General features: G+C 45.3%; 1 protein-coding gene across 1 annotated transcript; it reads left to right on the forward strand.

Annotated features, from left to right (window-relative positions):
- The first annotated feature begins 2,531 nt into the window (after positions 1-2,531).
- On the forward strand, positions 2,532-24,528 carry LOC145353519 (NXPE family member 3-like). Its single transcript, XM_080204327.1, has 5 exons — positions 2,532-2,654; positions 3,962-4,740; positions 13,532-13,605; positions 16,792-17,001; positions 23,975-24,528. The coding sequence occupies exons 1-5, from the start codon at positions 2,532-2,534 to the stop codon at positions 24,526-24,528; spliced, it is 1,740 nt and encodes a 579-aa protein (XP_080060453.1).
- The last annotated feature ends 47,561 nt before the right edge of the window (positions 24,529-72,089 follow it).

A 72,089-nucleotide genomic window follows, 5' to 3' on the forward strand; every position in this document is an offset into this window, starting at 1 on the left:
GAGAATACCATCCACCAGGTACACGGTAAATACTCTTGCAACTCGGCCAACGTTGTCTACCTGATAGGCTGCAGGAAAGGATGTCTGGAAGCATGGTACATTGGGGAGACCATGCAGATGCTATGACAACAGATGAATAAACATCGCTCGACAATCACCAGGCAAGACTGTTCCCTTCCTGTTGGTGAACACTTCAGTGGTCACGGGCATTCGGTCTCTAACCTTCAGGTAAGCATTCTCCAAGGCGGCCTTCATGACACGCGACAGCACAGAGTTGCTGAGCAGAGACTATAGCCAAGTTCCGCATACACGAGACGGTCTCAACAGGGATTTTGGGTTCATATCGCACTATCTGTAACCCCCGTGACTTGCCTGGGTTTGCAAAACCTCACTTACTGTACTGTCTGGAGACAATACACATCTCTTTAACCTATGCATAATGCTCTTTCCATTCACATTGTCGGCATCTTTAAGACTTGAATAGCAGGTTAGTTGTAAAGACTCGCATTCTAATCAGTAATCTGTAAACTGTGTGTGCTGTTATATGCTCTGTCTGAGGCCAGAACTCTCCATTCACCTGACTAAGAGGCAAACCCCGAAAGCTTGTGAGTTTACTATCAAATAAATTGATTGGACTTTAACCTGATGTTGTGAGACTTCTTACTGTGTTTACCCCAGTCCAACACCGGCACATCCACATCATGTCTCCAGACTGCCAGTGAGAGTCCCAGCATGGCCAGCAATGTCTCCCACATGCCCCGACACTCATGGCCATCGAACGCTGTGCTTCCTGGATGTTGGAATCACACTCGCCTGTAGAATCTCCAAGATGGCCTGGACCCTGTCACCCATGAGGACAGATCCCTGAGCTGTATCGGTACCACCTTCTGCAACAGCATTCTACTGGATTCCCTAAACAGCCTTCCAGTGGCAGCATGGCTGCTGACAGACCTTCCACAACTCCTCGGGTTTGCTGATGCATCTCCATCAGCCTTGGGATGAACGAACCCCAAGGCCCCTCATCTGGCTTGGGGACAGCTCAATCCTCACCTCAGGAGGACCTCTGTGCGCCTGAGCCCTTTGATGTGCCCACCTCCTGCTCCATCAAGTAACTGGCCAAATGAACTCCCCGTTAGGTGGGATTGCTGCCTCTGTTAGATGTTGTAGCAGTCATTATTCCTTCCAGCTACTTTGCTAAGATCAGGGTGTTAGCTGTAAGTTGATCAGTTGCCTCTGAGCCACAGGGTTCCAATTCTAGCTTTGTTAACCTGTGACATTGCACCTTATCCAGTTTAGTGGGAATTCCAGCCTACCCTGGATAAGACAGTGACTGGCGAACTGCAGTATAGCTGGGAGTCTGATTAAGGCAGTAATGGCTTGTCCAATTAGGGAGCCCTGCATGTATATATAGCTGGGTTGTCAGGGTTACTGGCACTCTGGGTTTATAATCTGTACAAGGAAGTACCTGCCTGATTGTAGCTGACTTTGTAAATAAATCTAAATTTGGAGAAGGAACACTGAAGGCCTTGGAGGAGTTATCTCAGTCTGGAGGGAGAGATGGAAAAAATAAAATTCTCCTCATCGCCAGTGTAATGATTCAGCCAAATGCCAATTCCCCATCAGCAAACACCCTGATTTGTGCACCAAAGTGAAAGGCCGTGCCTGCAGTTAGACAGTCCATACATCAGGACCTACAGCACCAGCTGACTGCTTCTCATTGGGTGAGCCTTGGCTCAGTCAATAAAGAAGCTCAGCCTCCACAAAGCCACTGGGGGGATCCACCAATGATCCCCCGTGGCCACCATGGCCATCATAACCCAAGCGCCATCAGGATACATTGCTATTCCTTTCTCAGAAAGCATTCTTTCTGGTTTTTTTCACAGCTTGGTATGGCTCCTGCTCTGCCCAATCCCACACACAAACCAGCCTCCCATCCATTGACTCTGTCTACACTTCCCGCTGCCTCGGCAAAGCAGCCAGCATAATTAAGGACCCCACATACCTCGGACATTCTCTCTTCCACCTTCTTCTGTCGGGAAGTCTGAGGTCACGTGCCAACCGACTCAAGAACAGCTTCTTCCCTGTTGCCATCAGACATTTGAATAGACCTACCTTGCGTCAAGTTGATCTTTCTCTACACCCTAGCTATGACTGTAACACTACATTCTGTGCTGTCTCATTTTCTTCTCTATGAATGGTATGCTCTGTCTGTATAATGTGCAAGAAACAATACTTTTCACTGTATGCTAATACATATGATAATAAATCAAATCAAATCAAAATTATATCTCATTTACTTACCTAGCACCTTGGTTGTAATTCCTCCCAGAATTGCTAGCAGCAAATATGGTGCTGCAAGACTGATTGTTAAATTTGTCTCCGTACAAACAAAACGGAAAACCGTATGTGAACTACGGTGATGCAAATGTTTTCAGATTTCTTCTGGTAATTCTCTTTGTTTTGTCATTATATTTAAGGAACAGGGGTTGATCAGACAGATTGCTAACACTGGTGAGTTGTGAGCACCAAGTATGAATCAACAAACAAGAAAAGATTCACCCCATTCCTGGTCTGCAGTCCGGATTCTTTTCAGTGTGTTGTTAGTGACGGCTTTGCTGCTGATGATGCTGACTCTGAAACTTCCTCGCATAAAGGTGTGTAGAATGATAAAAGATTATTCACAATAAACTGTGATTTTAAACTGTTTGAAACTCGACATTAAATGTTGACAACCTACGCAACTAAAGATTACTTCAAATGAGTTAATGTGTCTGTCGCTGAAATGCCAATGCCCAGCAAAGTGAGGGCAATCAGAGCTGGAGGCACTGACTGATTATTGGGTATTTTCCTTCCTAAACCCACACATTTGCTGAGGCTGATTGTTCCATTCTTAATGCTGTCCAGTTGAGATCAGTGAACTCTTGCACCAACCACAGATTCAACATGGAGTGTTCCTGCTCTGCAGAATTTAGGAACATTGGGAAAGAAATACTGTGTTAGCTTCAATTCCTCAGAAATGTGGAAATGTGAAGCCTCAAGCTGCTGACCCATCACTGATCTAATCCCAAATCAAGAGGACAGGTTAAATTGTTTCAGTGGTTTCAGGGACGCAGAACGTAGATAGACAAGAGAAGTTGGGATTATTTTCCTTAATGTAACTTGGTGCTTTGCAGTGCCTCTGTGAAAAACGCTGGGAAGTTCTACCACAATAAAGATTCCACATAAATGCAAACTATTGTTTAGAAGATGTCTGATTATGAGGGAGCACAAGTGAAAAATTCACAATAGTCAGAAGGTGTCTCTGTAAATAAAAGCTGGTAAGTGCACAAAGATGAGACTCCAGTTCTATCCTTCACCAGCTTTCTATATGAACCTAATATGGTGGCCAATTGTCATAGGAGAACCAGGGAACGAGATGGTGAAATGTGGTAGATGTGGTCAGGAATCCTGCGCACTACAGCCAAGAGGAAACCTTAGCTGATGAGTTTTTGAATGGCTTGAGCTTTTTGTCTCTGACTTCAACGGCTTTTACTCCATCCTTATTGCTGGTTTTCTGGTTCCAAATTCCCCATTGTCCTTCATCCCTCCATCACTTTAACTAGGCCTGTTCCCCAAGGAGCACACACCCAATGATTCGAGAAAATCACAATTTCAGCTTGTTCCTATTGGACTGCTTTAGTCTCCTTCGTTCTTGGCTCAATCTTTTTTCCCCTTTTGCAGCCGGCACTCACTGAAAAACCTGTGATTTTCGCTGATTTCTTTTTATCACTTGGCAGTTTCATGTTTCTGATTTCAATCTTCTCCTTCTCACCCTGGGCATCAACTGTGTCTGCACTGTAGTATATTTCTCCTTTGTAAATCACCACTTCCTTTCCGGCTGGAGATGAGTGTGTTTTGGAAAACGAATATGAAATTAAACTACATTATTTTGTAAAGTTGCTCCTTTCCACAGTACATAAAGGGATTTACCTCAGGAACGAAGGCAAATTGGAAGAGGTACCCACCTCCAAAACATTATTCCATGAAAGTACAACCACAGCAGCATAAAACATCTTTTTGGACAGACAGACTGTTGCAATGTGGCTACCAGAATCACAGCTTCACCCCCGAAGAAAGGTCAGAGGGCACATTCCTAATGAAAATGATCCAATGGCCAAGTCCACCTGACCCTGCTGTGACCTTTCTGAAAAGCAGCAACCCAGCACGTGCTCGTTTTGCAATTTTAAATTCTACAAAGACTTTCTACGTTGGAGATCAGCTACAAGTGATGCTGCAAATGAATGATTTTGAAGGGCGCCCAAAGAAATATGGGGGTGACTATCTCCAAGGCCGGATCCACAGCCCAGATTTAAAAGCTGGTTCAGCTGGAACAGTTATAGATAATCAAAATGGAATTTACTATATAAACTTTCATTTATCTTGGCCAGGGAAAGTGGAAGTGTCCATTTCCCTGGTTCATCCCAGTGAAGGAATCCAAGCACTTGAAAGACTACGCAAGGAACGGCCAGATAGAGTGTATTTTAAAAGTACCTTTAAATCAGGAGCTACCACCGAGACCACTGTGTGTAATTACTGTTTGCCTCAAACTAAACCACTGTGTAACTTTACTGATCCTGGAGCCGGGGAGCCCTGGTTCTGTTACAAACCAAAGCGGCTTCCCTGCTCTGCTCAAGTTAACCATGCAATGGGAGGTTACGAACAAAAACTCTTAACGACAGAAGAGAAACGTTTTTTCCAAAGGTACGTGACTTCACATTCTCCTTTCCTTTCCTCACATCCCTGAGACGAGGGTAGTTTCACCAATCTCATGCGTGTGAATGATAATTTGTCAGGGTGTTATGTCCTTATCTCCAATTCAAACTCATTTCGATAGTAGCTCATTGCTGTGAGTGTGGCATGGATGGATGCACTTCATTGAATTAAACCTGTTATTGATGGTCTTACTCCCACACTGGACACAACACTGCCTTCCTCCCACACCTTGTCCTGATAGGAAATGTCACCAAACTTCGTATCGTTCACAATATTTTGCAACATTGCATCCAAAATTACTCCTCATTGTGCAGACATAATTTCAGATGTGAGGTATACAGCTTAAGCAAAATGTAGTGTCATGGTACACAGTACAGACTTTGCAATGTAACCACAGGCCCTATTTTACCATTTTGATTCTAATTGCTGGGCAGACTTGAAACTGGGAGTAAGAACATAAGAAATAGGAGCAGGAGTAGGCCATCTGGCCCTTCGAGCCTGCCCCGCCATTCAATAAGATCATGGCTGATCTGTCGTGGCTCAGTTCCACATTCCCGCCCTCTCCCCATAACCCTTAATCCCCTCGCTTATCAAAAAACCCATCAACCCGCGTCTTAAAAATATTTAGCGAGGTAGCCTCCACCACTTCAACGGGCAGAGAATTCCAGAGATTCACCACCCTTTGAGTGAAGAAGTTCCTCCTCAACTCCGTTCTAAACCGCCCCACCTTTATCTTGAGGCTGTATCCCCTAGTCCTACTATCCTTTCTGAGCGGGAAGAGTCTCTCCACCTCTATCCTATCCATCCCATTCATCATCTTATACGTCTCAATGAGATCTCCCCTCATTCTTCTAAACTCTAACGAGTACAAGCCTAGTTTATTCAGCCTCTCCTCATAGCTCAACCCCCTCAACTCCGGTATCAGCCTAGTAAACCTCCTCTGCACTCCCTCCAAGGCCAAAATATCCTTGCGTAAGTACGGCGCCCAAAACTGCACACAGTACTCCAGCTGCGGCCTCACCAATGCCCTATACAGCTGCAGCAAGACCTCCCTACTTTTATATTCAATCCCCCTCGCTATGAAGGCCAGCATCCCATTCGCCTTCCTGATCACCTGCTGCACCTGCAAGCCGGGTTTTTGCGACTCATGCACAAGGACCCCGAGGTCCCTCTGCACCGTCGCCTGCTGCAGTTTTTCACCACGTAAGTGATAATCCTTCCTACCATTATTCCTACCAAAGTGGACCACCTCGCACTTGCCAACATTAAATTCCATTTGCCATTTCCTGGCCCATTCGCCCAGCCTATCTAGATCCTTCTGTAGACTCTCCACACCCTCCGCACAATTTGCCGTTCCTCCAATCTTGGTGTCATCAGCAAATTTCGACACCATACACTCGGTTCCCTCCTCCAGATCATCTATATAAATGGTAAATTGCTGAGGCCCCAGCACCGACCCCTGAGGCACTCCACTAGTCACCATCCGCCAATCCGAATAGCACCCATTGACCCCTACTCTCTGCCTCCTATTTGACAACCAATCCTCTATCCACGCTAACACCCTACCCCCAACTCCATGTCCCCTGATGTTCTGTAATAACCTCTTGTGAGGTACCTTGTCGAACGCCTTCTGAAAATCCAGGAAGACCACATCCACCGGCTCTCCTCTATCCACCGCCCTAGGCACATCCTCATAGAACTCGAGTAAATTTGTCAGACACGACTTCCCTTTAACGAAACCGTGCTGCGTCTGCTCTATCAAGCAATTCCTCTCAAGATGCCTCGCTATTTCCTCCTTGATGACGGATTCTAACATTTTACCTACAACAGACGTTAAACTAACCGGCCTATAATTCCCTGCCTTTTGCCTGGCAGCCTTCTTAAACAACGGCGTAACATTAGCCACTTTCCAATCTTCCGGCACTTCCCCAGAATCCAGCGACGTCTGGAAAATAACCATCAAGGCATCCACTATCACCTCCGCCATTTCTTTCAGAACCCTCGGATGCATTCCATCCGGTCCTGGCGACTTGTCCACAATCAGTCCCTCCAGTCTGTCGAGCACCTCCTCTCTAGTAACAGTAATGTCATTAAGACCCTCCAGTCCTACCACCTTTCCATCTCTAACACCCGGCAAATTATTCACGTCCTCCTCCGTGAAGACAGAAACAAAAAAGTTATTCAGGACCTCAGCCATTTCCCCATCCCCTACCACTAAGTCCCCCCTTCTCATCCTCTAAGGGACCAACGTTCACCCTAGCCAGCCTCTTCCTTTTTATATATTTATAAAAACTCTTGCTATCCTTTTTTATATTAAGCGCAAGCCCAGCTTCATAGTTTCTCCTACCCTTCTTTATCATCTTCTTTGTCAATCTTTGTTGACATTTAAACCTCTCCCAATCTTCTTCTCGCCCACTACTCTTAGCTACTCTAAACGCCGCCGCTTTTAATTTAACACTTTCCTTCACCTCCTTCGTTATCCACGGCTTATTACCTCTCCTCCTACTGTCCTTTTTAACCATCGGAATAAATTTCTGCTGAGCACCAAGAAAGATCTCCTTAAAGATCCTCCACTGCTCCTCAGCAGACCTACCTTCCAACGCGCTCCCCCAGTCCACATTCGCCCATTCTTCTCTCATCCTACCGTACTCCCCTCTGTTCAAACAAAGGACGCGTGTCCAGGAACCCACTTTCTCCTCCTCCATCTGCACCAGAAACTCCACCATTCAATGATCGCTCTCCCCAAGAGGATCCTTCACCACAAGGTCCCTAATTCTACCCGCCTCATTACATAACACCAGATCCAAGATAGCTCGCTCCCTCGTCGGCTCCAACACACACTGTTCGAGGAAACTATCCCGGCAGCATTCCAAGAACTCCTCCTCGAGCCCACCGTGTCCAACATGGGTCGACCAATCTATATGTAGATTGAAATCCCCCATAACTACGGCTGTCCCATTTCTGCACGTCGCGTTAACAGCCCGCCCCATCTCCAGATCATTATTCGGGGGCCTATAGACGACACCCACCAGCGTCTTCCTCCCTTTGCTGTTCCTAATCTCTACCCACAACAATTCCGCTTTCTGCTCCTTGGCTCCAATATCATCCCTTGCTACCACCCTGATGCTATCCTTAATCAGCAGAGCTACACCCCCCCCCTTTTCCCTCCTGCCTATCCTTCCTAAACACTTGATAGCCCTGTACATTCAGCTCCCAGTCCCTGTCACCTTGCAGCCACATCTCTGTAATGGCCACCAGATCATATCCATTTGTGCTGATCTGCGCCACCAACTCATCCACTTTATTCCGAATGCTTCGTGCATTCAGATAAAGTGCCTTCATCCCAGCCTTCACCTGGACCCTATTTGCCGTAACGCCACCAACCATACTCACGCCCCCTACTCCCTTTATTATTGGGACATCCTCGGCCTCTTCCCTTACCTGTACCCTATCCTTAACTTTAGACCTCGTAACGTCACCTACCCTCACACCCTTCCCCCCCTAATTAGTTTAAAGCCCTGTCTACAGTCCTCTTTACTCTATTCGCCAGCACTCTGGTCCCAGCACGATTCAGGTCAATCCCATCCCGCCTGAACAGGTCCCACCTACCCCAATACTGATGCCAATGCCCCATAAATTCAAACCCATTCCTCCCACACCAATCCCTGAGCCACCCATTCACTTCCTTAATCCTATCTACCCTACGCCCGTCTGCACTCGGTTCAGGCAGTAGCCCAGAGATAACTACCTTGTCGGTTCTACTCTTTAATTCCATTCCCAGCTTTTCATACTCCCTCCCCAGATCCTCAGTTCACATTTTGCCTACGTCGCCGGCACCCACATGTACCACAACAACCGGATTCTCACCCTCCCACTCCAGGTTCCTCTGTAGCCCAGATGTGACATCCCGGACCCGAGCACCAGGCAGACAACACACCCTTCTGTGCACTTTGTCATTGTGACAAAGGACAGTGTCAATACCCTTCAGCCCACTATCCCCAATCACTACTACGTTCCTTTTCCCCTTCTCTTTGCCTATGGCCTGCTGCATCACTGTACCGTGTGCAGTTTGCTCACCAACCTCACCTCCCTCGTCCTCGTCCAGCCTGGAAGCAAGCACCTCAAACCTGTTATGCAGATTGAGAGGCTGAGGCCTCCTCTCCCCACCCTCCTTCCTCCTCTCAGCAGCCCCCTCTTGTTCCTGACCCTTAGAGTTAGCCAGTCTAGGGGGGGTGGATGTCACTTGCTCCCCATTGACAATGGCACCCTCTCTCCCCCTGATGAGCCTCAGCGTCCGTAGCTCAGAGGCCAGCTCATCTACCTTGAGCTGGAGCTCCTCCAGCAACCTGCAGAGTGGCAGCGGAACCCCCTTCCCCCTCACTGATCACAGGCAGAGTAGCAGCGCACACCCCCTTCCCCCTCACTGATCTCAGACAGAGTGGCAGCGGACCCCCCCTTCCCCCTCACTGATCTCAGGCAGATTGGCAGCGGACCCCCCCCTTCCCCCTCACTGATCACAGGCAGAGTGGCAGCGGACCCCCCCCTTCCCCCTCACTGATCACAGGCAGAGTGGCAGCGGAACCCCCTTCCCCCTCACTGATCACAGGCAGATTGGCAGCGGACCCCCCCCTTCCCCCTCACTGATCACAGGCAGATTGGCAGCGGACCCCCCCTACCCCTTCATTGATCTCAGGCAGAGTGGCAGCAGATATCCCCTTCCCTTCCCACCGATCTCAGGCAGAGTACCATCAGATGCTGGGCACTTATCTCCTCACTAACTGGAGCACCCAAATTGGGCTTTTGTGGAGCATATATGTTTTGCACCAACTCTGGGTGATTGAACACAGTGGTAATAGGGGAAGTGTTGGTAAAGTTGGGCGTGCAGCCCATTAAGTCAATTTAAATGCCTGCAAATGCATTTAAATGGCTGTCACATCCGTTTCAAGTACAGTCCCGATGGCGGCCATTTTCGGCCCTTGGTAAAGGGGGAACCAGTGCAGAGGCGGACGTGGATCGCGATACTCACCTCATGCCCAATTTTAACAAGTTTTCACGCCTGATGGTAAAATTGGGCCTCATATCTTTTCTAAAAAGCATCCCTTAAAAGTATCTTACTTTAAAATATATCAATCCATTCATATTCATCAAGATCACCCCTAACATGACCTTTACTCTAAAGAGTTTTAGGCAAGCGGGTTTGTTAATTCTATCAAGCACCCAGCTCACATTGCCCAGTTGTCTAGGTAAATGTCCCCTTTATATGAGTTTGTATATTCAAAATCTCACAAACACCTTAACAGCCATCTATAGAAAGAAACAGAGTTAACAGCCGGAACTTTCCAGACATTTACGCTGACGAGATTTTCCAGTTCCTCTGATGGCACACCAACACTGCCGGTCTCACGGCAGCGAGGGGTACATTCAATGGGAAATCCCGTTGACAATGGCGAGACAAGAAGAACCCATTGCTGGACAATGCAGGGTGGGGGGGGTGGCGGGGAGTTCTCCTCCTCCTGCTAACGTGCAACTCATGGCTGTTGTGCGTTAAATCTGTCCGAGGTTTCGACTCTAAATGATCCTTCTACAGAACTAAAGAGAAGTAGAAATGTAAAGAATTATATAGTGGGAAAAGGGGTGGAGCAGAGTAGGAGATCCAGGAGAGGTCAGGACAAAGGAGATATTAACAAAGTTGTCATGGATGTAAGACAAAGGGATGTGTCAATGGTGTCGTTAAGGGATGAAGAGTGCTCATAACAGCAAAAGGTAAAATAGCAGCATCTGTTAATGGGAGCGACTGAACAGTTGGCCATGTGGGGGATTGCACGATGGTGTTGCATCTACATGTTATCGAATCATAGAACCCTACAATGCAGAAAGAGGCCCTTCGGCCCATCGAGTCTGTACCGAACACAATCTCACCCAGGCCCTACCTCCGATATCCCTACATATTATACCCACTAATCCCTCTAACCTACACATCCCTGGACACTAAGGACACATGTTACTTCTTAAAAATCTGTATTGCGTTGTCCAAATCGAGACCCTGGTCTAGAATTACCTGGTCTAGAAAAACTTCACAATTCAACTCTGATGAAAGGTCATCCAGACTCCAAATGTTGCCTCTATTCTCTCCCCATAGATGCTGTGTAAGAAGTCTCACAACACCAGGTTAAAGTTCAACAGATTTATTTGTTAGCACGAGCTTTCTGAGCGCCGCCCCTTCATCAGGTGAGTGGAATTCCAGAAGCTTGTGCTACCAAATAAACCTCTTGGACTTTAACCTAGTGTTGTGAGACTTCTTACTGTGCCTACCCCAATCCAATGCTGGCATCTCCACATCATGCCCATGGATGCTGTCAGACCTGCTGAGACTTTCCAGCTTTTTCTGTTTTTGTTTCAGATTCCTGTATCCACAGTATTTTGCTTTTATCGTTATTCATTTGGTCTGGCTGATCTTGTCCACTCACCTGATGAAGGAACAGCGCTCCGAAAGCTAGTGCCGTTTACTACCAAATAAACCTGTTGGACTTTAACCTGGTGTTGTGAGACTTCTTACTGTGATCTTGTCACAAACAGCATTGCTGACTGCTGGCAAGCTGTCTAATAGCCGATCGCTGTAAATTGGAATCCAAGGAGGAGTTCTTGGTCAGAGCAATTCTTACCCTCTGCATTCAATGACTTCCTTTACTTTCTTCAAAGTCAGACATTAAATTGTCATCAGCATTTCCACTTTTCAGTTCAGTCCTTGGAATGCTCTGTTCAGGTTTGACCCCCTGATCTCCATTCCCTTCCCTGCCTGTATCTCCTAAATGTCCAAATCTGTGAAGAAAGTCTCCACCAGCCCAACATCTGAATTGTGGTGCAGAATAATTGAATTCACCTCATCCTGTTTAAATTCAGGGCCACTTCTATCTTTCAGTGTGTTTTCATGGTTTAATCCTTCAGTGTTCTTTTCTCAAGGATGCCACTTTCACACTGCCACATTCTGTACAAGCATTTCATTTCTCTGCTGTACAATTATCTTCAGCTGCTTTAATAACTTCCATAAAATTATATCAATGCTCAACTGAAAGAGCATGATACTTTTATTTGACTCATTGGATACATCTTCAGGCGAAACAATAACTACTGCAGTGAGGTTAAAACAATTCATGAATTGTTTTAAAACACTCATTTTTTTTGACTTACTTTGGTTTCAAAACCTCAACAGGATTTGCTTAAATTACGGAAACAGTAATAACTTATCTGACCTCTCCATCATGGGATTTCCCCCTCCTCATTGATACCCAGTCACATGGGATTCTTCCCAATGCTCACACCCTCCCCTTCCCCACAAACCCACAGGCAAAACTCTAAGTCCCTCCACCTGACTTGTCCAAACCAACCCATGCAACCTCTGACCTAATTTGTAACACCCCCAGCTTGACCCCCGCTTCCTGTACCGATACCCGCTGACCTGAACATCCCGACACAGCCTGACCGCCCATTTGACCTTCCCCAAAACCCTACCCGACCCGACCTAACACAGTCCCTCCCGAGCCATCTCGCCCTCCCTCGCCTGACCCGCTTCCCTCTTGATCCAAATTCACTTCCTGACGCAATGTGACCCATCCTGCTGAACCGTCCTGGCTCTCCCAACCCAATCTAACTCAACCCAATCCAACCCAACCCAACCCAATCCAAGCCAACCCAACCCCAGCTACTGATCCAACCACCAGCAACCCCGCCCCCCCCACCCGACTCAGTTGTTGGGGTTCTCAGTATGTTGGCAGTGTCCCATGCCGGACCCTGTCTAGGAATTTCAAATAGCCACGCTGAAATTAGAAGTAGTTTTATTTGATATAACTTGTTCAGAGTAAATATTAGCGTAACACCAGCAGGACCATCCAACTTTAACAATTTACATTGCTTTGTTGGTTGGTTCCCCAGTGCAGCGCAGTTGTGCAGGAGAAGTTTGTGCATCTTGAAAAATGCTGCGTAAACCCTTATCTGGAATTCCTTAAGGGATTTCCCCAGGACACATTTGGGGTTCCCCCCCAAATCCAAAATACAATTGAGTATTTGAGTACAATTTGAGCATCAAAATCCAATGGGGAGCCTGGAAATGATGGGCCAATGTTTAGTCATTACTACTTTCAGTCTGCTTGTTACAGTAAGGTTTAAAATCTTGCCAGGCCACCCTTTCAACTATTAACTGGAAGTTTTCATTTCTTGTTTAAAAAGCTTCCAAACTCCATGGGATCACAACAAAATTTCAGACTTGAATCAGGCAAGTGCTTCCCATCCAAGAGAATTGCAGAATGAAATAGACAAAGGATTGTATATCGGGGAAAGTGCATCACTTCATCTTTTGTTCATCAGGCTGAGGGAGTTAAAATTCTCCTTTGGTGGAGAAAGAAGCCCTGAATATAAATCAAAAGAGAAAATGTTGGAAAATCTCAGCAGGTCTGGCAGCACCTGTAAGGAGAGCGTCCACACAACCCTTTGTCAAAGCCAATTTGATTAAGCCCTGATTATAAATTGGCTCAATGGGACTTGCTGTTCACAGACATAGCCAATCAATGCTTTGCCTGAGACCAACCCAAAGAGGCTGTTGCTCACCGGCTGGGAGTTTAATCACAAAGGACACAACCCTGGATATGTGATGGCTAAAGGCCGCGGGAGGGCTGATTCACTGACTGTGCCCCTGTATTCCTAATTTATTTTGCTATATGATAATTTCACTTCTTACAATTCATGGATACAAATTGTTTAACCAACAATAATAATCTATTTTCAGTGAGGTCAATATCAAGAAGCCTATATTACCCAATGGTGCCAGTTATGTAATTGTAAAGCCTTCACCTCAAACAGGTAAGAGAAATGGAAATTAAGATAATGACTAGCACAATAGAGGTTTAGCGTGTTAGAGGCCAAATAAAAAGAACGTTGGCCTCTAACACGCTAAACCTCTATTGTGCTAATCATAATAGCACAATAGACTATGTTAATAGACTTTAATATACTATAGATAGTATATAAAAGATATACTATCTATATCCTTAGATAATATATCTTTATATACTATCCAGATACTATATTAAACTCTAAAGCTGGAACTTGCTATAAAAGGGGAAGTTTTTAGCAGCAACAGAACAATGAACAATTTGTTCTCATTGGCGCAGCAGCAACATGTTGGCATCTTTCAAATCATACAGCAGGAGGGTAGGCCTGTTTAGATTTCCATTGAATCACAGTTACCAGTCTCGTGGAGGGCAACCATGTTAACGCAGTCACCCAGATCCTTTGTATCTTCTGCAACTGACTGTTGGGAAGAAGATAATGGTAATCCTTAATGTTCTTTTGAGAAGAAAATCCTCTGTCTTTACCTGGCCAGGCCTACATGTGACTCCAGACAGCAATGTGGTTGTCTCTCAATTATCCTGTGAAATGTCCTAGCAAGCCACTTAGTTGTTTCAAGCTGATATGAAGTCCAAACAAAGGAACAGAACCAGATGGACCTCCCAGCATCGACCTGGGCACCATAAACAACAATGGCACACACACAGCCCTTTTGACTGTGCTAAGTCCACTTTACTAACATCCGGGAGCTTACACCTAAATTCGGAGAATTTTTCTGTGACCATACTGTGCCATTAAACAATGTATTTTAATCATGTTTCTCTGTAGTTTGTTATAGCAGTCTGTAGGAGTTTGTCAGCACTGTATTGTCAGTAGCCAATATCCTTTATGGTTACTGAAGCAGTGTAATTGACATCATGGTGGTTTTAATCTGAACTAATGCATCTTCTGTTCTTTACGTGTTCCCAGTGGATGGCAGACTAGGTCTTGATTTGGGATAATTGCTAGGATTATTGATATGAATGGGGACAGCTATTTTTCAGACACCATTCCAATTTTAGTCTTTTTTTTTGAGAAGTTGATTGAAGCTGAGAGAGGCAGCAGTGCTTTTTCCCCCTCTCTGAAGCTGGAGATCCTGTTGTCTTGGTGGCTGTTTTTGGAAGCTGCCAGAGTCTGGATTTACCTCTCTGAGAGTTTGCTGTTTGGAGGACATATCATTGCCTCAAAACTGCTGTCAGGTTCACTATCCATCGTTGTTACCAAACTATAAAACCAGCATCCCATGAGCATACTTGTTTATCCTGAGTCTGAAGAAGGGTGTATACTTGCTTTACATAAGAACAATAGAGAAAATTAGCTGTTAAGAATTATGTTGTGTCATTTAAACTGTATCATTAGTAAAATTCCTGCTTTTTCCTTATTATACTCTGTTTTTAAATAAATTTTGGATGATAAAAGCTTCCTTGTAGGTCATTTGAGTCATGCCTGGAGTGAAACATCTTACACTCATCAATGCCAACACTCAATGTGAAACTGATGGTCTTTCTAACTTCACAAAATACCTAGGAGTTTCTGGGCTGGGTCTTAACAACTGGGGGCTCTCTGTGGGATTAAGATCTGTATTCCTTGTTTTGTTTGGGATTTTTGGAGTCAAAGACAGTGGGGGAAATCGTACCAAAAGGATTCTAAGTGCTGAATGAGTGTGAACGTGGGAGAGAATGGCATCCATTTTTTCAGAGAGAGAAAAGGTCACATTTTATCACGGTTAGAGAAACAAATTAGGCAAAGTGTGATTCACACCAGTTGGGGAAATGGACAGAAGCTGGCTGCTGATTGCCAGGGGACGCTTTTGCACATGTGCCATGATCTTCCGCTGCACAATGTAAAAATGGGAGCATTGGCATTCCCCCACTCTCCTGGACATCTCCACCTGCACCCACCCCAATGGTGCCCCGATCACAGCCCACCCTGATTGTGGCCACCACCACCCCCAATCGCTGCCCCTGTTTGCAACCCTTCCCAGCTAATCGCCAACCCCAATTTTTCCTCCTTCCCCATATTGCTTCCCCACTACATGGCCTCTGCTTGAGTCTCTCAGCCCACAGTGCACTGGGAGAATCGCTCCCCCCCCCCCCACCGCCCCCCCATGCCTGCCTCCCCCCGAGATGTCCCAAAGCAATTTACAACCAGTGAACTGCTTTTACAATGTGGCCACTTTTGTCAGGAAGAGTGCAGTTGATTTGTACATGGCAATAACCCACTAACAACAATGCAGAAATGACAACATAATCACTTTTCTGATTTTGGGTGAGGGACATTGGAGAGAACCCCTTTCCAACATTTTCAGATAATGGGATATTTTATACTGTCTGCAAGTAAAGATTGGACATTGGTTAAATGTCCATGTAAAAGATAGTACCTCCAACAGTGCAGCATTCCCTCTATGACGCACTGTAGTGTCAGTCTAACTTCTGTGCTTAAATCTTCAGGGATCTGTATACATCTTGTGTCATTCTTTTTTTAATCAGTTCCTTTCAAAGCTCAGGAGGCCAGCTTTTCTCACTTTTCAAGTTAGAGTCTTTTAAAAAGTTTATTTATTCGTGTCACAAGTAGGTTTACATTAACATTGCAATGAAGTTACTGTGAAAGCCCCCTAGTCGCCACACTTCAGTGCCTGTTCGGGTACGCTGAGGGGGAATTTAGCATGGCCAAGGCATCAAACCAGCACATCTTTTGGACAGTGGGAGGAAACCGAAGGACCCGGAGGAATCCCCCACAGACCCGGGGAGAATGTGCAGACTCCACACAGACAGTGATCCAAGCCAGAAATCGAACCCAGGTCCCTGGCGCTGTAAGGCGGCTGTGCTAATCACTGTGCTACCATGCCTCCCATCATTGAATGCTCCTCTCTTACCAGCTCTCTTACTAGCTCCTTCGGTGCACCATTGTCAGGACTTAATAATTTCTCTTATGCTTTGGTGACCAGACCTCACTGCAGAAACGACAGAATATTTCTCGCAATACTGTCATGTAACTATTTCCCTCTTACGTTTCAGTCTGTCTTTGGTAACTATCGAAGGCCTATTGGAATTTTCCGGAAATTGTGATTGACCAATTGGGAAAAACCTTGGCTGACAGATATTTCAGACAGACGGGCATGGTTTTTGTTTATTTAAATGCTTTTCTCTGTATTTCCAGGTCCCAGCCTCGGAAAATGTGTCCCCGGGAAGCCTCTGCTTTCACCATCTGGATTTTATTACCAGGACCAATGGGTATCAACGAGCTGTAACATTCAGAGCTTCAACACACCTGCAAATATAACAAACTGTCTCCGTGGGAAAAAAGTTCATATATTTGGAGATTCCACTATACGCCAATGGTTTGAATATTTGACAGCCTTTGTACCAGGTTATGTTTAGCTTTTTCTAATATGTTTTTTGATATAATCTTCCTTATGAATTACTTTTGCGCTGATCCAGTTTTGTGTAGTGCCCAGGAAAATTACTCTTCCCTGAATGTGAATACAGAGGTAAGTGCTGGGAATGTGCTGGGAAAATTCCGCAGGGGAAATGTTTTACTGGAGGCAGCTAAAGGCCATTTTCACCCATTCTTGACATTCATGCCTTTGGATCCAAGGTTATTCCCAGTAAAAACTCCACATCAACTTTATTTTCATGGCAAACAAGCAAAAGATGATAACTACTGAAGTAAAATTAGGCAGATTACAGCTCGGCAATGGGGAGACTGGACTCCTTTGCTGTGAGTGTTGCAGCATTCCATTGTAGATCCAGAAACGTTGCAGCAAACTCAACTGGTGCACTGGACCACAGCTCCTGTACGGAAAAAAGTCAATGGAATTGCTGAAGAGAGGGAATCATGTTGCAATCCCAGGAAGAAGGCTGCAATTTGGGTTTTCCAGATAAGCCCCAGTTACTTTACTAGGTTAACTTTGGGGATTCTGTAATTACTTTAATGAAACACATGATGTTAGGAATATAAGCTCCATGATTGAGGTCATAATTTTCTGTCCAAGCCTCAACTGTACATAAGAATAGGATGTCAAGTCTCCTGCCACTCTGGATTCTGATGGTGTGCTAGAAGCACGCTAGGAGTAGAATAAAGTTTGTAATAAAGGGAACCTCATGAAGGGACAGCAGCTTCTGAGGAGTTATTGAGGTTTGCTTAGGGGGTTATCGATTTTCAGGACTCATGCCTCTGTTTGGGGAAACTGGACTCTTTTGACCTTGTACAAGGACACCCAGATACCCCTGCACCAATGCATTTTGAAGTTTCTATCCATTTAGAAAAGATGTGTTTTTTTTCTCTGACCAAAATAATGAATAACCTCTCACTCATCCACATTAGACTCTGTCTGTTAAATTTTAGCCCACTCATCTAAGCTATCCCTATCCATTTGCAAATTATTTACTTCCTCATTGTGACTTACTTTCCCACCTACTTCTGTGCCATCTGCAAATATGGTTATAATACATTCTCTCCCTGCATCCAGGCCTCTAATATGGGTGGTAAATAGTTGGGGGTCTGAGGACATAATCATGTGGTACATCTAGTTACAGCTTGCCAACCTGAAAAATACCCATTTATCCCAACCCTCTGCTTTCAGTTGGTTAGCCAATCCTCTGTCCAACCGAATGTATTACCCTCAACCCTAAGGGATCTTACCTTGTGCATTAACATTATGTGTGGCACCGCATCAAGTATCTTCTTGAAGTCCATATACATGACACATACAGGATCCTGATTATCCAGTTTGCTTGTCACATCTTCAAAGATCTCTAGCATATTAGTCAAACACAAGTTTTCCTTTCATATAAGCAAGCTGAATCTGATGGATTGTATTTTGACTTTCAAAATATCCTGTTACTATTTCTTTAATAATGGATTGCAACAATTTCCCAATGACAGGCATTTCAATGCCTGACAGCATTTCATAGAACATAGAACATTACAGCACAGTACCGGCCTTTCGGCCCTCGATGTTGCGCCGACCAGTGGAACCAATCTAATGACTCTCTAACCTAAACTATTCCAATGTTATCCATATGCCTATCCACTGACCATTTGAACGCCCTTAAAGTTGGTGAGTTCACAACTGCTGCAGGCAGGGCATTCCATGCCCTTACTACCCTCTGAGTGAAGAACCTACCTCTGACATCCATCCTATACTTATCACCCCTAAAATTAATTAAAAGGCAGAAATTACTTTCTGCCTTTTTCACTTTTTGAACAGAAGTGTTACATTTGCCATTTTCAAATCTACTGGAACATTTCCAAAATCTGGGAAGTTTGGAATATTGTAACCAATGCCTCCACTATCTCTGCTGCCACTTCCCATAATACCCTAGGATGTAAGCCATCAGACCTGCCTTTAATTCTAATAATTTGCTCAGTACTTTTTCCCTAGTGATGGTGATTGTTTTAAGTTCCTCCTTTTCAACAACTTCTGCATTACCTGTTGCTCTTGAGATGGTTCTAGTGTTCTCCACCTTGAAAACCAGGGCAAAATGCTGATTTAGTGTTTCTGCCATTTCTCTGTTCCCCATTATTACCTCTCCAGCCTTGTCCTCAAACGGACTTTGGCTACTCTCCTCCTTTTTATATATTTATGAAATCTTTAACCATTCATTTTTATACTTTAGAGCTAGATAGCTTTCATAATTTATCTTTGCTCTTTTATTATATTTTTAGTAACCCTCTGTAGGTCTTTAAAAGTTCAGCCTACTAGTGACCGTTGCAATATGGTATACCTTAATTTTTGCACTTGCATTATCCTTAACCTCCTTGCTCAGCCACGGATTCATATTCCACCTCTTACAACCTTTCTTGCTCTCTGGAATATATTTTAGTTGTAAGGAATGGAATATCTTTTTAAACATCTGCCACAGATCATCAACTGTCCTACCTTTTTAGTATTTCTGCCCAGTATATTAGGGCCAAATCTGTCCTCCTATCTTTGCAATTATTATCACTTAACACCAGAAAACTACCATGGGACTCAGGTTTATTGGTCTCAAAAAATAATTTGAAGTTCAACCACACATTGATCACTCTTCCCTAGAGCATCCTTTACTGCAAGATCATCAACTAATCCCATTTCATTACATAACATTAATTAAAAATAACCTGCTCCCGAGTCAGTTTAACAACATATTGTTCCAAATAGAATCTCTAATACACTGTATGAACTTTCCCTCAAGGATACGCTTGCCAATTTGATTGATCCAGTCTTTATGCCTATTAAAATCACTCATGATTATTATCATACCTTTTTTTACAAGCTCCTACTATTTCCAGGTTTATACTATGTCCCTGCTTTGGATTTAGTATTAGGGGACCTATAGATTATTCCTATCAGAGGTTTCTTTCCCTTGCTATTTCTGATTTCTACCCTGACTGATCCCACATTTTGATCTCTAGTGCCATCATTTCTCACTCCAGCACTAATCCCTTCCTTTACTAGCAAAACTACATCATCTCCTTCTTTCTGTCTATCCTTCTGAAACACTGAGTATCCTTGAGTATTCAACTCCCAGACCTGGTCTCCTTGTAGCCTTGTCTCAATAATCGCCACCAAATCATACCCCATTGTCCCTATTTGCACAGTTAACTTATCAATTTTATTCTGAATGCTACAGATACAAAGCCTTTAAGTTTGCCCTATTATAATTTTCCTTACTCTTGTACAGTTCCCTGTGTAATATGATGTTCAAATGTACTGTTCCTTCCTTTCACTATCTAGTACCAATTAGCCTCATCATTCATTTTTGTGGTCTTACTTTCTGCTTACACTTTGGTTTTATGTAATTCCATGCAACTAAGCCCTTCCCCAGTATTTGATGTGTGACTGGGTACTTTAGAGTTTATATTCAGGTCACATATAACACTTTTCAATTTGCTGATACCGGTGAAATGGTCAGTTTGCAATTCAAGATTATGGTTAATATGTTTTGGAACTTTGTATGTGACCCGATCGTGGGGACCATATCTGATCCTTGCTGGAGAGGACTGCAAAGGCAACTGAGCACGGACAATTGCATCGCAGGCTCACTAAATCCGTGTAAATGTCGCTTAAAATAAATTGAAATAATGTATTCAGCCTCGCACCAGAAATGGGCAGGAGGCTGAATACGCCGACTATCTGGTGCCGGCAAAATGATGAGAGGTGAGAAAACAGGCGTGAACCTGATTTCTCGGCTTTTCTGCAATTTTACCAGCTCACCTTGCCCTTGGATGGGTGTGGTGAGCTGGTAAAATCACCCCCATTGTATCTGACTGCACGAAGCATTTGCAATAAGGTAGTTGAATTAACAATGCAAATTGGTGTACTTAAGTATGACATGATTGTGATTATTGATATATGGTTGCAAGGTGACCAAGGCTGCTCTTTAGGGAGCAGTGAACATAATATAATAGAATTCTTTATTAGGATGGATATTGAAGAAGTCTAATCTGGAATAAACATCCTAAATCCAAACAAAAGAAACTATAGAAGTATGAGGCATGAGTTGGCTATGATAGACTGGGGAACTTTATTAAAAGGCATGAAGGTGGACAAGCAGTGGCGAAAATCAGAGGAAATAATAGCAGACTGCAAATGTTTAATAAGTATATAAGAAGGTAAAGACACATGTATGTCCCTAATAGTTTGAAACAGGATAATTTCCAAGAGAGATCAAGGGAATGGCAGAGCAATTGAAAAAGCTACTCTAATTCTGCCTTCACGGAAGAAGACACAAATAACATCCCAGAAATCAAGAGGCTAATGAGAAGGAGGAATTGAAGGAAATTTAATATTATTAAAAGAATAGCACTGGAGAAATCAATGAAACTGAAGCTGGTAAATCCTAGGGTCCAATGATCTATATGCCAGGGCAGTAATGGAGCTGGACATGGAAATACTGAATGTGTTGGTTATGATCTTCCAAAATTCAGCAGATTCTGGAAAAGTCCTGGTAAGTTGGAGTGTGGTAACCCTATTAATTAAAAAAGAAGGAAGGGAGAAAACAAGGAACTACAGACCAGTTATCTGATCAATAATGCTAGAACCTATTATAAAGGATGTGATGACAGGACAGTTAGAAAATATCAATGGAATTAGACAAAGTCAACATAGATTTATGAAGGGGTTTTTTGAGGACATAACTAATAGAATAAATGAGAGAACCTGTTGATGTGGTGGATTAAAATTTTCAGAAAGGTTTTGATAAATCCAAAAGAAGTGTGCAAAGTTAAAGCCCATGGGATTGGGGTCATATATTGGCATGGACTGAGAAATTGTGAAGAAATAGAGTAGGAATAAGTGGATATTTTTCAAAGTGACAGGCAGTGATTAGCGGGGTCCCATAGGGATCAGTGCTTGGGCCCCAGCTAGTCACAATATACATCAGTGATTTGGATGAGGGAAATGTAAGTTCTCTGCCTTAGAAGCCTGTTGAGGACAAGTCATGCTTAAGAGATAGATCAACAGATGTTCAGTGATAGGCATTTAAAGGGATATTTCTGAAAACACAGAATAGGTACATTCCAATGAGAAAGAAGCATTTCAACATGGCAAAACTGAGGTGCAGAGGGATCACAAAAGGCTAGTCTGTAGGTACAGCAAGTAATTAGAAAAGCTAATAGAAAGTTATCATTTATTGTGAGGGGAATTGAATATAAAAGTACGGAGATTATGCTTCGGCTGTACAGGCACTGGTGAGACTACATCTGGAGTATGTATTGGTCTCCTTATTTAAATGTATGAGAAGCAGTTCAGAGGTTTACTGGACTAATACCAGGAATGGGTGGGTTGCCTTATGAGGAAAGATCAAAGAGATTAGACCTGCTAGGGTTGAGAAGAGTAAGAGGTGACTTGATCAAACCCTTTAAAATCTTGAGAGGTATTAACACATTGAGTGTGAAGAGGAGGTTTCCTCTTGTAGGAGGGTTTACTGTTGAAAAATAAAGAGGCACTCATTAAAGGCAGAGACGAGGAGAACGTTTCTTTCTCAGAGGTTTGTGAGAATTTGGAACTCTCTTCCTCAAAAAGCAGTGTTGGGAATTCCTGGAATATCTTAAAATAAAACCAGATGGATTCTTAAGTAACAAGGGAGTGAAAAGTTATTGCAGATGGCAGGAATGTGGGGCTGAAATTATAATCAGATCAGCACTGATCTTATCGAATGGTGGAGCAGGCTTGAGGGGTTGAGTGGCCTCCTCCTGGTCCTAATTCGTATGTTCATATGTATGCTGACTCATTGCTCAGCCTCACCCTAACTGACTTTGCTAGCTCACATAGCTGCTCAGTCTGAGGGTAATGCAGTAGACATTGGCTTTAGCAAGGCCTTCAACAAGGTACCGCAAGGTAGGTTGGTCAGTAAGGTTAGGTGTCATGGGATCCAGGGAGAACTAGCCAATTGGATATAAAATTGGCTTGCCGGTAGGAGACAGAGGGCGGTGGTAAAGAATTGTTATTCGGATTGGATGTCTGTGACCAGCGGTGTGCTGCAGGGATTGGTGCTGGGTCCACTGCTGTTTGGCATTTGTATCAATGATTTGGATGAGAATATAGAAGGCATGATTAGTAAGTTTGTGGATGACACCAAAATTGGTGGTGTAGTGGACAATGAAGAAGATTGTGAAAGACTACAGTGGGATATTAATCAACTGGGCTACTGGGCCAAGGTATGGCAGATGTAATTTAATTCAGATAAATGCAAGGTGCTGGATTTTGGTAAAGTGTTGGGGATTTTGGGGAGTGTTGTCAAACAGAGTAACCAAGGGGTTCAGGTACATATATCCTTGAAAGTGACATCACAGGTAGACAGGGTGGTGAAGAGGCATTTGGCACACTTGTCTTCATTGGTCAGAGCATTGAGGACAGGAGTTGGGACATTATTTTACAACTGTGCAAGACATTGGGAAGGCCACATTTGGAATGCTCCACTTAATTCTAGTCAACCTGCTATAGGAAGGATATTATTAAACTGGAAAGGGTGCAAAAAAGATTTACAAGGGACTGGAAGGCTTGAATTATCAGGAGAGGCTGGATAGGCTGGGACATTTTTTCCCTAGAATGTAGGAGGATGAAGGTTTACCTGAAAGAGATTTATAAAATCATAAGGGACATCGATAAGGTGAATAATCAAAGTCTTCTCTCCAGGGGAGGGGTGTCCAAAACTAGTGGTCATAGGTTTAAGGTGAAAGGGGAAAGATTTAAAAGGGACCTTTTTCACACAAAGGAGTGATGCGTATATGACCATCAAATGGGTAATGATCATACTGAGTTTCCAAGTGATTTGTCTGTTCCATGCCTGTTAATTAGTATCTACAGAATTATGATTCAGCACCAAGTTAAATGATGTAACATCTTCTGTTTTAGGTCTAAGAAAATTTGATCTTGGCAATTCTCAAAAAACTGGTCCTCATCTTGCTTTGGATATAGACAACAAAATCAAAGTGGATTACTATGCCCATGGCAAACCCATCCGAATCGCCCCCATTGCCAGTCAGGATCTGCCATTCGTTGCAAACAAACTGGATGGGATTAAAGGAGGAAAGGACACAGTGATAGCCCTCACCATATGGTGTCATTTCAACACTTTCCCAGTCGAAGTGTACATCCGAAGGCTCCAGAACATCCGCAGGTCAATCCTACGACTGCTGGATAGGAGTCCAGACACACTGGTTATAATAAAGACCGCCAATGTCCAGGCCCTTCCACGAGATGTCAGCCTCTACAACAGCGACTGGTATTCCTATCAACTTGACTTAGTGATGAGAAAGATGTTTGAGGGCATCAAGGTGGCATTTGTGGATGCCTGGGAGATGACAATAGCCCATTACCTGCCACACAACTTACACCCCCTGAGGATCATTATAAAGAATGAAGTAGATGTCTTTCTTTCACATGTGTGTCCATCCGAAAGGAGTTAAACACTGTTTCAGATTGAACTTTCTAAAAGGGCATTTATGTTGCGCGACAAAATGAATAAATTAGTAATCTGGTGGGGAGGGCTGGGGTGATTCTCCCATCCCGCTGTGATAATTTTTCAACGAGATGGGCTGGGAGAATCGCGTGTCATCCGATTTGCTGGGTTCACGCACGCATTCAAAATCCGCGCGCATCTCCGGGACTGAAGTCTTCGGGTCCGCTAGTCTCTCCACCAGTACAATTTCACTCCGGTGGGGTTCACACTAGCTCCCCACTTTCGGGGAACTAGCAGCCCGACCCCGCTGGAGTAAAGGGGGCAATAATTGACCCCCCAAGGGGTATGGGTGGTGCTCCCTGGGCATGGGCATCTTGGCAGTGCCAGCCTGCACCCCCAGCACTGCCCAAGCTGCAAAGTGCCCATGCCCAGGGGGCACCTTGGCATTGCCTACCAGGCATCAGGCAGTGCCAAGCGGTACAGCCAGTTGGGGGCAGGACCTGGGGGCTGATCGATGGGGATGGGAGATCTTGCTGCCACTCTGCATTGGGATCAATCGTGGGCTGGAGGGAGGCCAGCGATCGGGGTTGGGTGGGGGGGGTACGGTCTGCCAGGGGTCTGCCTCCTGTAGGAAGAGGGATTGGCCGGGGGAAGGATTGTCACTACTGGAGCGAGAGGAAGCTGGAGATCAGGATGCTTCTAGGAGGTGAAGGATAGGAGGGTTGGTGGGAAGTGAAGGCAGAATGCTCGTGGTGACTGCAATTAGCCATAGAAGTGTAGGGAGGGATAGCACTGAGGGGTCCCCGGTTGGCCAGTGATTGAGCTGGCCAGCAAATTGCAGTCTGATAGCTCAGGGCCAGTGCGCATGTGCAGAATTTCGGAACTGTCAGGCTCTGCCGTAAATAGGCCCCGCCTCCCCCGAACTTTTAATGATATTCATGATTGTGACCTTTGCATTGCACAGCGTGTGGGGAGATTTCAGTCTGAACTCCCATTGAGAAAACAATCGTGAATTATAGTAGTTTTCCAGCGAATTTAGCACTTAGAGCTTTTTTGGGCGAATCGCCCCGCTGAACTTCGAGAAATCTGAAAATCTTAAATTACTATCCCATTTGTTTTTAAATGTGGGTGCCCTACAGATGTTTTTGAAATACTCCAATGTGAAGAGGGAGGCCAGAGGGTTCCCTAGGCAGGGCGGGGGGAGACCAGATGGTTCTCTGGTGGGAGGGGGGAGAGGGAGGTGTATGAGGGTGCCTGAGAAGAGGTTTCCAAGTCGGATCTGAACTATGCCCAGTTTCAGCACTTAGAATCAAAATGGTAAAATCGGTTCCTCTGGCTCTGGAAAGATAGCAAGTCAGTTTGTAGCCAGACAGGCTGTGGTTGGGAATTGACTCACCAGACAGCCTGTAGAGAGAGGAGTTGCGCATGTGCAGACCTCTGATGCAGCACATGCACTTTAGCAGTAGCAGGGGTCTCACAGACAGAGAGCTGTCAGGCCCCTGTTACTGCAGACAGTCTCCACTAGCTCCCTCCTCCCGCAATCGCGGGTACTCGCAGCCTGAGCTACAGCCCTACTGCCTCCCCTGTTGCCCAGACCGATCACAGCACCCCCTTTCTTCCCCACTGTTCGCAGGCAGAGAAGAAACAGGCCTCCCTTCACCCTCCCACTCCCACCAATTGCAGGCAGAATGGCAGCGGGCCTACCCCTCCCTACTGGCACCACCCCTATTGGTCCGCCCCAACAGCCCCCAACCCCATTGGCCCCAACCTCTGGTGAACCCCCCCAATTGATCCCACCTCCTAGCATACCCCCATTGACCCCAATCCCTGATATACCCCATTGGCCCTTACAGGCCCTGCCCTCTGGCACTGTACAGTGCACTGGACTTCCCTGGGAGCCTCAGTGTCTTCCAGTTCCACCGGTGACGCCAACACAACTGTTCACCGTTCATGGAGAGGAGGTGTTTTCCTCGTTGGAGAGAATCTCTCTCGCGAGATCGTAAAGGCAATGGAGCCCGGATGACTGAGTGCCAGGCTCACCTGCAAAACACTATTTTAATACATTTAAATAAATTAATAATCACCCTGCAAATTTCTGACGAGGCTGGCTGCGTTGGAAATTCGGGTGTCATAAAATCACTACAGGCGTGAAAACGAGTATTACTGCTAGCCGTTTCATGCCCAATTTGACCACATTTTCCTGCTGGAAAGAAAGTGCAAAATGATGCCTGCAGGAATGTTGTTTTATTTTCTACTTTTGATTACACTTCTGAAACATCCTTCTTTGTATATTGTCCCACTGATGTCTCATTCGCCAAATAATTCTTGATGATTCTGAACCCAAAAAATGTACAATGTTTTAAAGGAAATTCAATGCACGGTTAGACGGGCGACGGTAGATGTTACAAGACCAAATTTGCAACCCTTGACGTGTTTGTGAAATGTTGCAAGTTACTAGAGAGGGTGGCACAGTGGTTAGCACTGCTGCCTCACAGTGCCAGGCACCTGGGTTTGATTCCTGGTCACTGTCTGTGTGGAGATGGCACATTCTCCCCGTGTCTGCGTGGGTTTCCTCCGGGTGCTCCGGTTTCCTCCCACATTCTGAAAGACGCGCTCGTTAGGTGCATTGACCCGAACAGGTGCCAGAGTGTGATGATTGGGATTTTCACAGTAACTTCATTGCAGTGTTAATGTAAGCCTACTTGTGACGCTAATTAAGCAACTTCATTTCACTTTCAGGTGGGGGCGTCAATGACCTTCAATCTGCGCCCATACACCAAGGTATGTGTTGAAGGGGAAAGAGTTCTCACCAATGCTGCTTCTGACCCCAGAGTTTAAAGAGGATTCTGAAGCTTGTTCATGATCGTTTTTACCACAACCTTTGAACCTTTCTGCGGGAGGTGCAATTTCCACCTCTCGGTATTTTCATCCGATTCGTGAGTGGTGGACAATAATGGCTTAGCAACATTGCAATTCTTAATTCCGTCTTCCACAGTGGGCTGATGGTGGCCTTGATTGTCTTTCCCTACAAATTACCTGAATTCCAGCAATCATCTCCATGTGTTAAAGGGTTAGGGAGAGCAGCTGGGACACTGCTGGGATGTAAGGATTAACTACACACTGGGTGATGTATGACAACAATCCCATTGCAGGGGTCGAGGGGGGCTCTGGAGTTTATGGCTTTTCTTTGAATTGAACTGAAAATGCTCTTGCTAGATTTCCCCACTCCTCTGCCATTTGATAAAGATGATATTTCTACTCTGATGTCTGGATAACTATTCCAATTCAGCATTCCTAGTGTGGAACTTCTCCTACTTGGAATCTGAGTAATGGAACATGGGCAGCCGTGCCTGATGTTCTGTCAATGTGTGGGATACCTTGGTCTCTATGTTGAGAATTAGAATCTGTTTAATCCTCTCCTGTGTGAGACAGGACCAAGGCACTAAGTTATAGAATCCATTTTTACAACAACCTATCCCTAGGATACAGAACACACTTTCTCCTCGATCACAAATTTTATTACACCATTTTATTTATGAAATAAGAATGGAATTAAGGCATCGGCCCCTCAAGCCTGCTCTGCCATTCAGAACAATCATGGCTGATCTTCAGTCTCAATACTCTACCCTTGGAAGCTTTGTAATGGAATTCCATGGGATTTGGAGAGGTTTCTGTTTTTTCTGTCTGTCACACTGCTGACCAGGAATCATAGAATCCCTACTGTGCAGAAGGAGGCCATTCAGCCCGTCGAGTCTGCACTGACCACAGTCCCACCCAGGCCCTATTCCTGTAACCCCACATATTTACCCTACTGGCCCCCTGACACCAGGGTCAATTTAGCATGGCCAATCAACCAAACTCGCATAAATTTGGACTGTGGGATGAAAGTGGAGCACCCGGAGGAAACTCATGCAGACATGGGGCGGGGGGGATGTGCAAACTGCAGGCAGACAGTGAACTGAGGCAGGAATTGAACCCGGTTCGTTGGCGCTGTGAGGCAGCAGTGCTAACCACCGTGCCACCGGGCCTCTCCCGTTCTTTTTGATTGCCATTGGCATCAGTTGGAAGGATCTGCAGATTGATATTCAGTCTGTTTGGCCACGTTATGAATACACTTTCTTTGGTCATCAACTCCTATGGGAGTCAAAACCAACTGAGAGGTAAAGGCACTACGTACTGCGTGACAATACTTCTATATCTGTTAATTTGTTGATGATTTTAGCACTTTGGTTGGACTGGGCTTTTCTGTACTGCTACACTACATTTTGTATGACCGTTAAAGGCTTGGGCTGGAATCTTCCCTCCATTCATGCCAGCAGGAATTTCTAGTCCTGTTGCAGCGAACATCTCCATCCTTGCTGTAATGGAAACAGGGCATAAATGGCTGGTAAGATCACACCCTTTGCTTTTGCTGAAGCATCATTTTAATCACAGGGTTAATTTCTACCTCAGTGGAATGAGGTGGTGGGTGTGGGTTGTCTAAATTGGTCCGTTATTTATGTGTATGATGGTGGGTAGTGAGTTGTGATTACAAACACAGTGAATCAGTTAATTGTAGATGCACTATCCGTTCCTCCACAGAATAAAGCAGATCAATGATTCATAAAGAACCTGTTCTTACTTTGTGTTAACTTAATGCGCATTTGAAAAATTCATAGAAACTCAAGGATAGACAGATGTCCGTGTGATCATGGGCTGGCACTTTGGTCACTGGAGCACCTTGTTTGGGTGATAAGTGGTTTGCTACACCCACAATATGACCGGTAAGAAATGAACATGATAGCAAAGTTACATTGCATACAGGGACACAGATAGCTGCATGAGTCAAGCAAAATCCACTTAAATTAGGGTCCTGACTTCTTACAGAATTACAGAATCCCTACAGAGCAGATGGAGACCATTCGGTCCATCGAGCATGCACCAACAACAATCCCACCCAGGCCCTATCTCCGTAACTCCATGTATTTACCCTACCTAATCCCCCTGGCACAAAGGGGCAATTTAGCATCGCCAGTTGACCCAACCCCAAGTCTTTGGACTGTGGGAGGAAACTGGAGAACCGGAGGAAATCCACGCAGACGTGGAGAGAATGTGCAAACTCTACATGGACAATCACATGAGGCTAGAATGGAACCCGGGTGCCTGGTGCTGTAAGGCAACAGCGCTAACCACTGTGCCACTGTACCACCCTCAAGATGTTAGGGCAGCACTGATGACCGCTGCAGTTAATATGGGGGAAATAAAGAAACAAACTGATAAAGCTCATTTTGACACCATAGTCAAGACAGTAGAACTTGAAGTGAGTCATAAAATTGTGGTCAGAGTCTATCAAGCTGGGGCTTTCTTGTCACCTAAGGTATACCAGACCAATCCCTATCGTAGACAAAGTCAGTCCTTCAGGATGCAAAGTACTTGTGGACAGTGACAAGTCGGGATGCTGCCATATACTTCAACTGAAACTGTATGGAGGGGGATAAAATTGTCATTCCTATCACATCATTATCAATGGTATGGAAGAACCCTTCATTCCTATGTTCCAAAAGGCGTTTGATAAGGTGCCTCATAAAAGGTTGCTACAGAAGGTTAGGGTGCACGGAGTTGGGGATAAGGTGTTAGCGTGGATAGAGGATTAGCTGTCAAATAGGAAGCAGAGAGTTGGAATCAATTGGCGGCTGGTGACCAGTGGAGTGCCGCAGGGATCGGTGCTGGGGCCTCAGCTATTTACCATTTATATAGATGATCTGGAGGGGGGGGCCAAGTGTAGGGTGGTGAAATTTGCTGATGACACGAAGATGAGTAGAAACACAAATTGCGTGGAGGGTGTGGAAAGTCTGCAGAGAGATCTGGATAGGCTGAGTGAGTGGGTGAGGAGCTGGCAGATGGAGTATAATGTTAGCAAGTGTAAGGTTATCCACTTTGGCAGGAATAATAGTAGGAGGGATTACTATTTAAAGGGTGAAAAGGTGCAGAGGGACCTGGGAGTCCTTGTGCATGAGTCGCAAAAACCCAGTCTGCAGGTGCAACAGGCGATCAAGAAGGCGAATGAAATGTTGGCCTTTATAGCGAGGGGGATAGAATATAAAAGCAGGGAGGTCTTGCTGCAACTGTACAGGGTACTGGTGAGGCCGCAGCTGGAGTACCGTGTGCAGTTTTGGTCGCCGCACTTGCGGAAGGATATATTGGCCTTGGGGAGAGTGCAGAGGAGGTTCACTAGGCTGATACCGGAGATGAGGGGGTTGGACTATAAAGAGAGACTAAATAGACTAGGTCTGTACTCGTTGGAGTTTAGAAGGATGAGGGGGGATCTTATAGAGACGTATAAGATAATGAAGGGGTTGGATAGGGTAGAGGTAGAGAGATTCTTCCTGCTTAGAAAGGATAGCAGGACTAGAGGGCACAGCCTCAAGATAAGAGGGGGGGGGACAGTTTAGATCAGAGTTGAGGAGGAACTTCTTCACTCAAAGGATGGTGAATCTCTGGAATTCTCTGCCCGTTGAAGTGGTGGAGGCTATCTTGCTAAATATATTTAAGTCACGGGTAGATAGGTTTCTGATAGACAAGGGAATTAAGGGTTATGGGGAGAAAGCAGGAAAGTGGAACTGATCCACTTCAGATCAGCCATGATCTTATTGAATGGCGGAGCAGGCCTCAAAGGGCTAGATGGCCTACTCCTGCTCCTATTTCTTATGTTCTTATGTTCTATGTTGCCTACCCCACCAATGACACCCCAAAATAAAGAACCGGTGAGGAAAATCAAAGCACAGCCACCGTTACTGCTGATGAATCACCAAAATCAGGGAAGGGAATCCCAAAATAATTCATAGAAGGGCAACAGACAACCTTTCTGATACAGTGCCCCGCTCCCCACTTTGCATCCTCAAAGGAAAGGACCCCATGGACCCAGAAAGCTTATAGATAAAATAATCAGAGAAATAGATAAATTGTAAGTAACAGTAGGTATTACCTTGATCCAAACAATCTGAGAACAAAGCGCAAATAATGAACTGGAAAATATATGTAACGTGATGATTATTAGGACCAACGGAGTGACAGCATAACAGATATAATATCTCCAGGATTCATTTCAAAATGTCTGGACATTATGAAGTGGTAACTCATAAGGTTCAGAAGATAAAGAAAGTCCTTGCAGTGGACCATTCCTGACACCATACATCAATGTGTGTGGGTATGCCAGCGTTGGACTGGCGTAAACACAGTAAAAAGTCTGACAACACCAGGTTTTAGTCCAACCTATTTATTTGATAATATACTCACAAGCTTTCGAGGGGACTGCCTCTTCGTCAGGTGAATGGAGAGTTCTGGCCTCAGACAGAGCATATAAAGCACAGACAGTTTAGAGATTACTGATTAGAATGCGAATCCTTACACCTAACCTGTTGTTCAAGACCTGAAGTGGCTGATAATGTGAGTGGAAGGAGCACTGATCACAGTTTAAAGAGATGTGTATTGTCTCCAGACAGTACAGTAAGTGAGGTTTTGCAAACCCAGGCAAGTCACGGGGGTTACAGATAGTACGACATGAACCCAAGATCCCTGTTGAGACCATCCTCATGTGTGCGGAACTTGGCTATCAGTCTCTGTTCAGCGACTCTGCGCTGTCGTGTGTCGTGAAGGCCGCCTTGGAGAATGCTTACCCGAAGGTCAGAGGCTAAATGCCCGTGACCACTGAAGTGTTCGCCAACAGGAAGGGAACAGTCTTGCCTGGTGACTGTCGAGCGATGTTCATTTATCCATTGTCGTAGCGTCTGCATGGTCTCCCCAATGTACCATGCTTCGGGACATCCTTTCTTGCAATGTATCAGGTAGACAACGTTGGCCGAGTTGCAAGAGTATTTACCATGTACCTGGTGGACGGTATTCTCACGTGTGATGATGGTATCCGTGTCGATGATCCGGCATGTCTTGCAGAGGTTGCTGTGACAGGGTTGTGTGGTATTGTGGTCACTGTTCTCCTGAAGGCTGGGTAGTTTGCTGCGAACAATGGTCTGTTTGAGGTTGTGTGGTTGTCTGAAAGCAAGAAGTGGGGGTGTGGGGACGGCCCTGGCGAGATGTTCGTCTTCATCAATGATATGTTGAAGACTCCGGAGAAGATGTCGTAGCTTCTCCGCTCCGGGGAAGTACTGGACGACGAAGGGTACTCTGTCCACTGTGTCCTGTGTTTGCCTTCTGAGGAGATCGGTGCGGTTTTTCGCTGTGGCGCATCGGAACTGCCGATCTATGAGTCGAGCACCATATCCTGTTCTTACGAGGGCATCTTTCAGGGTCTGGAGGTGTCTGTCACAATCCTCCTCATCTGAGCAAATCCTGTGTATACGGAGGGCTTGTCCATAGGGAATGGCTTCTTTAACATGTTTAGGGTGGAAACTGGAGAAGTGGAGCATTGTGAGATTGTCTGTGGGCTTGCGGTACAGTGAGGTGCTGAGGTGACCGTCCTTAATGGAGATGCGTGTGACAGTCGATGAACCAGAACAGCCGACAGAGAGATCCGCAGTGCAACAGCCTAAGAGGAAGGAATCCATTTGGACTCCTCCGGAAGGCCGCTGCCCTCGACTGGACTTGTATGCCCAAACCATCAGGAGGTGCGTTAACACCAGATTCATCAGCCGCACTCACAAGACAGCCCCGAACATCACCCAAGCACAACGCAACGCCATCCACGCTCTCAAGACAAACCGCAACATTGTCATCAAACCAGCAGACAAAGGAGGGGCCATTGTCATACTGAACAGAACGGATTACTGTAAAGAAGTGTACCGACAACTAAACAATGAGGAACACTACAGACAATTACCCACAGATCCGACCAAAGAACACACTCGTCAACTCAACAATCTGATCAAGACCTTTGATCCGGACCTTCAGAGCACCCTCCGTGCTCTCATTCCACGTACTCCCCGCATTGGAGATCTCTACTGCCTCCCAAAGATACACAAGGCAAACACACCCGGCCGTCCCATCGTATCGGGCAATGGGACTCTGTGTGAGAACCTCTCCGGCTACGTCGAGGGCATCCTGAAACCCATTGTACAAAGAACCCCCAGCTTTTGTCGCGACACTACGGACTTCCTACTGAAACTCAGCACACACGGAGCAGTTGAACCAGGGACACTCCTCGTCACAATGGACGTCTCGGCACTCTACACCAGCATCCCCCACAACGATGGCATTGCTGCGACTGCATCAGTACTCAATGCTGACAACTGCCAGTTTCCAGATGCAATTTTACAACTCATCCGCTTTATCCTGGACCACAATGTCTTCACCTTCAACAACCAGTTTTTCATCCAGACACATGGAACAGCCATGGGGACCAAATTTGCACCTCAATATGCCAACATCTTCATGCACAGGTTCGAACAAGACTTCTTCACTGCACAGAATCTTCAACCGATGCTGTACACTAGATACATCGATGACATTTTCTTCCTTTGGCCTCATGGTGAACAATCACTGAAACAACTATATGATGATATCAACAAATTCCACCCCACCATCAGACTCACCATGGACTATTCCCCAGAATCAGTTGCATTCTTGGACACACGCATCTCCATTAAGGACGGTCACCTCAGCACCTCACTGTACCGCAAGCCCACAGACAATCTCACAATGCTCCACTTCTCCAGTTTCCACCCTAAACATGTTAAAGAAGCTATTCCCTATGGACAAGCCCTCCGTATACACAGGATTTGCTCAGATGAGGAGGATCGTGACAGACACCTCCAGACCCTGAAAGATGCCCTCGTAAGAACAGGATGTGGTGCTCGACTCATAGATCGGCAGTTCCGATGTGCCACAGCGAAAAACCGCACCGATCTCCTCAGAAGGCAAACACAGGACACAGTGGACAGAGTACCCTTCGTCGTCCAGTACTTCCCCGGAGCGGAGAAGCGACGACATCTTCTCCGGAGTCTTCAACATATCATTGATGAAGACGAACATCTCGCCAGGGCTGTCCCCACACCCCCACTTCTTGCTTTCAGACAACCACACAACCTCAAACAGACCATTGTTCGCAGCAAACTACCCAGCCTTCAGGAGAACAGTGACCACAATACCACACAACCCTGTCACAGCAACCTCTGCAAGACATGCCGGATCATCGACACGGATACCATCATCACACGTGAGAATACCATCCACCAGGTACATGGTAAATACTCTTGCAACTCGGCCAACGTTGTCTACCTGATACGTTGCAAGAAAGGATGTCCCGAAGCATGGTACATTGGGGAGACCATGCAGACGCTACGACAACGGATGAATGAACATCGCTCGACAGTCACCAGGCAAGACTGTTCCCTTCCTGTTGGCGAACACTTCAGTGGTCACGGGCATTCAGCCTCTGACCTTCGGGTAAGCATTCTCCAAGGCGGCCTTCACGACACACGACAGCGCAGAGTCGCTGAACAGAGACTGATAGCCAAGTTCCGCACACATGAGGACGGTCTCAACAGGGATCTTGGGTTCATGTCGCACTATCTGTAACCCCCGTGACTTGCCTCGGTTTGCAAAACCTCACTTACTGTACTGTCTGGAGACAATACACATCTCTTTAAACTGTGATCAGTGCTCCTTCCACTCACATTATCAGCCACTTCAGGTCTTGAACAGCAGGTTAGGTGTAAGGATTCGCATTCTAATCAGTAATCTCTAAACTGTCTGTGCTTTATATGCTCTGTCTGAGGCCAGAACTCTCCATTCACCTGATGAAGAGGCAGTCCCCTCGAAAGCTTGTGAGTATATTATCAAATAAATAGGTTGGACTAAAACCTGGTGTTGTCAGACTTTTTACCATACATCAAGCCAAAAGACACGATGAAGTCTATGCTTGGTGTACTGATATATGTGTGTATATGATTGTTAAGATTCCTTTAAATGAGCTAATATGGTCACACATCTATGCATTGCTTTGTTACCTTTATGAACAACAGTTTTAAACATGGGCTTACCATCACCAACAGAAATCATGTCTAGAGGGAAAATTAGGACAACGTTCCCAAGACCTGACCTGTTTCCATTTCTCAGAAATACAGGAGAAGCTTCACAAAATTCTCAAAGGTGATGGTGTTATAAGACCAACACATAGTTACAAACTACCTTGGCTGCGTGAAGGGCAAAAGTTCAACCTACCCAAGGAACTTGGTTACATGCAGAAGTATCCAATGTGTGAATTGAGCCAAGATTCTATAAAGTCACCATGCAATAGAGAAATGTTAAGAAGATACAGAAGCCAGTTTGGGGAACTGCACTACTATGTAGCGCCCAGCAGTCCAGCTATGTATAGAACACATCAAATGATGGACACAGAGAGTGAAATTGTAGAAGCTCACTACGAAAACAATCAGCACAGCAGCAATACACAAGATTAAAACACAGCCACAAGTCAAAATAATGAAGGTTAAGTCTAGACCTCAGGAAGCTCATACTATCCTAAGACTCAGGAGGATTGTAAAACCACTTATATGTTATAGAGACTGTAACATTCTTAACCTCTTAAACTGAGATATATTTTGGGGAAAACAATATCTGCAACTACCTAATGTATACATATTTTCCCTCAATGCATGTAAAGCATCTTGGAAAAGATGTTACGATAATGCTTAAAGTGAAAATATGCAAATGGCTAAGTAGCGAGAATGGAAATCAAGTGAGCAACAGGCATTGTTCAGAGGAGCTTTCAGCTTATCTAGCTGTGAGCTGAAGAAATTGCTCCTGTACTTTCCTGTTAACAATAGCTGCAGAATCTTTATAGTAAACCTACCTGCTGAGAGATCCTGGGCTCCACCTTTAAATAAACTGAACTTAGTTTAATTTACCAGTCCTGTGCGTGGTTGGTAAATTTGTCCGATGCAAACATAGAAATACAATATCAGGAGTGATTCAGTTTGTAACGCTCTCACCTCTGAGTCACATGGTTCTGCTTTTGTAGACCCACACCAAGACTGCAACACTAAAACATAGGCTGACACCCTAGTGCAGTACTAAGGGAGTGCTGCACTTTCGGATGTGCTGTCTTTCAGATGAGATGTTAAATCAAAGCCCTGTCTGCCTTCTTGTATGGACTGTGGGGTTATGGGGGTGGGATTGATCGATAGGCAAAATGACCTCCTTTGTCACTTTGGAGGTTCTATAATTCATTGCAGTGTTAATGTAAGGCTACTTAGGACAAATAAATAAAATTTTCCATTTGATGGTGAACTGCCATATCTTTAGTTTGGTCAGGTCTAAACCTAATATTGTTTCAATACCTCTCATGGGGCATCCGATCATTATCATATTTGGGGTATATCCTGTGGAACTAGTGTCAGTGTTTCTGATGATCGTGAGGGCAAATGGCAGTGCTTTATTCCAAGTGGAGTTGTTTTGTTGCACCTTTCTCCTGATCGTAGTCTTCAAAATCCTATTAATTCGTTCTACAATTCCACATTGTGGGCAGATGGCCATGTGAAATTTTTGATCGATCCCTAACACTGCCATAGTCTTTTGCAGAACTTGAACCGGTTCAGTTCTATGGGGCAGCCCCCATCAAGTAAAAACCTGTTGGGCCAAAATGTGAACTGTGGCCATTGCAGTTGTAGGAAAAGCTTCAACCCCTTTGCTAAAAGTATCAATGATGACTAGGATGTAGTTAGAATCCCCCGTGCACTGTGGTAAAGGACCCACATAATCAGCCTGAAGATTAGCCCAGGGACTGTCTAGCAGTTGAGTGTGACTGAGTGCAGCTTTATTAGCTTAATGGTCCGATCGTTGCGAGCACAAATTAAACAATTTCCTATTTTCTATTCCTTTACATCATTTTCATTTTGTGGTCGCCAACATACATTCTCCCAGCAGTATCTTCAGTTCCCTAGTGTACCTGCAATTCATGGAACTGATGTGTACGCTGGAAATTTACCACCCCACCCACCACAGACTTGGAGCAGGCAAGGGCGGGACAATGGAAATGTCCGTTCACCTTGGGCGGAATTTTCCAGTCTTGGGACGAGCGAGGCCATAATTTGGATCCAATCCTGCACGGGTACTACTTATAAATCATCTTTCAGCAAAGGCCATCTTTTTTCTAAATCTGCTCTTTCCAAGTATTATACAATGGGGGTGTAATTCCTGCAGCCAATTGCTGTAAATAATCATCCCCTTCCGGAACTTCTCTTAAATCGCATCGGACTGACTGTTATTGCACAAATGGGCTCGATATTTCCTTCTAACTCATTTGTGGCATCCATGAAGTTCCTTCCCTGGCACCTCCCTTGGCCAATTCATCTGCAGTTCTATTTCCCTTTGGGGATTCCTTGCAATGAGCTATACCTGTACCAATTTCATCGTGCTGGCCTTCAACTTTACCCAAGATTAATTTCAGCAATGGCGCCGATGGCATTGTCTTTCTGTCTGCAGGCACAAACTCTTGGGCTGCCCGTAAATAATCTGTTAGGCTGCTGCACATATGCACAAGGGGCAATTCTCCCAAAAAATTCTCAGTGTCAAATTCTCATAAAAACGGGAGTAAATCCCGCTGTTTTTTTTTCTGCGGGAATTACAAAATGAATTTTCCACATTCTGTGCACTGCAGAGTGGCCTAGTGTGATTCACTCCAAAAATCAGTGGGTGGAGGCTTCCCGCTGGAGAGGCCGGCAGCATAGTGCTGAGTGAGCCACCGCACATGCGCCGAACTGTCAGCACCGAAATCAGTACATGTGCAGTAAGCCCCGCACTGCCAGCTTCCCAATCATTGGCCAGCCTGATCGCTGACCAGCCCCGCGACTCCCGCATCACTACTTTTCTGAGCCCAACATGATCAATCGCTAGCCTCACGAACATGTCCGGGCCGGCCTCAACTGCCCCTTCTGTCCCTGGCCCACTTCAATCTCCCAATTTCCCCCCCATGGCAGCCCCAGACCGCCCCTCCCCGCCGCAGTCACGACCCCCCTCCCCCTGTAGGTCGAACCCAGCCCGGTGGTGAACCCCGACCGCTGGCCTCCCTCCCTCTGTTCGCCATTCCCATGCAAAGTGGCGGCATGGCCTCCTACCCCCACCAAACTACGCCCACATTGGCCCCACCCCCTGAGTGATGCCACTGCCAAACTGGCTGTGCCTCTCTGACCCTCTGGGGGTTCTCAGTTGCCTCCCTTCACTCCAGCGGGGTCAATTCACCCGTTCGCCGTTACCCCACTGGAGCGAACCACTTCTGGTGGGGTGCGGGGGAGACGCTAGTGGGCCCAGAGACTTCAGTCTTGGATCAGCTACTGACATTTAAACCATACTAAAACCCTCATTTGAATAAATTATGCAGCTCTGCACCTATTTCTGGCACGGAAGTGATGGTGTCACTTGTGTATGACATGCTGCCCATGTCATACACAAGTGAGGCTTCTGCTTGAGTCTCCTGGCCCACTGGACTACAGAAGCACAGCAGCAGGGTGGGAGAATCGCCCCCATGCAGTCTGAATAGATAGCTGGTGGTGGAAAATCCTCTGATGTCTAACCATGTAAGCTATGGCTGCTACTTTAGCTGCTTGCATGCTTGTTGTTGAGGTAAGCTCTAAAGCCAATTCTATCACAGTTTTGTCTGTGTGGTCTTCAACCTACACACACCAACCAATTTTTCAAGCACCACCTTCCGCCATGGAAGTTTAGGTCCAATTAGCCTCTCTGGACCTCCCCCCACCCAACTTTAAATTTGCCACAGGCGGGCCCTCGGGCACATGTTGCTAAAGGAGTCTATGATAAATAATGTTATCCACTCGGAATGGCTTTGTGTGAAATTATTTAACTGAGATATCCCGACCCAGAAGCAATATGTCCATCGGGCAATGCATTTTTGGCTGACCCTGCCTTCTTTTATACTTACATCCAGTAAAAGTTGAATAGGAATGTACACTACCTGAATAGTGAGAGGATTTAAAACTGTAATGCAATTGAAATACTGGACAGCCCAAAATCCTGTGAGTGGCTGGTGTCCACACACAGAGAAAACCTGTTCTGTTGGAGTTAATTACCATGAAACATAGGCAACAGACATGAGTGAGCCTCGTTTATCTTGCAACAGAGCAGCAGAGATTTTCGAGGGAGTTGCTGCTAATTCAGCAGTAAGGCAGATTCTGGATCAGGAACCTGTTAAACTGGTGCCTGTGCGAAAGCCTGGTTACGCTCTTAAAATGCCCATGCCCCCTCAGGTATCTATTGTCACTTGACATGCTTCTTTAAAAGTTCAGCCTCATTCTGCGCTGGTCAGTTTCTTTATTTCCATGTTTTACCACAGTCCCCAAATATGTTTTTCTTTCAAGTTTATTTATTCGTCACAAGTAGGCTTACGTTAACACTGCAATGAAGTTACAGTGAAAATCCCCGAGTTGCCACATTCCGGTGCGTGTTCGGATACACTGAGGGAGAGTTTAGCGTGGCCAATGCACCTTTCAGATTGTGTGAGGAAACCCATGCAGACATGGGGAGAACATGCAAGCTCCGCACAGACAGTGACCCGAAGCTAGAATTGAACCCGGGTCCCTGGCGCTGTGGGGCAGCAGTGCTAAGCATTGTGCCACCGTGCCGTCCATGTGACCTGAGTTTGCATTATTTGTGCCCTTTTTGAAATTGTTTTTAAGCCAAGGGAAGACAAATGTTTCAATAATTTGTCGAACAATGTAAGATGTTCCTCAACATTTTCAGTTTGTGACAACAGATCCTCCACACACTATACCAAACATTTGGGCTTTTGAGAATGTTTCAAGACTTTTAAGCAACCTCTGATGAAATTGAGGCCAATTATGGAAAAATTGGAGGAGGCAGATGCATGTGTCCTGTTTCCCCTGAAAAATAAAAGCAAATTTGGACTGACACTGGCAGGTTATAGAAGTGGTCCAGAAGCCATTGCTAATGTCCAAGATTGGTAAAAACTTTTGCTTCTGAGATCTGTTTCATCATGTCTTTGAAACTGGTAGCAATTAATTGGTGTAACAAACGGAGTAGATTTACTTAATCCCCCGTAATCAATTGTAAGACGACATGATCCATCTTTTTTGTTTTGCTGGCCAAATCAGAGAGTCGATGTGACTAGTCGAAGAACTCCCTGGTCAAGCAAATTGTCAATCACTGTGGCCACATCTTGCTGGAATCTTAGAATACCTACAGTGCAGCAGGAGGCCATTCAATCTAATCGAATCTGCACCGACAATAATCCCACCCTGCCCTATCCTCGTGACCCCACAGATTTATCCCACTAATCCCCCTGACACCCCCTAACACTAAGGAGCAATTTTGCATGGCCAATCAACCTAACCTGTGTATTTTTGGACTGTGGGAGGAAACTGGAGCACCCGGAGAAAACCCATACAGACATGGGAAGAATGTGCAGACTGCACACACACAATGACCCTAGCTGGGAATCGAAACCGGGTCCCTGGCGCTGTGAGGCAGCAGTGCTAACCACTGTGCCACCGTGCCCATCCTGTTGTTCTGCTCCTTTTGGAAAATGGTACTGTTTTGAGGGTTTAGGTTCAGATCCCTCAACACTAACCACACCCAGCATGCGACCGCAGTCATGTTTATCACTGGCAAAGGCCAACTGTTTTGGATGAATTACTAACTGAACACTTTTTTTTCCAGACATCTCAGATGGCCAAATCCACAATTCCCCAATTCAGCTGGTGCCAGAGGCCTTTTATCAAGAAAATCATCAACATATTGTTCTGAAGCCCTGGAAGATAGTGTTAGAAACCTACATTGGAGGAGTTTTTCCATTGAGGAGCCATGTTGATGTAGCAGTGCAATGAAATAGACAGATGGCTGATTTGGCCTTGCACATACTGAAAGGAAATTATCCAGCACTAACGGAGAGGGCTTGGCTGGAAAATATCAGACTAAATTGGGCTAAGGTAAATCTCGTGACAGATTCCAAATCAGGCTCACCCAAAATTTTGAAGAAACATGCCATTTTCTTCAACGGTGATTTGGGAAGCACTAGAGAGGCGGTGCTCGACAGACTGGAGGGGCTGATTGTGGACAAGTCCCCAGGACCGGATGGAATGCATCCGAGGGTTCTGAAAGAAATGGCGGAGGTGATAGTGGATGCCTTGGTGGTTATTTTCCAGACGTCGCTGGATTCCGGGGAAGTGCCGGAGGATTGGAAAACGGCTAATGTTACGCCGTTGTTTAAGAAGGGTGCCAGGCAAAAGGCGGGGAATTATAGGCCGGTTAGTTTAACGTCTGTGGTAGGTAAAATGTTAGAATCCGTCATTAAGGAGGAAATTGCGAGGCATCTTGAAGGGAACTGCTTGATAGAGCAGACGTAGCACGGTTTCATTAAAGGGAAGTCGTGTCTGACAAATTTACTGGAGTTCTATGAGGATGTGTCTAGGGCGGTGGATAGAGGAGAGCCGGTGGACGTGGTCTTTCTGGATTTTCAGAAGGTGTTTGACAAAGTACCTCACAAGAGGTTATTGCAGAATGTCGAGGGACATGGAGTTAGGGGTAGGGTGTTAGCGTGGATAGAGGATTGGTTGTCAAATAGGAGGCAGAGAGTGGGGGTCAACGGGTGCTATTCGGATTGGCGGATGGTGACTAGTGGAGTGCCCCAGGTGTCGGTGCTGGGGCCTCAGCTTTTTACCATTTATATAGATGATCTGGAGGAGGGAACCGAGTGTAGGGTGTCGAAATTTGCTGATGACACCAAGATTGGGGGAACGGCAAATTGTGCGGAGGGTGTGGAGAGTCTGCAGAAGGATCTAGATAGGCTGGACGAATGGGCCAGGAAATGGCAAATGGAATTTAATGTTGGCAAGTGTGAGGTGGTCCACTTTGGTAGGAATAATGGTAGGAAGGACTATTACTTACGTGGCGAAAAACTGCAGCAGGCGACGGTGCAGAGGGACCTCGGGGTCCTTGTGCATGAGTCGCAAAAACCCAGTTTGCAGGTGCAGCAGGTGGTCAGGAAGGCGAATGGGATGCTGGCCTTCATAGCGAGGTAGGGAGGTCTTGCTGCAGCTGTATAGGGCATTGGTGAGGCCGCAGCTGGAGTACTGTGTGCAGTTTTGGGCGCCGCACCTGCGCAAAGATATTTTGGCCTAGGAGGGAGTGCAGAGGAGGTTTACTAGGCTGATACCAGAGTTGAGGGGGTTGAGCTATGAGGAGAGGCTGAATAAACTAGGCTTGTACTCGTTAGAGTTTAGAAGAATGAGGGGAGATCTCATTAAGATGTATAAGATGATGAATGGGATGGATAGGATAGAGGTGGAGAGACTCTTCCCGCTCAAAAAAGACAGTAGGACTAGGGGGCACAGCCTCAAGATAAAGGGGGAACAGTTTAGAACGGAGTTGAGGAGGAACTTCTTCACTCAAAGGGTGGTGAATCTCTGGAATTCTCTGCCCGTTGAAGTGGTGGAGGCTGCCTCGCTAAATATTTTTAAGATGCGGGTTGATGGGTTTTTGATAAGAGAGGGGATTAAGGGTTATGGGGAGAGGGCGGGAAAGTGGAACTGAGCCACGACAGATCAGCCATGATCTTATTGAATGGCGGGGCAGGCTTGAAGGGCTAGATGGCCTACTCCTGCTCCTATTTCTTATGTTCTTATGTTCTTAAGGATGTCTTAGTAAAGCTGAAGTTCAAGGAAGAAAGTCAGGTAAGATGCTTAAAGGTTAGGTCAGTGGTGTACACTATCAAACCTAAGGTAGAGGCAGAATTAGAGCAGCTGGTCAGGATAGGCGCCCTCAAAACCATGAATGAGAGAGATTGGACCACGCTGCTTGTACCCGTGATGAAAGAGGATGGATCTACATGCAGTTGTGGCGACTTTAAAGTCACTATTAATCCTGTATTATGTGCAGAGTAGAACTCTCTGCCCTGATTGATGATTAATTTGCTGGCATTTTGTTTTGTTGTTTTAATGATCCAGGAGAATATTAAATAAGTGACAGGCCAAAATATACAGTCCAGAATTTTACCACCCCGTGACCACGAAATCAGAGCGGGTGAGGAGCGGGCAATGGAAATGTTCATTGACCTCAGGTGGGATTTTACGGTAAAACCCTGCTCATAATCCGCAAAATCCTGCTCATAATATCTAAATTATAATATAATATTTATCAGAAAAGAATAAATAATATGAAAAAATACAAGAGAAATGAAAATAGGCAAGGATTCTAATGGTCTTCTTTCTACAGGGGATCCCAGTAACAACTGCTACTGGAGCTGGAGTGCCCCTGGCACTGTTTGCAATCGCAGTCCAAGTCCAATGCACCATGTGAGAAGCCCTTGTTTTACAGCATGGCACAAACAACATCTGTGTGACACTTGGTATAAATATACAGGCCTGGAGCAGTAGCAGGTCAGCCCGACCTGTGATCATATGGTGCAAAACACAACTGCATCCCGTCCTTAACTTCCCACAGCATTGGTATTGTGAAGTTGGCTGGTGAATATATTCACTGTTTACTTTCTATGCAGCCGGGTTGGCTAAAGGCCATTGCTTCAGTAAAATCAGCCTCAGTCAAGCACATAGCCAAATGAGTGTGGATCTGGATTCATGACAATTCTTAATGATTATGATACACAAAGGGTTATTTTGATCTAAAAGACCACCATTTGGTATCACTTCTGCACCAGCATTGTTCCAATGAGCTATGGACCAAATTTTAAACAGATTAGATGGAGTCCAGTGTTATTTGGATGACATCTTCATTACTGGAAAGAATGAGGAAAACCATCTCCACGACCTTGATGCCACATGCCAGAGATTAGAAGACAATGGATTAAGAGTCTCAATGTGGATTTTTCCAACCTGCGCTTGAATATCTGGGGCATGCCATCGACACCCAGGAGGTGCATAAATCACCTTTGAAAGTCAAATCCATTTGAGGCACCAACACCTCTGAATGTGAACCAACTTCACTCTTGCTTAGGCTTACCAGATTATTATAGCAGGTGGGCTCCTGATTTGGCTACTATTTTAAAACCCTTACGCAATTTACTATGTCAAAGTAACACTTGAAATGGGTGAATCAATGTGAGGGAGCATGTGTGCAAGCTAAAAAGGTGCTACTCAAATCAGAATCAACATCATTGTTCTCTGGAGCAGTATACTGGTGGCTGGTGAGTGTAAACTGTGAGTGTACTGTGTTTTTTTTAAATTGCATTGCTGGGTTGTGGGTTTTTTTTTCCCCTTGTGCTTTCCATAGAGGGTCCTAGGTGCAAGGGCTGTTGGGAAGGGAGTGAGGGAGTATAAAAACAAGGCCACAGTAGCTAGTGGGCAGCAGACTGAGTACTGTAAGGGCTTTGGTTTGGTAAGGTGAGTTATTGGTCAAGTTTTTCAAAGTGTGTTCATAGGTCTGTGGGTAGACAAATGGTAGGGACCATGGGGAGATGTGTCAGCTGTGTAAGGTGCAATATGTGGGAGTTCTTGGAGACACAGCATCTCCAGAGAGTCCACATCTGCACCAAATGTCTGGAGTTGCAGTGTTTGAGGGCCTGGGTTAGGCAACTGGAGCTGAGGCTGGAGGATTTATTTTTAGTGAGGGAAAATGAGGCATTAATGAATAAGAACCAGATTCAAGAGGGGACCTCAGAGTCAAGGAGGGGGGGATGGGTGGGTTACAGTTAGGAAGGGGAAAAAGAAGAGGAGTAATGTTCCAAAGGCTACCCCAGGTGTAGTCTCTCAAGATAGCAGGGGTAAGGCACTGACTGAGGTGGAAAGGGCATGAGGAGAAGAGGAAAATGCCTCAGAGGGAAGGAAGGGGGCTGGATGTGAGATAGTGGTGGGGGATGGGAGAGTTAGAGGAATTGATAGGTGGTTCTGTGGGCAAAAGTGGGAGTCCAAGATGGTGGTCTGCCTCCCTGGAGCAGGGGTACAGGCTGTCAGAGAGGGTAGAGGGAATCTTGAAGGGCCATGGGACCCAGGTGGATGTAATTATACATGTAGGAGAGAGGGACATAAGAAGGAAGAGTAGGGGGGAAATATGTATGTAGTTCAGGGAGTTGGGAGCCAGGCTGAAGTGTAGGGCCTCCAGGGTGGTGATCTCTGGGCTGCTGCCAGTGCCCAGCAATAGCAGGGATAAGAATAATGAGATCCTGCAGCTGAATGCATGGCTGAGGGATTGGTGCAGGACAGAAGGTTTTGGTTTTGTTGACCATTGGGAAGCCTTTGCAAAGGAAGGGCACTCCTATAAGAGGGATAGGGAACACTTAAATGGGAAGGGGACACATATATTAGCTGGGAGGTTGGCTGGAGTGTTTAGGCAGGGTTTAAGCTAGTATGGAGGGGGGGTGGGGAGGAGAGACAGCTCAGGCACTGGGAGTGAGTTGGAGGTCAGGGGAAGCCTAGTTGATAGGGAAATCCCCAGGAGAAGGAGAATCTGAGGGTCTGAAGTGCATCTGTTTTAATGCAAGGAGTGTGATGGGAAAGTTGGATGAACTTAGGGCCTTGATGTTTGTGAGGAATCTCGATGTGGTGGCAGTGACAGATGTGGTTAAAGGAGGGGCAGGACTGGCAGCTAAATGTTCCAGGGTATAAGTGTTTTAGGTGTGATTGAGGAGGGGAGTGGCACTCTTAGTTAGGGAGCAGATCACAGTGGTGCAGAGGGAGGATAACATGGAGGGGTTGGACATTGAGTCTCTGTGGGTGGAGTTGAGGAATAGGAAGGGGGCCATTACTATGCTAGGAGTGTACTATAGGCTGCCTGATAGCCTGTGGGCAGTGGAAGAGGGTATATGTAGGGACATTTTGGATAAGTGTAGGAAGAATAGGGTTGTTGTAGTGGGAGATTTTAATCTCCCTGGGGTGGATTGGAAGGTGCCTAGAGCTGGGGGGTCTGATGGGGAAGAATTTGTAAGATGTGTATTGGAAGGATCCTTGCAACAGTATGTAGATAGCCTGACTAGAGAGGGGACAATACTTGATTAGTTCTGGGAAATGAGCCAGGTCAGGTGGTTGAGGTTGCAGTAGGTGAACATGTGGCTAATAGTGACCACAACTGTCTACTTTAGGATATGAAAGGACAGCTCATCTTTTTCCAAAGGGGAGGGTGCTAAATTTGGGGGAAGGCTAGATACAGCTGGATTAGGCAGGAGCTTAGGGATACAGACTGGGATAGGCTGTTGGAAGGCAAAACCACATTAGGCATGTGGGAGTCTTTCAAGGGAAAACTGCAATGGGTGCAGGAAAGGCATGTGCCGGTTAGGAGAAAGGATGGGAAAGGTAGGATTAGGGAACTGTGGATTACTAGAGATATAGAAGACCTGGTTAGGAAGAAATGAGAGGTGTAAGCCAGGTCTAAGCAGCTGGGAATGGAGAGTGTTGGAGGAACACAAAGTAGGAGGGATCTCAAACAGTTAGAGCAAAGAGGGGGCATGAGATGGCTTTGGCAGGTAGGGTTAAGGAGAATCCAAAGGTGTTTTACTCCTATCTTAAGAACAAAAGGGTGGCTAGGGGTAAAATCGGTCCCCTCAGGGACAGACATGGGGAATTCTGCTTGGAGGCAGAGGGAATGGGGGAGATCCTGAATGAATACTTTGCGTCGGTATTCACTAAGGAGAGGGGCTTGATGTCTAGTACGGTCATTGAGGGAGCGGTAGACCAATTGAAAGATCTATTGATTACAAGGGAAGTGTTGGGGCTTTTAGAGGGCATTAAGACTGATAAATCTCCAGGGCCCGATTGCATTTATCCTAGGCTGCTTAGAGAGGTGAGGGATGAGATTGCTGGGCCTCTGATGTGAATCTTTGTCTCTTCTTTGGACACAGGTGAGGTCCCAGAGGACTGGAGGATAGCTAATGTGGTACTGTTGTTTAAAAAGGGTAGGAGGGATAGCCCAGGTAACTATAGGCCATTGAGCTTAATGTCAGTGGTAGGTAAGTTGATGAAGAGGATTCTTAGGGATAGGATGTATGCACACTTGGAGCATTGCAATCTGATTAAGGATACGCAGCATGGCTTTGTCAAGGGGAAGTCTTGCCTTATGAATCTGGTAGAATTCTTTTGAGGAGGTGACAAAAATGGTTGACGAAAGACAAGCCGTTGATGTCGTCTATATGGATTTCAGTAAGGTGTTTGACAAAGTCCCTTGTGGTAGGTTGGTACAGAAGATTAAAGCTCATGAGATGTGGTCAGGTATCTAGATGGGTAGAGAACTGGCTTGCAAAGAGGAGTCAAGTTGTGGAGGGGTCTTTTTCTAGCTGGAGGTCTGTCACTAGTGGTGAGCTGCAGGGCTTGGTACTGGGACCTCTTCTCTTTGTAGTGTATATAAATGATTTGGAAGAGGGAGTAGGTGGTGTGATCAGCAAATTTGCTGATGACACCAAGATGGCTGGATTGGCAGGGAGTGAGGAGCAGTGTCTGGCAATACAGCAGGATATTGATAGGCTGGTTGATTGGGCAGATATGTGGCAAATGGAGTTTAATCCAGATAAATGTGAGGTGATGCATTTTGGCTGGAATAATGTAGGGGGAAGTTATATGATAAAGGAGTATAGAGTCGCAGCGAGACCTGGGGGTGCAAGTGCACAAGTCTTTGAAGGTGGTAGTGCAAGTGGAGTGTGGTGAAGAAAGCCTATGGTATGTTAGCCTTTATAGGAAGGGGTATAGAATATAAGAGCTGGAGTCTAATGTTGCAGTTGTACAGAACGTTGGTTAGGCCACATTTGGAGTACTGCGTACAGTTCTGGTCGCCTTACTACTGGAAGGATGTGGAGACTCTGGAGAGAGTGCAGAGGAGGTTTGCCAGGATGTTGCCTGGTATGGAAGGACTGGGGTATGAGGAAAGATTGAAGAAATTGGGGCTCTTTTCCCTTGAAAGATGCTGTGAGGGGGGGATCTAATAAGATTATGAAGGGTATAGATAGAGTAAACAGAGGTAAGCTATTTCCTATAATAGTCACGTAGGACAAGGGGCCATGGACTTAAGGTGAGGGGGGAGAGGTATAACACAGATTAGAGGGAGGTTTTTCACACAGGGTAGTGGGGGTATGGAATGCTCTGCCAAGTAAGGTGGTGGAAGCAAACATGCTAGAGTCCTTTAAGAGTAACTTAGACAGGCACATGACTGAGTTGGAGATGGGTGGATATAAGAGAACCTTTAAGGGTCATTAGCATTGGGGTGTCCCTAGAAATGTAAATGGGTATATATGATGTTTTTCTTTCATTCACAGGTTTTAAGTCGGTCCACCTCAGTCCAAAGAGGGCATACACGCAATGGGTTGTACTGGGGTTGCTCTTGGTTGTTCAAGATTGGCCTAGTGCTTCATGTTGTTAGTGTGCCTAAACTAGACAAGATACTAGGCAAGACAACAGCTCAGTGACTATCGCTGATTGCTGTGCAGACACATGGATTTGGGCCAGTGTTTGTGGGAGTTTGTGCATTCTCCCTGTGCTTGCATGGGTTTTCTCTGGGTGCTCTGGTGTCCACCCACACCCCAAAGATGTGCTGTTAGGCTGATTGGCAGGAATAAATTGTCCCTAAATCAGTTTTTCCCTCAATCTGGATGGTCATAACCCATTAGATAGGGGTCATGGGTAGAGAGTTGGTGTTGAGATGGCAGTGTGGGCTCATTGGGCTGAAGAGCCTGTTTTCCCAGGCTGATTTTGTTCTTTGTTCTACCCCTTGCCAATAGCCTAAGTGTCCAGGACAATGAGTAAGGCCGACAACAGCATGTGCAGATCGAGGGAGGAAAAAAGCTGTGGGAATCGTTTTTGATATGAGTTCTACCAATTCCTGTACACAAGAAAATTCACTTCATTGACAGGCCATTGTCCATGAACAATAATTCTCAGATCTCATACTGGGACTCCACCAATGAGCAGGATGCAAAGGTGGGTATTCCTCTTGTCAGCACAGACATACAAGATCAGGTATCACCAATCAAGCCCTTATGGGAACACAGGTGAACTCTCCCAATTACCCTTACTATTCTGAAGACTTGAGTTATCAGTACAAGTAGAGGCAGGCACAATTTTGTCTTTTTAAAAAGCATTTAGACAGTTACATGGGTAAGATGGGTAGAAAGCAATATGGGTCAAACACAGGCAATTGGGACCAGCTTAGTGGTTAAAAACTGGGCTGCATGGACAAGTTGGGCCAAATGGCCTGTTTCCATACTGTAAACCTCTGATTCAACAAATGCACTTGCACTGACAGGGGCTGCCATTGTATTCCAGGCAGGGGTGGTGACCCTGCTGGACCCAGCCATCTCCTGGGAGCAGGGATAGTGTGCTGGGCCTCTGCTCTACTCTATCCGGCATCCTGGTGAAAGCCCCTTTGGAAAAGCCTGGTTCAGCCTTCTTGTCTGGCATCCCCTGCGGTCTTAGTGGAACAAGTGATGTTGAGCCGTTTATACAGAGTTCCCCAGTGCTTTCAGCAGTATGTCTTTGCAGGGCAGGCAAATCAGACAGGATGTGCCACTCTGTTCTGGTTTACCAAAACTTGCAAAATATTGTGAAGTTTTTCAATGGTTTGTTCAGTTGTCATAGATCTCATGGTAACAACCTCTGGCCACTTTGAGTGTGCATGAATTATGACTACAAACATGTAACCCTCAAATGTCCAGCACAAGATATATAATATAATCATTGCCATGGAATTTTAGGACACTCCTAATGTTGTAATGGAGACAACAGTAGTAGTAATTTTTATTCCTACACCAATCAGCCATAAGATTGGACCAAAAACACATCAGCACCATGAGTGGGATTTTCACACTGGAACCAAAAGTGCAATTCTTTGGCAAGATTTCACCCATAGTGTACAGTTCTGGAATGCACCCATAGGAAGGATGCAATAGCACTGGAAAAGAAGCAGGGGAGATTGCCCAGGATGTTGCCTGGGCTGGAGAGATTTAGTTATGAAGAGAGACTGGGGTTGTTTTCCTTGGAGCAGAGGAGACTGAGGGGGACATGATTGAGATGTGTAAAATCATGAGGGGCATGGATAGAATAGACAGAAAAAAATGAGATCAATAGATTTACAGTAAGCAGCAGGAGGGTTAGAGGGGAGGTGAGGAAAGCATTTCCCCTCAGTGGTGGGAGTCTGGAAAGGACTGCCTGAAAGGGTGATGGAGGCAGAGATATTTTAGTAATATTTAGGAACAATATTTAGATGCACATTTGCAATGCCAAGGCATACAAGGAATTTGGCCAAGTACTGGGAAATGGAATTCGAAGAGTTAAATGTTTTGCCTGGGATTGCTGCAGACACAATGCGTCAAAGGGTCTTTTTCGGTGCTGTAGATTTCTGACTCTTGTGCCTTCGGGAGAAGAATGACCAGTAGCTTTTTGCTTTGCATACTCTGATTAGTGCTGAATCCAACTATGATCAGCTAGAAAAAGAAACGAGTATAATTTTTGGCACGTGACATTTTTGTATACCAAAAATTATTTCTTGTTTCATCGTTATTGACATGGTCATTATGTCAAATCATTGACTGAGCACTGACCCTTAACTGCTAATTTTGGGCCACATAAAGGTATATCATATTTAGCTGCTAGCCAATTGCAAACATGGTCACTGATCTTATCTGCACATTCTTATGATATAAGGTATGATCAGTCAGTGCCACACTATTGCTGATCCATTATCACACTTAATCTTACCAATTGAACAGAGAACCAATTAGTTTAATATTCTTTACTTTTCGCTAGTAGATCATTTGCCTGTGACAGCTCAAGTTCACAGACATACCAGAAAACATCCTGTGATGGAGAAGGGGATGGATATGGTATTGAAAGAAACGATAGCTGAAACACATCGTCCATGTCCTGATTTGGACTTGTGTCAAGAAAGCCTGAGCTGACTATCTTTTGTGGGGAATCCTAGTAATCAGTCCTCCTACTCTGTGTGAAAGAGTTCTTGAACCCTGGTAATAGTCTGGACAAAGAAATTAGCATGTAATTATTTTTGCTGGCTGGGTCTGGATGCTTATATTGAAGAAAACGTGAGTCTCAATCTTATACCCATATAAGAAATACACTATCGTTGTCTCTATCACAACCTTGGAAGTATCCTAAAATGCAATGGCAATGATTTTATATATATATATAAAAATTTTGCTAGATATTTCAGGATTACATATTCATAGTCATAATTCACACACATTCAAAATGGCCAGAAGTTATGAGATCTACAATAAGAGAACAAGCCATTGAAAAACTTGACAACATTTTTGCAAGGGTTGGTTAAGCAGGACAGATTGTTAGCAATTTTGGCTCAGTTTATTTCACGAGTTGAGGATTATCTCAAATATTCAGCATACAAAATCTGCAACTTACCCATCCACTCGTTGATTGGCTGAAAGATTCTTACATTTCTTGACACATTCTTCAAAAGAACAAGATATGTTGCGCAAATAGCTTTTTAGCATCTTATGGAAACACTATTCATGCAATTATCCCATGTTCACCTGCATTACTCAAAGAGAAAATTGAGAATGATGCTTGAACTGTTATCTCCAGAAACTTCAGAGATAGAAGAGCATCAATGACAATCTCAAGTTGCTAGCTGAGAAGTGAGGGCAAAACATGCACATCAACAAGGAAATTGCGTGTTAGCATGTAATGCTATGAGGGAGAAATGGGTACCAGCCATAGTTTTACCAAGACAGGCCCAATTTCTTATTCGGTTCAAATGAAGATGAACTAATTTGGCGACAACATACTGACCAATTGTTATCACCTCAATGATTGCTCAGCTCCAGAACTACCAATTTCTTTAGTCTCTAGTGTAGCGAATACTCCTATGCATGACCTAGTTGTATCTGAGTTGCCTGATGATTGTCTCTGCTACTAAACCATGTGAGAATGAGACAGAATTAACTCCAAGAACAAAAGTGTCTACTGAAGTACCAAATCATACTTCTAGAGTCAAGGACATTCAAATTGCACAATATTATGTACAAGCAGAGGAAGAGACATCCTCCTGATTGACTTCCTAACTGTGTATAATAGTTAATAATTGTGCTGCATCTAGAGTAATATTGATTCTATGAATAACATTATGGTAACTTGTCCTTATGACCACAGAAGTAAAGGGGGAGGGATGTTTTATCTTTAAAGAGGTTGCTGGTTGTTTTAAGAGCTGATTGAACTTCAAATCATGCAAAGTTTTAAGTTTATTTATTACTGTTACAAGTAGGCTTACATAATACTGCAATGGAGCTACTGTGAAAATTCCCTAGTCACCACACTCCAGCACCTGTTCAGATACACCGAGGGAGAATTTAGTTCGGCCAATGCACCTAACCAGCACGTCTTTTGGACTTGGGAGGAAACCAGAACACCTGGAGGAAGCCTATGCAGACATGGGGAGAACATACAGACTCCGCGCACAGTGACCCAAGCCAGGAATGGAACCTGGGTCCCTGGTGCTGTAAGGGAACAGTGCTAACCACTGTGCCACTATGCTAATGATGACATCATTACAGCGTGTACTCAGTCTTGTATTCTGCAGTTCGGAGAGCAGCTTTTCAATAAAATCTCTTGTGTTTCTTTCAATCTGTGTCTAAACTGACTTTTTGCTCTCTGTTAAAACCCACAATACTTAACATAGTTCAGACATCACAGTTGTAGCCCCGGAGCCATAGGAACTAGAATCAGGAATAGGCCATTGGGCCCTTAGAGTCTGCACCGCCATTCATTTTGATCATAGCTGATCATCAAATTCAATATCCTGATTCTCACTTCCACCCATATCCCTTGATCCCTTTAATCCCTGGAGCTATATCTAATTTCTCCTTAAATCAGACAACGTTTTGGCCTCGACTTCATTTTGTGGTAGTGAATTTCACCCATTCGCCACCCCCTGTGTAAATAAATTTCCCCTCACCTCAGCTTTGAAAGGTTTACCTCTTATCCTCAAACTATGACCCCTAGTTCAGGACTCCCATACCATTGGCAACATTCTTTCTGAATCTCTTCTCATATGTCAAACATGCCATCCCAGGGATCAGCCTAGTAAACCTTCGCTGTATTCCCTCTGCAGCAAAGGCATCCTTCCTCAGATAAGGACACCAAAACTGCACACAATATTCCAGGTGTGGCCTCACAACTGCCCTGTACAATTGCAGCAAAACACCCCTATCCCTATATTCAAATCTTCTTGCTATGAAGGCCAACATACTATTTGCCTTCTTTATTGCTTGCACACCTACTTTCAGCACAAGGACACCAAGGTCTCACTGAGTATCCACTTCTCTCAAATTACACCCATTCAAATAATAATCTTCCTATTAGTGCTACCAAAGTGGATAACCTCACATTTAACCACATTATACTGTAATATATGCAATGTATATGCCCACACAGTCAGTCTGTCCAAACTACACTGAAGCATCTCTGCATCCTCCACACAGCTCACCCTCCCACCCAACTTTACACCATCTGCAAACTTAGAGATTATACATTCAATTCCCTCTTCCAAATCATTAAATATATAATGTAAACAGTGAGGTCCAAGAACAGATCCATGAGGAACCCCACTAGTCACTGACTGCCAATCAGAAAGTGCGCCATTTATGCCAACTCTTTGCTGCCTATCTGCTAACCAGCTCAAGATATTACCTACAGTCCTGTGTACTTTAACTTTATATAGTAGTCTATTATGTGGAACCTTGTCAAAAGCCTTCTGAAAGTCTAATATACCATATCCACTGGTTCTCCTTGGTCAACTCTACTAGTTACATCCTCAAAGAATTCCATTAAATTCATCAAGCACAATTTCCCTTTTGTCAATCCATGCTGACTTTGTCTGATTATACCACTGCATTCCAAATGCTGAATTATGAAATACTTGATAATGGACTCAAGCCACTTCCCAGTGCTGATGTTCTATAATTTCTCTGTTTCTTCTCTAGCTCCCATTTTGAATAGTGGGCTTACATTAATACATAAAAACATAAGAAATAGGAGCAGGAGTAGGCCATCTAGCCCCTCGAGCCTGCCCCGCCATTCAATAAGATCATGGCTGATCTGTCGTGGCTCAGTTCCACATTCCCGCCCTCTCCCCATAACCCTTAATCCCCTCGCTTATCAAAAACCCATCAACCCACGTCTTAAAAATATTTAGCGAGGCAGCCTCCACCACTTCAACGGGCAGAGAATTCCAGAGATTCACCACCCTTTGAGTGAAGAAGTTCCTCCTCAACTCCGTTCTAAACCGCACCCCCCCTCTATCTTGAGGCTGTGCCCCCTAGTCCTACTGTCCTTTCTGAGCGGGAAGAGTCTCTCCACCTCTATCCTATCCATCCCATTCATCATCTTATACGTCTCAATGAGATCTCCCCTCATTCTTCTAAACTCTAACGAGTACAAGCCTAGTTTATTCAGCCTCTCCTATAGCTCAACCCCCTCAACTCCAGTATCAGCCTAGTAAACCTCCTCTGCACTCCCTCCAAGGCCAAAATATCCTTGCGTAAGTGCGGCGACCAAAACTGCACACAGTACTCCAGCTGCGGCCTCACCAATGCCCTATACAGCTGCAGCAAGACCTCCCTACTTTTATATTCAATCCCCCTTGCTATGAAGGCCAGCATCCCATTCGCCTTCCTGACCACCTGCTGCACCTGCAGGCTGGGTTTTTGCGACTCATGCACAAGGACCCCGAGGTCCCTCTGCACCGTCGCCTGCTGCAGTTTTTCGCCACATAAGTAATAGTCCTTCCTACCATTATTCCTACCAAAGTGGACCACCTCGCACTTGCCAACATTAAATTCCATTTGCCAGTTCCTGGCCCATTCGCCCAGCCTATCTAGATCCTTCTGCAGACTCTCCACACCCTCCACGCAATTTGCCGTTCCACCAATCTTGGTGTCATCAGATTAACCATACACTCGGTTCCCTCCTCCAAATCATCTATATAAATATATAGCTGAGGCCCCAGCACCGACCCCTGGGGCACTCCACTAGTCACCAACCGCCAGTCCAAATAGCACCCATTAACCCCCACTCTCTGCCTCCTATTTGACAACCAATCCTCTATCCATGCTAACACCCTACCCCCAACTCCATGCCCCCTTACCTTCTGCAATAACCTGTTGTGAGGTACCTTGTCAAACGCCTTCTGAAAATCAAGAAAGACCACATCCACCGGCTCTCCTCTATCCACCGCCCTAGACACATCCTCATAGAACTCCAGTAAATTTGTCAGACACGACTTCCCCTTAACGAAACCGTGCTGCATCTGCTCTATCAAGCAATTCCCCTCAAGATGCCAATAATTTTCCTTCAATAATTGCAAAGTATCTCTTACTTTGTGTCTGAATATCAACTCAAATGGAATAAACTGAGTCGATGCATTTTGCAGCATCTCCAATAGCAAATAGAATAAAGAGGATACCTTTATCCCAATCATTTAGGTCATCAGGGCAATAAATCCTCAACATGGTCCTTAAGATCTGATGCTACATTTCAAACTGGGATTCAGGATGGTACATACATGTGGTAGAGTGTCTGATGCCGAACCTATCCATGACCTCCTTAAATAATTTGGTAATAAAATTGGACCCATGGTCTAACTAAATCTGGCAATCCATAACGGATAAATAAAGCAAGCCACTCCTCCACAGTCCTTTGTGCCCTCATATTCTGGAAAGAAATTGCCTCTGAAAACCTTGTGAACACAGCCCTCATTGTTAGCAAATACTGGCTCCCACTTTTGGTTTTAGGGAGGGACCTACACAATCAATCATCAACCGAGGGAATTGGCATCAAGGGCATCGCTTGTGTCACTACCTGGGGCTTTGCTACCATCTGACATGAATCAGAACCACATCTTTATGTAATCCAGGCCAATAACAATGCTTCTGTACCTTAGCCTGAGCCTTCCTAGATGATCTCCTTCAGGTAATTTGTATGCTACCCACAATATTTCCTGTCCGTATTCCACGGTCAACACAATCTTATGAACTTCCACCTGATTCTCATCTGCAGTAACCTTCCAAGTTGTCCATTTCCGCCTTTGTATTTTATCCTTAAGGTAACAGCATTCTGGAATGCACTCTAATTCCTTTTCCCTATAGGCTTCATGATATAAATTGTTTACTGCCTCATCTTTCTGCTGCACCTCCATTAATCATAAAGAACTAAACACCTTTGCCTGATCCTCTACCTGCTTAGGTTTTTCCTTTACCATCTCATCAAACAGACAGTCAGCTACCTGGGCCTCAACTCCTTCATATTTCTCTATTGTTCTCCCTTCCCGTTTTAACACAGTCTGAACAAATTCCAGGGTATATTTCTTTTAACTCATTTCCCTGGTTTTACTCTGGTTTTTCCACTCCCACCTGTGATCCATCTATATCGTTTCCAGGAATAAACTGTATTGTGTAGCTAAGTTTTCCATCAGTCCCACTGTCCCTTCACCAGCTTTGATTGGACTTTCTAATCTTACCTTACACAGGGGGACACTACTCCTCTCACCATTTATTCCACAGATTCCCACACTCTCGATCAATATTTCAGAAGGAGTGCAAATATTTTCCTCTCTTACTATTAGAAACATATGAACACCCTTATCTCGCAATATTTGAACTTCTTTGCCTACTCCATTGCTCGACCCCCGTAATATTTACCCACACAGGTGAAGTCCTTGAAAAGTTCGGGCGCTCCCTTATTCTGCAGCCCAAGCCTAGGTTTGCACTGCTTTTCAGCTCCTCAACTTTTCTCCAGGTTACCTTCACTATTTTAACTAATCCCACCAATTGAACATCTTTTACCACATCCATTTTTTCCACTGTCTTTCTTAAGCCACCAGTACTGTGACATTTTGTGTTCCACCTTATCACAATGAAAACACCTGAGGCCTTAGACTTCTTTTCCAGCCTCTTGGATTTTTTTTTTGGACAGGTCGAAAACTATTCCCAGTGTGATATACATTTTATTTTTCATTGAATAATCTCTCTTTCTCAATTTCTATCCCTCACAGGATGAAATTGCTGTCGGAAGCTGGATTTCAATGTATGCACTAATGCGTATTCTTCTGTCACCTCTGCAGTTCTCTTCACTGTTCCAACTTTCTGTTCCTCAGCATGAGTTCTTATCACTTCTGGAATTGAGTACTTAAACTCCTACCCTTCAAGTGTAAGAACCAGTTCAGAGTCCAAAGAATTTTGGAAAATAGCCACTAATGGATTTACTACTTCCTGGTCTATTTCTTAAGCACTCTGGAATGATGATTATCAGGACCTGGAGATTTATCCACCTTCATTCCAATCAATTTCCCCAAAACCATTTATCTACTAATGCTGCTTTCCTTCAGCTCCTCACTAAAATTTATTTGTCTCAGAACTTTTGATACATTATTCATGTCTTTTGTGACGAATGAAGCAAAATACAAATTTAATTATTTTGTTGTGATTGGAGTGACAAGAGGGGAGAGAGTATTCTAATGAATAAAAGATAGTGGCACACTGGTCACAGTCAGCACAAAGTGATGTGAGCTGAGCGTCAAGAGGGCAAACTTCAGTTCCTGTGGTTTTGAGAAGAGAAGCTGCCCTGGATCAGCCGCAAGATGTGGACCTGCCAGCGTTGGAGTGGGGTAAGCACATAAGAAGTCTCACAACACCAGGTTAAAGTTCAACAGGTTTATTTGATAGCAAATGCTACTAGCTTTCGGAGTGTTGCTCCTTCATCAGGTGAGTGGGAGTCCTGTTCACATACAGGGCATATAAAGGCACAAACTCAATTTAAAAAGAAATGGCTGGAATGCAAATGTTTACAGGTAAGAAGACAGTCTCCTTAGAAGATCAAACACAGAACATGGCAGACAGAGTACTCTTCGTCGTCCAGTACTTCCCCGGAGTGGAGAAGCTACAACATCTTTTCCAGAGCCTTCAATATGTCATTGATGAAGACGAACATCTCACTAAGGCCGTCCCACACCCCCACTTCTTGCCTTCAAACAACCGCACAACCTTAAACAGACCATTGCCTGCAGCAGACTACCCAGCCTTTGGATAAACAGTTACCACGACACCACACAACCCTGCCACAGCAACCTCTGCAAGACATGCAGGATCATCGACACTGACATCTTTATCTCACATGAGAACACCATCCACCAGATACATAGAACATACTCTTGGAACTTGTCCATCATTGTCTACCTGATACACTGCAGGAAAGGATGTCCCAAGGCATGGTACATTGGAGAGTCCGTGCAGACACTATGACAACAGATGAATGAACACTGCTCAACAATCAGCAGGCAAGAGTGTTCTCTTCCTGTTGGGGAACACTTTAGCAGTCATGGGCATTCAGTCTCTGACCTTCAGGTAAGCGTTCTCCAAGGCGGCCTTCACAACACATAACAACCCAGAGTCGCTGAGCAGAAACTGATAGCCAAGTTCCGCATACATGAGGATGGCCTCAACCAGGATCTTGGGTTCATATCACACTATCTGTAACTCCCGTGACTTGCTGGGCTTGCAAAATTTCACTAACTACCTTGGCTGGAGACAATGCACATCTCTTTAACCTATGCTTAACACTCTCTCCACTCACATTGTCTGTACCTTTAAGATTTGATTACCTGTAAGACTCGCATTCCAACCATTATTTTGTAAATTGAGTTTGTGTCTTTATATGCCCTGTTTGTGAACAGAACTCCCACTCACCTGATGAAGGGGCAGCGCTCTGAAAGCTAGTGGCTTGTGCTACCAAATAAACCTGTTGGACTTTAACCTGGCGTTGTGAGACTGCTTACTGCGTCAGCCCCAAAACCCAGAACCTCTGGATTGACTTGTGCAGCCCCTCCAGATCGTTGCTCCAGAGAGAAAACACCAGCTCCTGTCTCAGCAGTATCTCGATCTGTGTGAAGTGATGAGTGAGAAAGCACAGACTTCTCCCTTTCAAGGCAGTGTGAAGACCTGAGTTAGGAACAGTTAAAGACAACCGCCCCTTGAAGTGAATCAGCGGTGGGGAAAGACCATGTGGGGGTCATTTTGAGTTAGGATTTAGAAAAGGTTTAGTGAAAGAATGGATAAGATACAAAAGGACCTGTTTGTATTTGTGTATTCAATGTGATTTATTATCCTCTCTTGTCTGTTTCTTGTAATGTTGAAAACATAGCTTGTTATTGGTTTTGTCTAGGTATCAATGTCTGTGTATGTCTTCTGGACTAGGAAAAATTGATTTCGCTTCCAATTCCCACTAGATTTAGTTCAAATTTAAAATTGAAAAATGAGTTATACCAATATGCAATAGTTATCTCAATATGTAACCAATATGGGCAGCATGACGACACAGTGGTCAGCACTGCTGCCTTACAGCATCAGGGACCCATGTTCAATTCCTGGCTGTGGAGTTTTCACACAGTCTGCCTGGGTTTCCTCCCAATGCTCTGGTTTCCTCTCACAGTCCAAAGATGTGCGGGGTTAGATGGATTGACCACGCTAAATTTCCCCTCAGTGTCAGGGGGACTAGGGAGAGTAAATGCTTGGGGTTATGGGGGTTGTGGCTGGGTGGGATTATGATGGGTGCAGGCTTGATGGGCCGAATGGCCTCCTTCTTCACTGAGGGTTTCTATGATCTATGATATAACTTAGAATGAGCTTTGCCCTTTTAAGATCTAGGACAGGATTTTCCGATCCTTCCCAACAGTGGAATCGTCGAGTCTGGCCGGTGGTGACCCACCCATCATCACCCCCAATTCAGGTGGGAGCTATGAAATAAATGGCAGAACCATCCAGAGCATAGAGACACAGAGAGATCTGGGAGCACAGGTGGAAAAGGTGGTGAAGAAAGTATGTTTGCCTTCATTGGATGGGGCATCAAATATAAAAGTTGGCAAATTATGTATAAAACATTGATTAAGCCACACTGAAATGCTGTGTCCAATTCTGGTTACCACACTATCAGAAGGATGTGGAGGCTTTGGAGAGAGTGCAGAAAAGGTTTGCCCAGGATGTTGCCTGGTATGGAGGGTATTAGCTATGAGGAGAGATTGGGCAAACTGGGGTTGTTCTCCCTGGAAAGACAGAGGCTGAGGGGCGACCTGATAGAAGTTTATAAAATTATGAGAGGTATAGATAGGGTGAACCTTTGGAAACATTCTACCAGGGCAGAAATGATAATTACAAGGGGGCACAAGTTCAAGATAAGGGTGGGGGGGGAAGGTTCAGTGGAGATGTGTGGGGGAAGTTTTTTTTTTACACAGAAGGCGGTGGGGGCCTGGAATGCACTAATAAGTGAGGTGGTTGAGGCAGTTACATTAGCCACATTTAGGATTTATCCTGATAGGCATATGAACAAACAGGGAATAGAGAGATATAAGCGGTTGGTTTAGATAGGTAAACGTGATTGATGCAGGCTTGGAGGGCCGAAGGGCCTGTCCCTGTGCTGTACTGTTCCTTGTTCTTTATCTAAAATGCTGCTGGTTTCTTTCAGAATTAATTCTATGTTCTATGTTCTATGTTCTAATTTTAGTAAAGATTTTTTCTTGTCGTGCCTAGTCCCTGAGAGAAAATTTAGGAATTGGAGTGGAATGGGAAAGTACTAAAGTTTAAGAATACACAATTTAAAATGAAGTTTGGTTCCTTCTGCTGAGAGATTTCTCTAAAGAGAAAAAAGTCAGGTAAGGCATTAAAAGTGCACTCCTCCCGATTGTTTCGCTTATAATTTTACAGACAAGTTAACCATTCCAGCCGAGCTTTTTGTTTAAACAAAATACCAGACTGGAAATATTGGCCTGTGACTGTTGTTCTGAATGAATGTACCCACGTCAAAATTCTGAAATCTCTGTCTCGCCCAACATTCCACACTCAGGCTGGGTGAGACAGGAGCTGTGTAGTGTGCCCCTGCCAACAGCAGAACAGAGTAACTAAGCGCAGAAAGGTAAGACTCGCCTATTTTTTTTCACAATGTTCCAAAGGTAAGTGGTTCAGAGAAGGGAGTTGCAAGCTGCGGATTCGGTGGGGGAGCGGAGCAGGCAGGACAGTTGGACCAGAGAGTGGGGACGTGGTCCAGGAAGGGAGGACGTCGGATTGTAGAGAGTGTGGTTGGGAGGGGTGGGGATGGGACCGGAGGGCAAGGTGGTGGTGGTGGGGGGGGGGGGGGGGGGCGGGGTTGGGTCAGGTTGCAACGGGGGCACCCGGGAAGGGGGGAGGAATTCATCGGGTCAGTTGGTCCAGGAAGGAGGTCAGACCTGAAAGGGGAGGGGAGGGGGAAGAGCTGATCCCAGTCAACTTTGACTAGATCCTGCTTTCCTTTCATAAAATCTGCCTTCCCCAAGCCCAAAGCCCTCTTTTGCAGGCCATCTTTCTCTGGGTCCATAACCGTACCATGTTGTGGTCGCTATCACTAAAATGCTCCCCCCTTGCCATATTGAACACTTGTCCAGCTTCATTCCCCAGAACCAGATTCAGCACTGCGCTACCCCTTGTTGGGCCTTTCACACATTGAAACAAAATATTTCCCTGGATACAAAGAGCAAAAAACAAAGTGAAGTATACAGGAAAAGAGGCTTCGGCCCTCCAAGACCATGCTGATCATGATGCCCGAACAAAACTGAAAAAAGCTTCTGCCCTTACACATGACATATTCCTCTGTTCCCTCCCTATTCATGTACCCATCCAGATGCCTTGTAAATGTTGCTGATGTACTTGCTTCCACACCTCCTCAGCACATTCCAGGCACCCACCACTCTCTGTATGAAAACCTAACCCTGCACATCTCCCTTAAACTTTCTCCCTCTCACCTTAAACCTGTGCTCCCTTGTGATTGACACTTCCACTCTTGGAAAAAGACTCTGACTATCCAGCCTCTCTATCCCCTCAGCCTCCATATTTCCAGTCAATACAATCCTAGTTTATTCAATCCCTCCTCATAACCAATACCCTCGAGACCAGACAACACAATTGGTTAACATTCTTTGCACTCTCTCCAAAGCTCCCATGTCCTTCCGGTATTCTGGTGACCAGAACTGCACACAATACCCCAAATACAGCCCAACCAACGTTTTATATAGTTGCAACATGAATTCCCAACTCTTGTACTCAGTGCCCTGGCTAATGAAGGCAAGCATGCCGTATGCCTGCTCAGTCACCTTTTTTGCCACTTCTAGGAAACTGTGGACATGCACGCCCAGATCCCTCATTTCAGTTCTAGAAATCTGCCCCCATCTAAAGCCTTAACACTATGGCTATCCCAATTTATGTTGAGATTTATGTTAAAATCCCTGAGTATAATTACCCGATTATTACCCTTACAGACCTCTGAACTGTCTACATATTTGCTCCTCTATTTCCCGCTGACTCTTTGGGGGCGTATTCCCAATATTGGCTGCCCCTTTAACATTCCTAAGTTCTACCCACAAAGCCTCATTTGAAGGCCCTTGCAAGGTATCCGTGTCAATTTTCCCCCAAAAATCTAAGTGCCCGATGGGCGGGTGCTTTTCCACACCCATTGTTTGATTGCAGTTAGTGGGATGAATTTGCGGCATTCTGTGCTTTAGAGTCCACCAGAGGATTCACACTGGGAAGTGGGGTGGGCCTGATCCCACCCGAGAGGCCACTGTTAGTGCACTGAATGGGCCGCTGCGCATGTGACGATCTGTCAGTAGTTCCCTTCATACTGGCTCCCTTCACATCGCTGGCCTCCTGATTACCAGCTTCCAACGTCATCCTGAACCCCCACTTTTGATTGCCAGCTTCCCTGAACAGCATTCCCCAGTCGCCAACCTCTGTGATCACCTCTGCCAACAATGGCCAGTCCCGATCCACCCCACCCCCCCGATCATTGTCCTCCCCTGCACCTATCCCCACCCCCCGGCCAGCCACGATTGCCCTCTTCCCTCCGTCTCCCAGCAATCCCAGTGTAGAGTGCCCAGTGTGCCTCCCCCCCACAACCACCACTACTAACTGGGCCCCCCAGTAGGGCTTGTTCCCTTGGCACTGCCTAGGCAGTGCCAAGGAGTGCAATGGGCAGCGTCAGGGTGCCAGGCTAGCAGTGCCATGCTGGCATGGCTCAAGGAGCATCCCCTTCCCCAATCTCCTGGGGGGTCCTCAATAGCCTCTGTCCTCACCAGCGAAACACTTGATGGGGGTCCGCTTCAACCCCCGCTGGTGGGAACCACTCCCAGTGGGCGAGGGGGTGGGGGTACATTAGTGATCCTAGATATGGAAATGTCAATAAGACTCATGCTGATTTCCGGTGCGAGGCTGATCATGCTGAAAAAAAGAGGATCTGGGAAAGTCACAGTTGTCTAGATGACGGTCATGACTCCCACTACAGGATCCCCACTGACATTTCCTGGCCTGCTGCTCTACTCGAGCAGTCATGATGTGGGTATGCCGGCGTTGGACTGGCGTAAACACAGTAAAAAGTCTGACAACACCAGGTTTTAGTCCAACCTATTTATTTGATAATATACTCACAAGCTTTCAAGGGACACCCTCTTTGTCGGGTGAATGGAGAGTTCTGGCCTCAGACAGAGCATATAAAGCACAGACAGTTTAGAGATTACTGATTAGAATGCGAATCCTTACACCTAACCTGCTGTTCAAGACCTGAAGTGGCTGATAATGTGAGTGGAAGGAGCACTGATCACAGTTTAAAGAGATGTGTATTGTCTCCAGACAGTACAGTAAGTGAGGTTTTGCAAACCCAGGCAAGTCACGGGGGCCCCCCCCCCGTGACTTGCCTGGGTTTGCAAAACCTCACTTACTGTACTGTCTGGAGACAATACACATCTCTTTAAACTGTGATCAGTGCTCCTTCCACTCACATTATCAGCCACTTCAGGTCTTGAACAGCAGGTTAGGTGTAAGGATTCGCATTCTAATCAGTAATCTCTAAACTGTCTGTGCTTTATATGCTCTGTCTGAGGCCAGAACTCTCCATTCACCTGACGAAGAGGGTGTCCCTCGAAAGCTTGTGAGTATATTATCAAATAAATAGGTTGGACTAAAACCTGGTGTTGTCAGACTTTTTACTGTGTCTACTCGAGCAGTACAGTGGGCTGGGAGAATCACGCCCATCATGTCAACTTGTCTTGGTACACTGAGCCTGGGATAAATAATACCACTGCCCCCATATCTACTTCCATTTTGTACCTTCCCTTCCACCTTTGAAGGGAACCCAGAATCTATCAGTTTCACCTCCAACCAATAAAATATTCAACCAAAATTCTGTCAATTTGGATCTTTTTGCCTCCTCGCCAGTTCTGGCGTACTCTGTCTCCTCTTAGGCTAGTAGCATGTACCTTGTGCCTAGTCTTTAGGTTCACCTCTCTCCAACTCCCCCTTTCCTCTTTTAATTGCACCCTACAGTTGCAGGCAAAGGAATGGTATGCATATTGGGACATGTCCTTTTAAGAGGTGACCCAGGACTCAAGATGGATGGTACTTGCCTAGAAGTCATGTGCTGACTACGCTCCCCTACACTTCCCATTGGTGGCCATCTGAGTTCCCTTGTGACCGCTCCTCTCAATGCCGTGACATGCTCCCTCGAGTCTACCCAGTAACTCCGAGATTCCCATCATTTATGGAGTCCAAGTCCAACAATGTCAATCTTCCTCCGGTGATACACAGTCCATGGCTCCATCCCATTGCCAGTTATTATGTCTGAGGTCTGACATTGAGGCTAATGTTGTGGAGATGCTGGTGTTGGACTGGGGTAAGCACAGTAAGGAGTCTCATAACACCAGGTTGAAGTCCAACAGGTTTATTTGGCAGCACAAGCTTTCAGAGTCTCACACTCCTTCACCTACAGAAGGAGTCTGAAACTCCGAAAGCTTGTGCTGCCAAATAAACCTGTTGGACTTTAACCTGGTGTTGCGATTCTTCTTATTGAGGCTAATAACAAACCATGAGGTTAACGATACTAAACTAACTGGAACAGTTTATTAACATGTCTTTATCCCAGCACTGTCAGCACAAGACTGGCTAGGAATCCCAGGTCACCTGACCCATTCTCTTAAAGGGGCATGCCCCAACATATATCCCCAATCTATTTCAGAAATAAGTCTCCATTACTGTAACTTACGGACTTCAGTGGTTTCAATCTTTTGCCACAACAGTCATGCCAATGCTGTACCCACTCTTGTCAAGCAAAGAAAACCATTAAACCTTTGGCGGCACTGGACCCAGGTGCAGTACACCACACGTCATGTCCGCTGACCTGGGCTGCGACCCCTGACCTGCCATTCTTCATCCGGCATGATGGCCACCTCCTGCCCTCCTGTGGTGAGACTGTCGTGCCTGCCACTCACTGCCTCAATGAGAGTGCGCAGGAAGTCATCTGAGAGTTGGGTTTGGGTTGGGAGGTAAGTTGGTGGGGAAGTAGATTTCCCACCAGTACCACTCTCCGCCTGGTTTGGCGAGCAGGTGTTCAGGCCATATCTTCGCGCGATGTATATATTGTCTCCTGGGTGGCTCCCCGAGACTCTTCAACAACTCCTGGCAGCCTTCAAGGAGATAGCCGCCTCGGTGTCATTTAAATCCCGACCGGGAGACCATTGGATCCAGCACCTGCCACGATCCCACTCCTGCCCTTCTCCAATGCTGAGGTGTGTTTCATGCTGCCCAGCTCTCAATTGGCCAGCCAGCGTGAAATCACGATTGCCTTACGATTGTGGCGGGAAGAGGCTACTTCAGGCCCCGCTGGTTATGCATACATGACATGTCCAAAAGCCAGGCCCTCAAGAAGAGTTTCAAAAGCTTGACTCAGACAGGGGGAAAACTGCAATTCCCTCCAGAATGTGTCTCCCTTATAGTCATCGCATGTTGTGTGCTCGCCACAATCTGTCTCTGACTAAGGGAAGACCCATTGGAGGATGAAGATATCGAGGCAGATGCTCTCTGGTCTGCCTGAAACCTGTAGGTCTTCCAGCGCAAAGAACTAATGATTTGGATGAGGGAACAAAACGTAACACCTCAAAGTTTGCCGATGATGTCAAGTTGGGTGGGAGGGTGAATGTAATGAGGATACAGAGATGCTTCAGATTGGATGAGTGAGCAAATCAATGGCAGATGCAGTATAAGTTCGATAAATGTGAGGTTATTCACTTTGGAAACAAAAACAAGGCGGCAGATTTACTGCCTGAATGGCTGTAAATTGGGAGAGGGGAGTTTGCAGCGGGACCTGGATGTCCTTGTGCACCAGTCACTGAAGGTAAGCATGCAGGTGCAGCAGGCGATAAAGAAGGCAAATGGCACGTTGGCTTTCATTGCGAGAGGTTTTGAGTCCAGGAGCAGGGATATGTTGTTGCAATTGTACAGGGCCTTGGTGGGGCCACACTTAGAATATTGTGTGCAGTTCTGGTCTTCTTTTCTGAGGAAGGACATTCTTGCACTCAGGAGTGCAGCGAAGATTTACCAGACTGATTCCACAGATGACGGGACTGATGCATGAGGAGAGATTAATTCAGTTAGGATTATTTTCGCTGGAGTTCGGATGGATGAGGGGGATTGTCACAGAGATTTATAAAATTCTAACAGGACTAGACAGGAGAGATGTAGGAAAGATGTTCCCGATGGTGGGTGTGTCCAGAGCCAGGGGTCACAGTCTGAGGATTCAGAATAGGCCATTTAGCACGGAGATGAGGAGACATTTCTTCACCCAAAGAATGGTGACCCTGTGTCATTCATTACCACAGGAAGTAGTTGATGCCTAAACATTGAATGTATTCAAGAGGAAGCTAGATGTAACACTTGGGCCAAATGAGATCAAAGGCTATGGAGAAAGTAGGATTAGGCTATCGAGTTGGACAATCAGCCGTATCGTGATGAACGGCAGAGCAGACTCGAAGGGCTGAATGGCTTTCTCCTGCTCCTATCTTCTATGTCTCTATGTACTTTACTGAACTAAAGCTGTTATTGATGGCCTTACTCACTCACTGGTCTCGACACTATCTTCCTCCCCCACCTTGTCCAGATAGGAAATGTCGCCAAACTTCCTATTGTTCACAATATTTTGCAGCATTGCATCCAAAATTACTCCTCATTGTGCAGACATAATTTCAGATGTGAGATATACAGCTTAAGCAAAATGTAGTGTCATGGTACACAGTACAAGGCATAGTCATCCATTAGTGTAACTATATAGCTCTTCTAAAAAAATCCCTTAAATGTATTTTACTTTAAAATATATCAGTCCATTAATAGTCACCAGATCACTCCTAACATGACCTTTACTCTAACACAGAGTTCCAAGCGAGGGAGTTTTACCCACATTAGTTAATTTTAGCAAGTATCTCGCATTGCCCAGCCATCTAGGTAAATTTCCCCTTTATGTGACTTTGTATATTCAAACTCTCACAAAGACCTTAACAACCATCTATTGACACCGTAAATACAATGTTAACCATTCTGATTTTCTATGAACACAGAAACTACTGGGTAAACTCAGTAGGTCTGACAAAATCTGTGCAAAGAAACAGAGTTAAGAGCCGGAAATTTCCAGACGTTTATGCCGACGGGATTTTCCGGTTCCTCTGGTGGCACACCAACACTGCCAGTCTCACGGCAGCAAGGATACATTCAATGGGAAATCCTGTTGACAATGGTGGGATGGGACCAGAAGAACCCACTGTTGGACAATGGGAGGGGGTCTCCTCCTGCCAACGCAAAACTCACCGCTGTTGTGTTAAATCTGTCTGACGTTTTGACCTAAACGACCCTTCGACACAACTGAAGAGAAGTAGAAATGTAAAGAATTAGGTAGCTGGAAAAGGGCTGGAGGAGGTGGAGCTGAATAGGAGATCAGAGAGAGGTCAGGACAAAAGGAGACATCAGCAGAGTTGTCATGGAAATAAGACAAAGGGATGTGTTAATGGTGCCATTAAGAGATGCAGTGTGCTAATGGCAGCAAAAAGTAAAATAGCAGCATCTGTTAATGGGAGTGACTGAACAGGTGGCCATGTGGGAGAGGGGTGGGGAAGGTCAGGGAACTGAAAAACAACTGCAAAGGGAGAGGGGTGGGGTCATGATAGGTTTTCTGTCTAAAACTGTTGTACTCAATGTTGAGTCCAGAACGCTGTAACATACCAAATCGGAAGATGAGCTGCTGTTCCTCCAGTTTGAAATGAAAAGATCTCCTTTTTCATTCTGAGTACTCCATATGTCCTTGGTTAAAAGATTGTACCATGGTGTTGCATTCTGCATGTTACTTTTTAAAAATCTGTATTGCATTGTCTATATTTTCGGTTACAAGTGGTGTGCCTCAGGGAGCTGTTTTGGGGCCACTTCTGTTTGTAATTTTTGTAAATGATCTGGATGAGGGTATAGTTGGGTGGATTAGTAAATTTGCTGATGACACCAAAGTCGGAATGTGGTAGATAGTGAGGAGGGGTGTCATAGTTTACAGAGAGACTTGGACAAGTTGCAGAGCTGGGCCGAGAGGTGGCGGATGGAGTTTAATGTGGAAAAGTGTGAGGTAATTCACTTTGGCAGGAATAACAGATGTGTAGAGTATAGGGCTAACGGTAGGACTCTGAATAGTGTTGATGAACAGAGGGATCTAGGTGTATGTGTACATAGATCCCTGAAAGTTGGGAATCAAGTAGATAAGGTTGTTAGGAAGGCATACGGTGTCTTGGCGTTTATTGGTAGGGGGATTGAATTTAGGAGCCGCAGCGTCATGTTGCAACTGTACAAAACTCTGGTGCGGCCGCACTTGGAGTATTGTGTGCAGTTCTGGTCCCCACATTATAGGAAGGATGTGGAGGCATTGGAGAGGGTGCAGAGGAGGTTTACCAGGATGTTGCCTGGTATGGAGGGGAGGTCCTATGAGGAGAGACTGAGGGATTTGAGGTTGTTTTCGTTAGAAAGAAGGCGGCTAAGAGGGGACCTTATTGAAACATATAAGATGATTAGAGGTTTAGATAGGGTGGACAGTGATAGCCTTTTTCCTCGGATGGAGAAAGCTAGCACGAGGGGGCATAGCTTTAAATTAAGGGGTGGTAGTTATAGGACGGATGTCAGAGGTAGGTTCTTTACCCAGAGGGTGGTGAGGGATTGGCATGTCCTGCCTGCTGCAGTTGTAGATGCGCCTAGTTTGGGGGCGTTTAAGAGATCCGTGGATAGGTTTATGGATGGAAAGGGATTGGTTAAGGTTAGAGGGTCATTGCTTTTTAATTGGTTGGCGCAACATCGTGGGCCAAAGGGCCTGTTCTGCACTGTTATGTTCTATGTTCTATACTCTGGGCCCTGGGCTAGAATTATTAATGGGCAGAAAAGCTTCACAATTCATTTGTTCTTGTTAGCCCAGTCACAAACATTGCCTACGGCTGGCAAACTGTCTAATACCTGGATGCTGATCGCTGCAAATTGGAATCCAACGAGGGGTTCTTGGTCAGAGCAATTCTCACCCTCTGCATTCAGTAACTTCCTTTACTTTCTTCAAAGTTAAACACTACATTGTCATCAGCATTTCCACTTTTCAATACAGCCCTCACAATGCTCTGTTCAGGTTTGACCCCCTCCCTGCCATTATCTCCTAAATGTCCAAATTTGTGAAGAAAACCTCCACCAGCCCAACATCCTGTTTGAATTCACTGCATCCGGTTTAAATTCACCGCATCCTGTTTTCATGGTTTAATCCTTCAGCGATCTTTTCTCGAGGATGCCACTTTCACACTGTTCCATTCTGTACAAGCATTTCACTTCTCTGCCAAACAATATCTTCAGCCATTTTAAGAACTTCTGTAAGATTATATCAATGCTCAGCCAAAAGAATTTGATACTTTTATGATGGCAGGTTCACAGTTTGTTTCCCACACTTTGCTTATGTCCCCCATGTATTGTTAATTCTTCTCTTGTTACCATTGGCTTAATGTCCGCCTGACACTACAATGTCTTATTCAAAGTCAGTCTCAGTTTCTGAATCTTTGGACGCCTCTTCAGGTGAAACATTAATTATTGCAGTGCAGTTAAAGCAATTCATGGGTTGTTTTAAATCACTCAAGTTTTTTTAATTTGAAGTTTATTTATTAGTCACATTAGCACTGCAATGAAGTTACTGTGAAAATCCTCTAGTCACCATACTCTGGCGCCTGTTCAGTATGCTGAGGGAGAATTTGGCACAGCCAATGTACCTATCAGCACGTCTTTCAGACAGTGGGAGAAAACTGGAGCACCTGGAGGAAACTCACGCAAACACAGGGGGAATCATGGAGATTCCACACAGACAGCAACCCGAGCTGGGAATCGAAACAGGGTCCCTTGCACTGTGAGGCAGCAGTGCTAGCCACTGTGCCGCCTATGAATATATTTTAGTTGGGAGGAATGAAATATCTCCTTAAGTATCTGCCACTGATCATCAACTGTCCTTTCAGTGTTTCTGCCTAGTCCTCTAGGGCCAAATCTGTCCTCCTACTTATGAAATTACCTTGGTTTAACACCAGTACATTACCATGGGACTCATGTTTATTGGCCTCAATACGTATTTGGAATTCAAGCATGAACACACTTCCCTACAGGATCCTTTACGGCAAGATCATTAATTAATGCCATTTCATTACATTATATTAATATAAAATAACCTCTTCTCTGGTTGGTTTGAAAACAAATTGTTCTAAAAAAAACCTTCTAATAAACTCTATGAACTCTCCCTCGAGGGTATCCTTGCCAATTTCAGCTTTTATGACTATTAAAATCACTCATGATTATTATCATGCCCTCCTTACAAGCCCCTAGCATTTCCAGGTTTATACTGCACCCTTGCTCTAGTATTAAGGGACCTATAAATTATTCTCAGAGGTTTCTTTCCCCTCCTATTCATTAGTTCCTCCCAGACCGATTCCACATCTTGATCTCCAGTGTCAACATCATTTTTCACCACAACACTGATGCCTTCCTTTACCGACTAAACTGCACCACCTTTCTGTCTATCCTTCTGAAACACTAAATACAGTTGGATATTCAATTCCCAGACCTGGTGTCCTTGTAGCCATGTCTCAATAATCACCACCAAATCATACCTTGTTGTCTCTATTTGCACTGTTAAATCAAAGAACAGTACAGTAAGGAACAGGCCCTTCGGCCCTCCAAACCTGGGCTGACCATGATGCCTGCCTAAACTAAAACTGTACGCATTTACAGAGTCCAAATCTTTCCATTCCCATCCTAAATGTGTATTCATCTAGATGCCCCTTAAATGCTGCTATTGTTCCTGCTCCCACCACCTCCCCAGGCAACACATTGCAGACATTCACCACCCTCTGTGTAAAAAACTTGCCTCACACATCTCCTGTAAATGTTTCCCCATGCCCTTTAAACCTAAAATCATAGAAACCCAACAGTGCAGAAAGAAGCCATTTGACCCATCGAGTCTGCACTGATCACAATCCCACCCAGGCCCTACCCTAATATCCCTACATATTTACCCGCTAATTCCTCTAACCTACACATCTCAGGACAATAAGGGGCAATTTTAGCATAGCCAATCAAGCCTAACCTTAACATCTTTGGACTGTGGGAGGAAACCGGAGCACCTGGAGGAAACCCACGCAGACACAAGGAGAATGCGCAAACTCCACATAGACAGTGACCCAAGCCAGGAATCGAACCCAGGTCCCTGGAGCTGTGAAGGAGCAGTGCTAACCACTGTGCTACTGTGCCACCCCTCATCCCTAGTACGTTCC

This window comes from Carcharhinus amblyrhynchos, chromosome 15 (genome assembly GCF_965287045.1).
Source record: "Carcharhinus amblyrhynchos chromosome 15, sCarAmb.v2.hapA, whole genome shotgun sequence".
Lineage (NCBI taxonomy): Eukaryota > Metazoa > Chordata > Chondrichthyes > Carcharhiniformes > Carcharhinidae > Carcharhinus > Carcharhinus amblyrhynchos.

What these genes read in the sequence shown, in the direction of transcription:
- LOC145353519 (XM_080204327.1), top strand. Translation starts at nt 2,532, where the DNA reads ATGAATCAACAAACAAGAAAAGATTCACCCCATTCCTGGTCTGCAGTC. An exon ending in GAGAAACGTTTTTTCCAAAG is followed by an intron (nt 4,741 to 13,531) that starts GTACGTGACTTC and finishes ATCTATTTTCAG; the next exon opens with TGAGGTCAATATCAAGAAGC. An exon ending in TTTGACAGCCTTTGTACCAG is followed by an intron (nt 17,002 to 23,974) that starts GTTATGTTTAGC and finishes CTTCTGTTTTAG; the next exon opens with GTCTAAGAAAATTTGATCTT.